The sequence below is a fragment of the Neovison vison genome, chromosome 11 (genome assembly GCF_020171115.1).
Source record: "Neovison vison isolate M4711 chromosome 11, ASM_NN_V1, whole genome shotgun sequence".
Classification (NCBI taxonomy): domain Eukaryota; kingdom Metazoa; phylum Chordata; class Mammalia; order Carnivora; family Mustelidae; genus Neogale; species Neogale vison.
Genome location: NC_058101.1, coordinates 55,341,800 through 55,413,888, shown reverse-complemented (window position 1 = coordinate 55,413,888; position 72,089 = coordinate 55,341,800). Strand labels below are relative to the sequence as shown.

Here is a 72,089-nt window from a genome sequence, read left to right as displayed (position 1 = left end):
AGGGAATGTGGGCATGGGGGGATGAAATAGGTGAAGGGGATTAAGAGTGCACTTATCGGGGCACCTGGGTGGCTCAGTGGGTTGAGCCTCTGCCTTCGGCTCAGGTCATGATCTCAGGGTCCTGGGATCGAGCCCCGCATCGGGTTCTCTGCTCAGCGGGGAGCCTGCTTTCTATTCTCTCTCTCTCTCTGCCTGCCTTTCTACCTACTTGTGATCTCTGTCTGTCAAATACATAAATAAAATCTTTTTAAAAAAAAGTGCACTTATCATGATGAGCAATAAGTAATATATAGAATAGTTGAGTCAATATATTGTATACCTGAAACTAATAAAACACTCTATGTTAGCTATGCTGGAATTAAAATTAAAAACTTAATAAAAAGAAAACAATTAGGGAAGTCTTAGAGTGAGCCTCATTTGGTCAGTTACTGAATAATGACCTCAGTATTCTTTCACCTGTTGTTGAGCCTGGGGGAAAGAACTGGTCCCAGCTGGCATTTTCTCAGGACCAGCAAAATGTGAAGCAGTAAGAGGGAAATGAGCAACCAGACCATAATTCTAAAACATCCTCTCTGTAGCCCTACACTCAATTAAACCAAATGAATAATTCTTTACTGCAGAATTTCTCCATGTCTTTATTATGCCTTTATTTATTGTGAATCTCCAGGAAAGTAGCATATTATGAGATATCTTCTACGTTTCTATGACTACTGTAATAAATTATACAACTATTTGCCATGCATCCAGTTCCCCTAGCTGAAGGAAAATCTACATCTCCATTTTGAATAAGTCAAGTGTGGCCATATGGCTTGGCATGGCCAATGAAATAATGGTGGAAGTGATACCTGTCACCTCCTGTAGCCATGTCCAAAAGGATACCTTAACTGTCGGCTCATGGCTCCTCTTGTGTCTTCCGTCTACTATGACAATAATCAATATTCCAAGAGCAGTTTTCTCCTGTCCTGGGTCCTGGAGTGAAGATGACATAAAACAAACCTTTAATCATTCTATATGGACATGAAATATGAGCAAGAAATAATAAGCCCTTATGGTTTATGTTCCTGAAGATCTGTAGCCATTTGTTATCACAGTGTAACTATCCTAGTGGTCCTCAAACTGTGGTCCTCCACTCCTGTGGATCCTCAGAGCCTCTCAGGGCATCCAGGAAGTCAAAATTATCTTCATAATGATACTAATTGTTTACCTTTTCAACATGCTGACATTAACATTAATGCTGGAAAAGTAATGGTGGGTAAAACTGCTGGTCCTTATCACAATTCAAAGCAGTAACACCAAACTGTATGAGAAGTCATTATATTCTCCACCGCATGCACAAGTCATTTTTTAAAAATGTAAGTTTCATTTCATCACTTAACAGAAGAGAAACAAAGGACTGATTTCATTAAATCTCAGCCTTGAACACATATCTTCTTTTTTTTTTAAGATTTTTATATATTTATTTGAGAGAGATAGAGAGAAAGAGCACAATGAAGCAGAGGGTCAGAGGAAGGGACAGAAAAAGATTCACTGCTGAGCAGAGAGCCCGATGTGGGGCTCAATCCCAGGACTCTGGAGTCATGACCTGAGCCAAAGGCAGATGCTTAATGGACTGAACTACCCAGGCGCCCCAAACACAATAGTCTTTGTAATGAAATGGAAAGTAAGCATAAAACTCTGTTGTAGCATCCCTAAACACTGTGGTTTGTTTTGAGGAAACACACTTGTAATTGTCTGAGTTGCAAGCTGAATTAGCCACTTCTTCATTTAAAAAAAAAAATCTAATTGGAAAGGATGACTGACAGACACATTATTGTTATTTAGACTTTATTATTTGGCAAACATTTTCTTGTCATTGATCAACTTCAGGTTTTCAACTGAATATTAGAATTGTGTTAAACTGGTATCTATCACTATAAGCCTGACAGATTCTAATACTTAGAGATATTTTTCTGATGACATCACTGGTGATATTGACAAATGTGGTTTTTTGATATTGTAAGGACTGTCAAAGTACAAGATAGATCAATGGATTTTAATTTCAGATTCCACAACACAACTACTCTCTTGAAAATGACCATTTGTTGAGTTTGGGTGTGGCATCAAAGAAGACCTTCCACAATCATCTAAAAAGGGTGCTTAACTACTCCTCCCTTTCCAACTATATACTTGTGAGAAGACAAATTTTCTTAAATTTCAAGCTAAACAATAAATCAAAACAGATTGCAGAAGCAGGTATGACAATCTAGCTGTCTTCACAGACATGGAAGACACTCGCAGAAATGTAAAACAATACTACTCCTCTCACTAATACATTTTGTTTTCAAAGATGTGTTTTCTTCAGTGTGATTTAACTTGTAATGGGTTTACCATTTTAAAGGAATTAATAAATAAATGTGTTTAATTTTGTCAGATTTATTTCTAATATGGTAATATCATTAGATAGAACCCACATGAACAGAAGCTCTTTGGGGTCTCCAATAATGTTAAGAGTATAAAAGAGCCCCGAAAATAAGAACTCTTTGAAAGTTTGAGAACTAATGTTAACCTGTCACTGCCAAGAACACAGACGCCACACAGAAACCTGAACAGGGCTACTGCTCTAATATAAAGAACTTGTCAGCGTAATAATGGAATAACTATAAAGATGTAAAGAGAATTCTAAACAACACCCTAGAGCCAAAGAGGAGCTTCAAGGGAAGGACAAAATCCTGGAAAAGAAGGCCCTACTCCATTCCCAAGCTTGGCTGCAGCCCACTGGATGGCCAAGAGGTTTGCTTAGCTAGAGCTGGCCCACAGTCAGCAGGGAAGCAGCAAACATCTGTCCAGAGCACGGGGCGGGGCGGCGGGGGGCAACAAAGTTGTCTGGGCAGCACAAGCCTGACAGCACAGTGTCAACACCAGGGGACTGTGTGAAGGGGTCACCAGGCTGGGCAGTGACCGTGAGCTTGCTGAGGAACTATATGCTCTGGGCATGCAGCTGGAGTTAAGTGCTGTTGACAAAGGTGCTTTTAGAAGCAAAAAGAGGGGTGCCTGGGTGGCTCAGTGGGTTAAATGTCTGCCTTCAGCTCAGGTCATGATCCCAAGGTCCTGGGACAGAGCCCCACATTGAGCTCACTGCTCATGGGGGAGTCTTCTCCTTCTCCCTCTGCCACTTCCCCTGCTTGTGCTTGCTCACTCTCTCCCTCTATTTCCCTCTCTCTGTGTGTCAAATAAATAAATAAAATCTTTAAAGAAGAAGCAGCAGCAGCAGCAGCAAAAAGAAAGGAACACAGGAGTCTAGAACCTGAAGAGCATCTCCTTCTTCCTGCAAGTCTCTCCAGCGCCCTCTACTGACGAAGATAGATACCACATTCTCTATAACGCGCACTCCCTGATGGAGCTGGTAATGAAGGGTGAATTTAGGGCTGTAGGGCTGTGCGGTAATAAATTGGTAGCTAGCAACTGACTGAAAGCATACCACATACGCTTTTTTAAAAACAATATATTACTTCTATTTAAATTTCAAAAATGATGTTCTGGAAACCACGGGTTAAGAAACACTGATCATTTTATATGGTGGAAGAATTGTTCTGAGTCTCCTATCCTCACCCCCTTATGTATTCTTTGTTGTCAAATTCCAAAATCTGCATGTCAACAACCACATCTGGAAAACACACACTGCTTAGGAAGGTTGCTCCGGGCCAAGAACTGGGTGTGTATATGTGTGGATTAATTTCTGTAGCAAGATTTTTTTAGAGCAGGAAGCAAAAAAGATTTGATGAATCATTAATAAGGACAATTTAGCAAAATATATCAACAAGTTCTTGCATTTGGTGACAATATTATGACTATTTTCCCATTAGCCCAGATCTCTGGTTGCCCGGGCTTTGAAAATGCCCAAATTACACATCTCCTGAACTAGAGTTCCCACAGTTTTAGAAATAAAATCCTAAAGGACAGAGACACAAACACTGGCTGTTTTTCACATCTCACAGAAAACTGTCAAGGTCTTTCTCATCCTTCAAGTGCAAGCGCAAATGTATAGTCTTCCCAGGCTCCCCAAGTCAGTGAATCTCTCTGAACCCTGGCTTTTATTGTTGCTGTTTATGCCTCTACTGAAGCACTTCCCCAGGCTAACTTGTTCTGTAGCGAATTATGTCTGCATCTTTCTCTCCCCCTAGACTGGGAGCTCCTTGAGAGGATGGAGGATAGCTCATCATCTTTGCATCCCAGAGCCAAACACATGGCTTGATGTGGAAAGCCCCCTACCCCTATATGTTGACCCAAATTTGTTCACTTCAAGTGAAGGAAGAATGGGAGCTTGACGTCTCACCATTACCATCCCCAGCTTGCAAAGGAGCTCAGCCACAGACAAGCACTTAGCTGCTTTCTGCTGCGAGCAAACTTCAAGGCATTCTGAAAACAACTAGTCGTCAGAGGGATTCTTTTGAGATAGGTAAAGGGTATGAAATTTATTTGAGAATTTAAGAATGCAGAAAGTTTACAGGTTATTTCAAAACCCCCCAAAAATAATCAGATGTTATTTTATACAGTAATTCTGTTGCAGCTTATTTTGATTCATCGCTTCCCTTCCTCTCACCTCCCACCTCAGGCTTTGGTCTTCCATAATGTAAGACAGGAATATTTTGTCTGGCAGAATCTTATGATATTTTGTTGGTAGCATGGAATGCTCCCCATTTCAAACCTTTCTAAAGAGACTCTCTTGGTCGGAATCAACTAGATTATGAGGCAGTAACAAATAGTCCCTGAATTTCAGTGCCTTCATGCCATAAGAGTTTATTTCTCACTTTTGCAAAGTCCACTGTGGGGCAGTGGACTCCAGGGCAACTGTGACCAGTGCAGTAACTCAATAACGTAGGTAAGTTTCACTTGGTGCTTCTGACATCTCAAGACAAAGTGAAGAAGCAAGAACGTGGAGATCTCATGTCTTCATGCCTTGTGCTTTGGCTCAGAAGAGACACATAATTGCATTAGCCACAACCCTTTGGCCAAAACCAGACATGTAGCTCCCCTAGCAGGCAAGGGGGCTGGGAAGTGTAGTCCTCTGCGGACCCAGGAAGAAGAGGAAAACCAGGTAACAGGGAGCTTTGGTGATCTCTACTTCCAAGGCTATACTAAGGACTTTATAAGTTAAAAATAGGCAAATGTCCTCCCATCAAGCCCAGTCCCCTCGTACATGCGACCCTCTACGTGCATCTGACCGAGGAAAGGCAGATGAGAAGAGGCAGCTCGCTTTTCCCACCCCGGCCTTCTGTCCTGAAAAGACTAACCAAGGAAGACTAAGCCAGGAAAGTCCTCCTCAGCATCCCAGAAAGCAGAAGAGATCAGAGAGCAGAGAGCCTTCAGAGAGCAGAAGGAAGAAATACATATTCCCAACTTTTTCATCTACAATCTTATTTGGCTAAGGACATACTTAGGTCATAGAGCTATTCTACCAGGGTTAAACAGGAAAGAAACAAAACAATTAAACAAATAATTGGTCATTCCAGGGCATCCAGCCTTAAAAAGTTCCATATGAGGAAAGGAAGAATGAGTAAAGCTTAAAAGGTTTCAACCTTCTTTCCAACTTCAGTAACTAATTTTATTTTATTATTATACCCCATTTTGATTATTAATAACATATCTCAACACCTCCAACAAATATTCATTGAATACTTACAATATACCTGATTCCAAAATGGGGACCCAAGTATTTATTGGACAACTATGATCCAAGTTTCAAGCTATACCGACTTTACAAACAAATTATTTTATCCTTTTCATGACTTTTGAAGTTATCATGATGGCTCCCATTTACAGCCAAATAAATCGAAGTTCAAAGAGTTAAGTGCAATGTTCAAGGTCATGGCTAGTAATAGAGGGGAAGTAGGGATCTCAACCCACACCTATCTGGTTCCTGATAAGAAAGTCCCACACATTCACCCCAAATCAATTAGAACTTAGAACTTATTGACTCAATAGCCTTCCTTAGACTTTGCATTGCTTGAAAAGTATAATCAGGAGATCACTCACTCATTGAAATAACTACAGCTGTATTTGAGTAAGTTGAAATTTGAAAGAATGCTAATCATCTCTTTTGTGTACTGTTCACTCTGCCGTGGTGATCTTTCTAATGCATCAATTTCTCTTTCTTTTCAATAAATCATTGAGCAGAATGCAGTCCTATAACATAGTCCACAGTTGCACTCCTCTACCAGGATTAAATAAGATAATGTTCATTTATCACAGTGCCCAAAGCAGTTTATAAAGATCAACTGTTATCTTGTCTGGCGAAGTTGGAGAACATTAGATCCTCATTTCATATAATGAGTGAAAAACTGAAAAAAACTAAAATGTCCATTTTCTAGTGGAAGGGTAAATGTCATAAACTAATAGAACTGAGGTGGACATCAAGATCATTTTATGTGTCCAAAGTGATAAATCTTTAGCTTCTAAACAGGTATTCATGAGGCTTAACATGATCAAGTGTGTGTTTAATTATGACAGAGCGAACACAAAAACAAACTTAGAAGCATCCTGACATGTTGGAAATGTACTGGCAAAATTGCAACTAAAAGGCAAGATGTAAATACAGGTTTTGTAATATTTTTTAGCTCTTCGGGAACACTTCACTTGACACTAGAGGAGCCTGTTTAGAATTTCTTACATTTCATTTTACACACATGTTCAGCGGCCATTATTCACAAAATTAGGTTAACGCCAGTGTGAGTGTTTGTTTGTTTGTTTGTTTGTTTTTTACACAATGGGTCTACTTTGTTCACTGTAACTTCAGCATCCAAAGCAATGGCTGGCACACAGTAGGTTCTCAGGAGGCATTTAGTGAACAAATAAATGGCATGATCTACATAAAAGAATATAATGTGGCGGACACCTGGGTGGCTCAGTTGGTTAAGTGACTGCCTTCAGCTCAGGTCATGATCCCAAGATCCGGGATCAAGTCCCACATTGGGCTTCCAGCTCCATGGGGAGTCTGCTTCTCCCTCTGACCTTCTCCCCTCTCATGCTCTCTCTCATTCTCTTTCTCAAATAAATAAAGAAAATTTTTTTTAAAAAAGAGTATAGGGGCGCCTGGGTGGCTCAGTGGGTTAAAGCCTCTGCCTTCCTTATGGCTCGGGTCATAATCCCAGGGTCCTGGGATTGAGCCCCACATCGGGTTCTCTGCTCAGCAGGGAGCCTGCTTCCTTCTCTCTCTCTCTCTCTCTCTCTCTCTACCTGCCTCTCTGCCTACTTGTGATCTCTGTCTGTCAAATAAATAAGTAAAACCTTTTTAAAAAAGACAAAACAAAAAATAAAAAACAAAAAAAGAATATAAGGTGGCAATGAGGAAAAAATATTTCAAAAGCCGGATCTGAATGAGTACTGCCTTTACTTGGATAATATGTTGATGAGACTTTTATTACTGGCAGGATAGGAGACCACGTATTTTAGACACCTGTCCACTGAAAAACCATTAAAATACTAAATGAAATTTTTTAAATGCATCTCTTAAGTAAGCCAGTACAGATGTCAGGAAGGTGCAGGGGCAAAAACAAACAAGACAAAAGCAGGAGCTAACTGAGCTCTAAAACTGACCTTCACCCTGAAGTTTTCTGCTCTGTTTTGCAGACCTTAAGCTTGCTGAGTGCTGGACAGAGGGTGAGGGAAGAAGGAATCAGGAACAAAACCAAGAATCTGCTAAAGTTGCCCAATTCTTCTTATTCTGACCTCCTTCTAAGGTTGATTTCCTTTTTTTTCTTTTTTTTTAAGATTGTATTTATTCATTTGACAGAGAGAGAGAACACAAGCAGGGGGAGTGGAACAGCGAGAAGCAGGCTCCCCGCTGAGGAGGGAGTCCAGTGAGGGGCTCGACCCCAGAATCCTGGGATCATGACCTGAGCCGAAGGCAGACGCTTAATGACTGAGCCACCCAGGAGCCCCTAAGGTTGACTTCCAATTCTGTTGGTTCAACCTACATATAGTACAAAGGGCTATATCTCACTTATAAAAGGGAACTGGAAATTAACTTGTTCAAAATGAGAGTATCTGGAAGGGATGGGAAAAGGTGAGTAGAGGGATTCGCAGTGGCAATCAGGTTCTCTGACCCGTCTTTCCATTGGACAAGGAAGCCTCCCTGATTTCAGACATTTCATCCAGAACATCTCCAAAGTCCAGTTCACGTAAGGCTCCTCCCAATTCAGTTCTTTATTTAGCTCAAGGGGTAAAAAAGTACAGCAGTGCCTTCATTTTAAGTCAACAGCTAAGCTTTCTTTACTGCATTAACATTTTCATTACTTAACCATAAATATGGAAAATGACTACCTGCTCAGGATTCTCTCTGCTTTTCAGAAATCTGCTGCCCCTGATTTGGGTGTGACCAGTACACTGCGTGGAGCAGTCACCATCATGGTGGTGAGTGGTCACGAGGACACCACACCTGGGTTTGTCATGTGTTCAGGTGTGTTTGATGACTCGGCCCCAAGCTTGGCAGACAGGTTCATCATAGCATCAAGGCGATTACATCTCTTTATCATGAAACAGTATGTCATTGATGCCTCCCAGGGATAAGGGGTGCAATTTAAGTTTCTGCCAAAATAATCAACTTGCCATAAACAAAAAAGGAAGAAAATGATATGAGAATGGGTTTTAGAAAGGAAAAATAACTTGTGGAGCATAAAGAATAGCATGGAGGACATTAGGAGAAGGAAAGGAAAAGTGAATTGAGGGAAATTGGAGTGGAAGATGAAGCATGAGAAACTGTGGACTCTGGGAAACAGAGGGTTTTGGAGAGGAGGAGAGTGGGGGGGCGGTTAGGTGAGCCTCGTGATGGGTATTGCGTGGAGCACTGGGTGTGCTGCATAAACAATGAATCTTGTAACACTGGAAAAATTAAATTAAATTAAAAAGAAAGAAAGGAAAAACAAAAGAGATAAAATATGTTTTCAAGAGGCACCAGGAAAAAGCAAAGCATTCAGTTCAGTTAGATTCTACAGAGACTTACTGAGCATCTCCTATGCGTAGGGTACAGGGTGAGGCCTGGGTAAATATCCACATACATATCTACGTATCTATCGGATAACATCTGGAAGCACACTAGAATGTGCTATAACCAGTGCTTCTGAAAACCCATCCCATTTTTAAATAACTTTTCTTATTGAACTGTAGCCTACATGCAAAAAAGCTCACAGGAGTGCCACTCAATCAATCTGTACAAGGTGAACACATTTAAGTAACCATTAGCTGGATGAAGAAGTACGAGACCACGAAAATTCTTTTCTACCTTGATTGTTCTCTGATGCATTCAACCAGCTGTCTTTGTCATGTTTCCAACAACCAGCTGTCTGTTATTTTTCCAACCTGTAAATTTATGTCCTTGGAAGGGTTAGTCTGTTACCAGCTAGCTTGCCCCTCATCCTTAAGCAGAGGTTCATATAGACTACTGAATTCTCATAGCACCCTGTGAGGTGGCATTATTATCCGCCAAGTTTAGGATACTGAGTTTCAGAGACACAAACTATATTCAAGAACCCCTGCTGGTGAGTAGCAGAGCTGAGGCTTAAACTCCAGGACTGATTCCAGAGCTCACCCACTTAACTGTGATACTACGAAGAAGATACTACATTGCTTTTCTAATAAGACACAAGCTGGCAAGTAAGGAACTTATGGTCTTTACAACATAATATTATATGTAAATTTTGGTACCAACACACTTATATACTGCAGATGTATTATATATAGATGAATTATATAATGTATTATCTCATTTAACCATTACAATATATTGTCTCATTTAAGCATGGTGACAACCCTGTGAGATAGAAATTAGTCTCCATATGTTACAGACATTAAACAACTTTCCTAAGAACACAGGTGCTAACTCCAGGGGTCGGGTTAGAGAAGAGACTCTAGCTCTTCCCATTCATCTGTCAAGACCACCCATCATTCACCTACACTACCCACATCATCAGTGGATATCTGCAGGATAAAAGAGAAAATGCTATCAACACTCACTTGTGAGTTCAAGCTGATAGTAAAAGAAGATAATACCAGTCTCCTGAGATCATTCCCAAAGACGGAATGATGTCTAGCCAGATGTGCTCAGAGTCAACCCCAGTGAGAAAAGAAAAAGTTACCTTGATCAAGTTGCTCTCTCATTCATTATCATTATCCAGGATAGGTGTGAACTATCTCTCTTTACATAACCCTCTTCGTGCCTAGTCCAACAGAAGTTATTCTACAATCCAAGAAAGGAAACAGGAGGTTGCTGAGGACTAGTTATGTATATGCATGGAACTATCTAGAACTAAGGAGACCTTTTCATATAGTTTCTCATTTCATCCTTTCTGTGAACGTGTGGAGCACATGTTTGCGCTCCCATTTCAAAGATGAGGAAATGGAGACTCACAGGGATGACGTGTCCAAGATCACACGGATCGAAACTGAAAGAAAGATCTGGCATTTGGATTCTGCCATCCTTCTACAGCCACATTCAACTATAAGTGTTCTCACTCTTGTAAAATCTAAGAGCCTCAGAGGCAGTGACTGTCCTGAATTACCAGGGCACTCACTACACACCACTGGCACACAGGAGGACTGAGCCAGTAATTAGTAAGTAAATCTCTGACGTCCAATACTGCCATTATGTCACCTCCCTAAATTCTGTATCTACGCGAAACTCCGCCTTGTGTTTCCTCCCTGCCCTAAGACAACACTTAATTAGTTTGTCCTCTTGGTAAGTACATGTTCTCTTAAAACTCAGAGTTCTCCTTCATATTTTATCCTTCTGCCCCTGGGGAAAGGCACTCCTATTCCTGCTCAGATAGCCAGTTTACGGAAGTTGTCAACAGGAAGAGAGAACAGCTTGTCCATTGAACTGTCAACCAGGAACATGAGTTATATTTGGAATTTGCTGCACTGGAAAATCTCCAGCCTGCTTACAAAGCATCAGTAGAAGCTCAAAGAAAACCAGATACGACATAATCCTTTCCGTGTGCTAAATGACACCCTCATTTACATCCTTACCATATTAATTCTCTGTTTCAACCTTAACTAAAGTCAAGGATGGCTTCTCCAACAGTGTCATTCACATGTATTAGATAGACCTCAAATGACAAAAATGCTTTCATTCATTCCATCTGCTGATAAAAGTCCATTTGACACCAACACTAAGCTGTTATTTTTCAAATAACAATGGCAACATTTAATTAGAATTTAACCTAGCTGCTTGCTTTCACTTAACAATGTACAGTACAAGGGTGGTTCCCTGACTAAAGGAAAGATTGGCATCCAGGGTAATGCTGCATTTTAAAAGGAGCTGCACACTAGTGGTGTCTAATTATGCATAACACTCTGCCATTAATTGCTAGTATTTCAAGTGGCTTAAAGGGTCAGATGGTCTTTAGTCCTTCCTATTATGATGGCAGGTTCAGTTAAGTCTTTGTTGGACTATCACAATTGCTTTGTAAAGATTACTTCCATGGAGACAACAGAAGCCTCCCAAATGACTGGATATACCTCTCAATCCCATTTTAACTGAAAAGATAATAAATATAAGAAAGCATCATCATGCTAGCACATAGTAGGTACTTGGTAAATGGTAGCTTTAGCATAATCAATGTTTCATAAATATTTTCCATTGGACCATCGTCATGAGCTGTATATTGATCCAAGAAGTTTTTTTTCCCTGCATAGAACTCCTGCAGTGCACATCTGTAACGTTCACTCATTCGTTCATTCATGTCACACACATTCACAGAGTACTTTCTTTGTGCCAGAAGCACATTCCCTAAATAATGATTTCAAGGAAATGCTGTGTACTACATGTGCTTCTTGGAGATTTCCAATGTATACATTAGAGGTTCTGAGACTTTCAGCAAGGAATACATAAATGACAGACAAAAGGAAGATGATTGATTGATTGATTCACTGATTGATTGATTTTCAGTATTTTCTTCACTTGTAGAACTCCTTTGTTCATGGACACCCATTACCAACCTGAGACAATGGTGTTCTAAGGAACATATTTTGGAAAACAGTGCAGATCCACATCCAATACATTGCAGCATACCCCACCTATGGGGTAGCATAGCTACCCACACTTTTTAAGTTTTTGGAGAATGAATACTCATTGGAGTTGATGCTGGAGGATCTAGATGATGTGACGTTAAGTTCAGGATGAACTGCAAACTCTAGTAGTGAGACCATTCTGTCTCCCAAACCCAGTGACCAGGCATGTTTGCCCATGCCCACAAATTCCAGAACTGGCTATGGAGTCACACAGATGACTAAACTCCTGGCTGGTTCACCTGCAGTGGTTGCATAACCTCTCTGGGTCTGAGCTTCTGGCACGATGATGTGAGAGGCCAAAGCTGGCCAATGCTTCCCTCTCGCCGTTGCCTTTGCCTGTGCTTGGCCATCTCACCTGTCCTGGAGCGCTATCCACTCACAACCTGGCCCTCCAGGCCAAGCTGTGAAAATTAGCCTTTCCCTTAACTGGGAGGAGGAGGGGTGGGGATAAAAATTCTGGCCCGTGGGAGCTAGTATCTTTGTCAAGCGCAGCACCTGTGCACCAAGAGATGCGCACGCATGCGCAAGCACGCTTACACTCCCCACGCAGGACGCAACACCAAGAAAAGACGTGGCAAGAATGAAAACAAACCCATATCAAATATCAGCAGCCCATTCTTTAGGTGTCCCTCGGCTCCATGCCACCCCAACAAGGACAAGTATCGCCCTTCGCTGAGATTCTCCTCATGCTTTTAAGCGGAACAAATCAGCTCCTCCCAGCGCCAGTTCCTAGATTTTACTCCAGATCTACGAGCTCTCTGACGGCCATTCCCGTGACGTGACACAGTTGTCCTCATTAACAGGCAGTTAACGCTCGTAAGTAGTGACGTTTTCCACTCCCTAACCCTTCAACTACACAAATCCCTAAGGAAGCTGATATCATATCCATAAACATCCTCTAAGGAGGCAGCTGGGGTGTAAGACAGATTTTCCCAGTTTTCAAGCATTTAAATATTCCACCATATATTCAGACCAGGTCTACTAGTGATAGATAAAGCTCCTCCAAAGCTGTTAATGTTCTCATCTCCAGAACTTAAGAATATGCTACTTTACTTGGCAAAACGGATTTTCAGACATGATAAAATTAGGGATCTTGAAATGGGGAAATTGTCCGAGTTAACCAGTTGGGCTGTGTAATGGTAAGAAGGAAGAAAGATGGTCCGAGTCAAAAGAAGGGGTTGTGAAGACAGAAGCAGGCATGAGGTTGGCATGGAAAGGCTTCAAGCCAAGGAAGACTTCAAGCCAAGGAAGGCACCTCTAGCATCTGGAAAAGATGAGGGAAAAAATCCACCTCTTCACAAAAACCAGTTTGAAATGGATCACAGACCTAAATGTAAAATGTAAAACTGGAAGATGACATAAGACAACATAGGAGGACCTGGGGCAGGGTGATGTCTTTTTACATGCACCGCCAAGGATACCAATCATGCAAATAATATCTGATAATTTGGACTCTAGAGCTGGCTTTTTCCTAGAGCCTCCAAAAGGAATACAGGCCCGCTGACACCAGGACTTTAGGACTTCCGACCTCCACAACTGTAAGATAGTAAATGTGGTTATATTAAACCACTGCCTTTGTGGTAATTTGTTACAGCAACAATAAGAAACTAATACCTTATGTAATGTTTCCTTATGCATTTTTTATTTTTTTATTTTTTTAAAGATTTTATTTATTTATTTGACAGAGATCACAAGTTGGCAGAGAGGCAGGCAGAGAGAGAGAGGGAAGCAGGCTCCCTGCTGAGCAGAGAGCCTGATGCGGGACTCAATCCCAGGACCCTGAGACCATGACCTGAGCCGAAGGCAGAGGCTTAACCCTCTGAACCACCCAGGCACCCCTTCTTATGTATTTTTTAAAGACTTTATTTTTTAGAGCGGTTTTACGTATACAATATAATTGAGAGGAAGATACAGAGATTGGCTGTATACCTCCTCCCCCAACACACCATAATCCCCCCCATTACCAACATCACTCACCAGAATAGTACATGGTGAGCCTTCAGTGACACATCATAATCCAATGATTATGGATTTGGATTATGTGGGTCATAATCCAAACCCACAGTTTACCTTAGGGTTCTCTCTTGCTATTCTATATTCTATGGGTTTGGACAAATGTGTAATGACATATATCCATGATTATAATATCAGAGTATTTTAACTGCCCTAAATATTCTCTGTGCTCTGCCTATCCATTTCTTCCCTCCCCCTCCCCCCAGCAACCACTGATCTTCTTACTGTCTCCATAGTTTTTCCATTTTTAGAATGGCAAGTAGTTGAAGTCATACAGTGTGGAGCCCTCTCCAACTGACTTCCTTCACTTCATGATAGGCATTTAAGACTCTCCCTGTCTTTTTATGACTTGATAGCTCATTACTTTTTAATGCTGAATAGTATTCCACTGTCTGGATGGACCACAGTTTATCCATTTACCTGTGGAAGGACATCTTGGTTACTTCCATGATTCAGCGATTATTAATAGAGATGTTATAAACATCCATGTTCAGGTTTTTGTGTAGACATAAGTTTTCAACTCCTCTAGGTAAATACCAAGATATATGATTTCTGGGTCGCATGGTAAGAGTATACTTAGCTCTGTTCAAAACTGCCAAGCTGTCTTCCAAAGTGGCTCTGCCATTTTGCCTTGCCACCAGCAGTGAATGAGAGCTCCTGCTGTTCCACATCCTCACCCATTTTTAGTGTCATAAAAGCTCCAGGTTTTGGGCATTTTAATAGGTATACAGTGGCATCTCATCATTGTTTTAGTTTGTAGTTCCTTGATGACATGTGATATGGCGTGTCTTTCCATATGCTTATTTGCCATTAGTAAGTATCCTTCGATGAAGTGTTTGTTGAAATCTTTGGCCCATTTTTAAACTGAGTTGTTTGTTCTCTTATTGTTGAGATTTAAGAGCTCTTTATATATTTTGGATGACAGTGCTTTATCAAAAGTGTCTTTTGCCAGTATTTTTTTCCATTCTGCTGCTTTTATTCCAATTCATTTGATATTGTTATTCCCAGAGCAGAAGTTTTTAATTTTCATGAAGTCCTAGCTTATCAATTATTTCTTTTAAGGATCATGCCTTTGGTGTTATATCTAAAAAGGCACCATCGTAGCCAAGGTTTTCTAGATCTTCTCCTATGTTATGCTCTAAAAGATTAATAGTTTCATATTTTACATTTAGGTCTGTGAACCATTTTGAGTTAATTTTGTGAAGGATAGAAGGCCTGTCTGAGATTTTTTGCATGTGGATATCCTGTTGTTCCAGCACCATATGTTAAAAAGTCTATCTTTGCTTCATTGTATTGTCTTTGCTCCTGTATCAAAGATCAGTTGACTATATTTATGTGGGTCTATTTGGGGCTCTCTGTTCTGTTCCATTGGTCTATTTATCTGTTCTTTTGCCAGTGCCACACTGTTTTGATTACTCTAACTTTACAGTAAGTCTTGAAGTCAGGTAGTATCAATCCTCCAACATGATGGTTCCCTTTCAATACTGTTGACTATTCTGATATATTCTCTATGTAATGTTTAAATCTATCCATTTTTTACTTACTAATTTACTTACTTATTTAGCCTCATTCTAACAATAGTATCCATGGAATCAATGGCTTCGAAGTGCTTGTTAGAGATCTTCTAATACACAGTAAAATAAATACATGATTATTAAGTGAAAAACTCTCACCTGTGTCCCATCCCACCCCCCATCTCCTTATACACCTACCCCCATGGAACAGAACATAAACACTTTAGAAAACTGATGGGAGGGAATACTCAACACCCCCAAGATGAAAAACCAGAGTTCCACACTTGGTTCTTTCATTGATTGGCATTAGACTGGTTACTTCAATACCCCTAGTCTTTAGTCTTCCTTCTGTAAAAAGGATCCAGTGGAACCCGAATGTTTTGGACCCCAGCCCTGTACTGGCCATCAGGAGTATCCAGGGCAATTCCCAGTTGAGCAAAGGATCACAGATCACCTGAGTTAATGAAAGACTCCCATTCCATGACCCCTAACTCAGCTCTTCTTCCCTGAGCCCTCCACCCTCTGCGCAGAGTCAGAAAGCTGAAATTCAGAGTGACGACCACCCCTGTTCTCATTTCTCTTCTTGGCCTCAGAGCATCTGTGTACCAAGCTTAGTTGACATCAAAGAGAAAAGCTGGTTAACGTTTCCCCCATTTCCACTCTGGTCATTCTGAATCAGACTCACATAGAGATGGTGATACATCAGCCAATCAAGCATGGTTTAAGGGCAGGATGAGTGGAGTGGAAGTCCAAAACCTGGTTTAAATTACAGCTCTATGACGTGCCAGCGGTATGATCGTCCCCTCTCTGATACTAAGTGCCTCATTTGTAAATATGGAAAATCCTTTTGACCTCAAAGTATTCATGGGAAGAGTCAACGAAATACCATATGCTTGGTCCTCTAGCACCAAGACTGACATACAGTCTGTTGAGTAAACGGTAGTTAAGGATGAATTGGAATAAATAGCCATTTCAAATGTAGAGGTGATGGAAACTTTACAGAGATTCCTGGCAGACCCTTGCTGGGGTGTGTGTGTGTGTGTGTGTGTGTGTGTGTCTTTATACCATCATCTGTTTGTATGTGGACTGGGCTTTAAGACGTTGTAAGTGTGGTGATGTTTAGGAAAACTACCACTTTTTTAATCTGACTCTCCACTTCGGTGAAGAGAGTAAACAAAAGGAGTGCAGGGGAGAGAGAGTGGGAGGGAAGGAGAGAGGGAGGCCCGGGGAAAAAAGCAGAAGGAACAGCAGCAAGTCTCCGGTGCTGGAGGTTACTTATCGATCCTAGGTCTACTCCAAGAGCTGAGCAGAGGCCCCACGAGTAAAAGAAAATCGAACAGTTTCACGTGAAGGGTTTCTCGATTTCTCATCTGTGACCAACGCCTGCCCCCTTGCGGATGTTTTCCAAACTGCTTCTGTTTTCTAAAAGGCAAAGAAAGCTGGAAAAGCTCACGAGACAATGTTGGTAAGCCTTTGGAGGTTCTCCATTGTCAGCAAGATTTTAAAAAGCCACTAGGCGTAGTTCCCTTATGATCCAGACCTAACAGCTAAACAATCTCTTTTCCGTGGAGTCCGTCGCAGGCACTTTATGCTCCAAGAACAAGCTTCCGTAGTTCCCCAGTAATAATGATGGTAAGAAGCCAATGTGAGAATCAGCCCAGAGTTCAAATCCTGACTTCTTTACTCCCTATCTATGTGTCTAGGCAAGCTACTTGACCTCACTAAACTTGTTCCTCATCTGTAAAATCAGGGTAATAGTAGTACAGGCCTCCTAGAATTGCTGTAGAGTTAAATGAGATAAAGCAGGGAGGGTGTCTTACAAGTGTAATGCACCCCAATACCTTTGGCTGCTGTTTGTAAACTCATCATATTCTTTCTACCTCTGAGCCATTCATTAAACAAGTACTTACTGGGGCACCTGGGTGGCTCAGTCAGTTAAGCATCTGCCTGAGCAACTGCTCAGGTCCTGATCCCAGCATCCTGGGATCAAGTCCCACATCAGGCTCCCTGTTCAGTGAGGAGTCTGCTTTTCCCTCTTTTCCTTCCCCCTCATTGTGATCTCTCTCTCTCTCTCAAATGAACAAAATATTTTTTTTAAATTAAAAAATAAAAATAAATAAACAAGCATTTATTATGAACTACATGGATCACAAAATAAGGCACAGTCTTTAGAGATCTTATAGCTGGAAGAGAAAGATAGACAAATAATTATCATACTTGGCAAAGGCAGTGGAAGAGTTAAAGATGGTTTGAGATCCCCCTAAAAAGCAAACCTAAGATAAGGGATTGTAGGCATTCATTTATTTTCGGAAGTGGTCCTAGGGGACAGGGATGGAGGTCTGGGGGCTTGGGAAGAGAGAACCAGACAGAAAAGAAAGCCAGTATGTAATGTTTCATCAGGCTGGATCGCATGGGGCAATTGGGGCTTGATCCCTCTGGGACTCTCAATGTAGCCACAAGGAATGTGCCTCCTGCTGAGAATCTGACAGACAGAAGAGAAGACATTTGTCCACCAGCTCCCATGCCCCATGCCCCATGCCCCGGTGTTCAAGATTACCCCTTAGGATGGGAACTCCATCCTCCTGGGTTTGTGCATGTGCGAATGCCTGGTGCATTTCTGCAGGCATCCAGAGCCTCACAATACGCAAGCCCCAGGGGCAGAAAGCGAAATAGGAGACAGAATAAGGGGTGGGGGGTAGGGTCAGCTTGAACCTGCTCAAAGCTGGCAGCCCCATCAACACCTGGAGTAAAATGCAGACAGACAAGTCGCAAGGCTGGGCATAAGAAGGGTTTAGTGATGGCACAGAGAATCACAGGAGAGGAAAAGGGACACCTAACTCTCATGACCAAAGGGCACCAAACTCTCATGACCTCATGAAAGGGATTAGTGCTCTTGAAAAAGAGACTCCAGAGAGCTCCCAGCCCCTCCCACCATGGGGGGATACAATGAGAAGTCTGTGATTCAGAAATGGGCTCTCCCCCTGTCATGCTGGCTCCCTCATCTCAGACTTCCAGCCTCCAGAACTATGAGCAATAAATTTTCGTTGTTTATAAGCCGCCCAGGTTGTGGTACTTTATTATAGCAGTCCAAGCTAAGACAAGGATGGATACTGAGCTCTGATATGCCACGTTCAGGTCACCACTGGGACACCCAAGTGCAGAGGGTCAAGACATTCCTTGGAACCGTAGTCTGGTTGGTGAAGCTTGAACATTGGAGTGTGGAGAGTTAGAGGAGGATATTGAAAGGACATGGTGTGTCAGTGTTTCTGGTGATACCCACAGGCTGAGAACAGGATAGGTACCAAGTCCCCAAGCAGAGTGTTAGATCATTTGTGCAGGGCCCATCAAGAGACTGGGAATCCATTACCAGGGTCCTTGAACACCCCCCTCCAGCCTGCAAGAGAGGGGATTTGTAAAAGGAGAGACAATGTCTTGGAGGAGCTTCAGAGACCTGTGGTGTTTCTCCTTTCTTTTCACTCAGAAAAGCGAGAAGAGGCAAAGGCTCATGTTTTTCTGCAAGCCAGGTGTGCCTATGTGGAAAGGAACCAATCTCAAGCCATCTTGAATGGCCTGGAAGGACAAAGTGACCAGGACAGAAGGGAAACCTGGAAGACTAGAGCCAAAGGTTACACCTGCTGGAGTAGAAAACTATGATCAGTGTTGCTGGGCAGAGGTTGTAGTCAGAGGACCCCAGCAGGGATGCACCCAACAAAAGAACCAGCATTGAAAGCTGCCATTCCCAGACGGCACCTGTGGCTGAATATATCTGAGCCAGTCTAGCACACCTTTCCTGTCCTGGACTTGTCCTGGAAGCAACTTCCCAGCACTTGTGGAAGTGGATGCACCAGCCCGATCAAGCCTTCAGATGAATGTAGCCCTGGTGAGATCTGACAGTAATCTTATGGGACACCCTGAGCCAGAGCCCCCAAATTAACCAGCCCCAAATTCCTGACCCACAGAAACTGTGCAATAAGTACTATTCCTTTAAACCACTGAGTTTGAAGGTGATTTGTTGTACAATAGACAACTTAGACATGGGTTCATCCCACAACTACTGATTCAGAACTGGGGAGGGTTTCGGGAACCCAGTTTTTGTTTTTGTTTTTGTTTTTAAGATTTCATTTATTTATTTATCTGAGAGAGAGGAAAACGAGAGAGAGAGAAGAGAGGGGGAAGGTCAGAGGGAGAAGCAGACTCCCTGCTGAGCAGGGAGCCCGATGCAGGACTCGATCCCAGAACTCAGGAATCCATTTTTAATAAGCTCCCTAGATGATCCTTTTGATGACTAACAAAGTTAGAGAAAGAAGAGAACTAAGCAGCATCTCTGGGAGAACTGACATTCATCCACGAGCTTTACAGTCCTAAAGGTAAAAACAGGCAAATAAGCACACCAAATGCTGTCTTCCTTTTTTGATTTTTGTTTTTATTGAGATATAATTGACATATAACATTGCATCACTTTAAAGTGGACATGATGACCTGATACATTTATATATTGCAATATGATTGCCACCATCTTTGCTAACACCTCTATCCATCACATAATTATCATTTTTGTGTGTATGTGGTAAGAACATTGAAGATTACTCTTAGCAATGTTGAAGTACGTAATATAGCATTGTTGACTATAACCACTTTTGCTGTGCGTTGGATCTTCAGATAGATCTTCAGAACTTATTCATTGAGTTGCAAGTTGTTTAGTTGTAATTGTGGGATCTGTGTTTGTGGAAAGTGGTCTAGGGCATCAATTTTTAAGGGTCGTTAAAATGCACCGGTGTAGTTTGTAGCTAGATAAACCGACAGCGCCGCCAAGTGGACATCTTTAAAACTCTCATTTCAGTTTTCTTTTTCTGTACTGGCAGTCACAGATCACTGTGGGCTGAAATGCTGATTAAGATTTCCTTTACCTCTCTGCTGTGTCCCAGCCATTGGCCACCTAAACCACAAGCCCTTTCACAGGCCTCCCAAGAAGTCCGATTTGGAAGATCAGATAGGAAAATCATGAAGACAGAATCATCCTTACAAAAAAGTGATGTGGCAAAAGTACTTTCAAAATGTTAGAAATTCCAGGTGGTGGGTATTATAGAGGGCACGGCTTGCATGGAGCACTGGGTGTGGTGAAAAAATAATGAATACTGGTTTTCTGAAAATAAATAAATTGGAAAAATAAAAAAAAAGTTAGAAATTAATTATGGAAATAAATTAGTTCAAAAAAAGAGAGAAAAGCATTTTCCATGAAATTTTTATTAGCCAAAAACCTCTTTCTCCACAACAGATATCTTTCATATCCGTTCAAAGACATGTCAAATTTTTAGCCCAGTTTGTGGCCCAAACATCTCCGTGAGGCTTATCTGAGCCTCTTGGAGGAAGAGAAGGATCGCTAGACCATTGCAGGAACGGGTGAAAGAAAGTGTGTTAGGCTGGAGCATGAGTGAGGGACAAAAAGAATTCAGTATCAAGTTTACTGACTGGGACATCCAAACTGTTTCCCGAAAACCAGAGGCACAGAGCCCACTCTGAAACGTTGCCTCCCATGAGAAAAGAGACCACAGCAGAGCTGAGAGCCTGCAGCCCAGTCATTCTCCCTTGGCCCAAAGCACCTGCCAGCCTGTGCCACTCAGCTGCCGTTTTGTGTCACTGTGGCACAAGACTGAGGAAGAGAATAGCCAGAGGAGTTTGGCGGGTAAGGATTCTGACACCAATTGCATATAGGTATTTTCCCCCACACCAAGCAATCCTCCAACACCAGCTGGGTGTCCTCTGATTCAACTCCATTCTGACACTCTCTACTGTGAAACAGCCTCATTTCCCAAGAGGTAAGAGCTCGGTCCCACGACACTACCCACTGCAGTTGCCAGTAACAAGTCCAAGATGTCACCTGTCCTTCTTGACCAAACAGCCATAGACTGGAAGTTCCCAAGATTCTCTCTTCGGGTTCAGTTAATTTGCTAGAGGGGCTCACAGAACTCAAAAGAACATTTTACTTACTGGTTTACTCTCAAAGAATATAACTCAGAACCAGCAGAGGGCAAGGTCTGGGGGAAGGGCAGCAGAGGTCCCGGGCCCTCCTGGAGGGCACCCTCCCCCCATCTCCACATGTTCTCCACTCCAGAAGCTCTTCAAACCCCATCCTTTTGGGTTTTATGGTGGCTTCACCACGTAGGTATGACTGATTAAATCATTGGTCTCCCGCAGTTGATTCAGTCTCCAGACCATCTCCCTGCTCCGGAGTTTGGGAGGTGGGGCCAACAGTTCTACCCTCCAGTCACCTGGTGGGTTCTCCTGGCAATCACCCCACCCCCCGACCTCAGGTGTGGTCCAAAAGTCACTTCAAACAAAACACAGCTGTCTTGCTCTTGTCACTTCAAAAATTCCAAATTTGAATGGATGTCTGTTGTAGAGAAAGAGGTTTTTGGTTTTAGGAGCTCTGTGCCAGAAACAGGGACTAAGACCAAATATGGATTTCTGTTATAAATCATAATAGGGACCGAAGCTCCCAGGCCATGATAGCATCACCCACAGGGGGTCACAGCAACCTATACATCTTAGGGAGGGCTGTGATTTCCTCTGCTGTTCCAGGGCACTCTTCACGTTCAACAGATATATATATCTCCAATGTGCCCCACACTGTGCTGTGTGTCGGAGAAATGAAGGTGAGTTTAAACAACAAACAGTGGGGTGCGTGGGTGGTTCAGACGGTTAGGCATCCGACTGCTGATCTTAGCTCAGGTCATCAACTCAGGATTGTGAGATCCAAGCAGGGAATCTGCCCGAGATTCTCTATCTCCCTCTCCTTCTGCCCCTCCCTACCTCCACCATATGCTCCGCCTCCCCAAAATAAATAAATCTTAAAAAAACAAAAAACAATCAAACACTGCTATTCTTGTCTCATGGAACTTAAAGGCTGCTGGGGGACAGACATTAATCACGATCATGCAAACAAAGGTAAAACTGCAATTCTGGAAAAGACTATGTAACTGATAATGTGGAATTCAACATTACCCCACCCCCACCTCCAGCCCCCTGCGCCCCGGAGTGATGCTGTGAAATGAGGAGGAAATAACAGGGCCATGGGGCAGTGGCAGATTCATGCAAAGACCCTAAAGAGCAGGCAGCACAGGGCATCTGGGTGGTTCACTCAGTTAAGCCTCTGCCTCCAGCTCAGGATGAGATCCCAGGCTCCTGGGATCTAGCCCCGCCCACATGGGGCTCCCTGCTCAGGTCTGCTTCTCCCTCTCCCTCTCCCTCTCCCTCTGCCCTTCCCCTACCCCACCCCCAGCTCCTGCGCTCACGCTGCTGTCTCTCTCAAACAAATTAAATAAAATCTTAAAAAAAAAAAAAAAAGCCAGCAGCCCTCCTCAACCACATTTCTTCTTTAGCTAAGAGTTAGCTGGAATTCTGTGAAGAGCTTAAGATGAGCCTTACTTTCTATATACAGAATTTTTTTTTTAACTCTGTACATTTTTGTAGGGCAACCAACGCTGTATTAATTCTCATCACTGGGGCATCTGGCTGATTCAGCAAGTGACTCTATTGATCTGGGGTCATGAGTTCAAGCCCCACACTGGGTATAGAGCTTACTTAAAAAAACAAAAACAAAAATAAAAAAAAACCAAACTTACCACTTTTCAGGAAGGGAGGACCATAGAGACCAGGCAAAGGGTAAAGGGGAGAAAAAGGGAGGGGGAGAAAGCCAGGATTGTAGAGCAGGGGAGGGGAGTACGTTATGCCCCATCCACTCCCAGCCTTTGTCCATCACCCAAGCTTTGGATGAGCTTCTTAGTTTACCTGGATCAGCCATTAGTGGTGACCTTTTAAGCCGGTTATTTAATCTCCTGGAGCAACCCGCAGTTCAGGGGATACCACTGAGGGCAAATCTCCCAACAGGCTGGTGGAGAGCTCAGTGTGTGGAGCCATCCTCCCAGGGAGGAAGCCCAGTTCAACCACTCAGAGCTGTGTGCTGCACAAGCGGCTGTTCCTCTCTGTGCCTCAGTGTTCTCATCTGTAAAATGGAAAAATACTAATGATGGATAAGGTTATTCTGAGCCTGAAACAGATGAAGTGAAGAACTGACATGGTGTCTGGCAGGCACGAGGCGCCCTGTGCCGTCAGCGGCCCCGAAGACGCAGGAGGGAAGAGTCAAGGAACCAGCTGCTACTGGCAGCTGCTACTGTGTGTCCTGTACTGGGCTAGATCTCCCGCTAACCCCATAGAATAGTATGGGATGCAGCATTTACCGAGTAAACAGAGTCTGCCTTTTGTTTGTTATCGCCCTGCAGGCAAGATGGAAAGTAAACAAATGAGGACAAATCATTCACTAACTGCTAACCGGAGGAAACAACCATCCTTCTCTGGCAGAGGCAGAGTCCAATGGTCAAGATTCATCTCATTTGTATAAACTTAAGGCCTCACCCACAACCCAGAGACCCCTCACTGCTGCTATTCTGGTGTCTTTCCTTCCTGTTTTTCCCACCTCGCTGTATTCACTATTTTAATGAATCGAAAACACTGTTGGTTTTAAGTGACACCCTGACTTTATGGGCCCTAAGAACGTAGCTACCAATTAAATTACAAGACACCATCAGTGGTAAAACGCCACTGGTTTCGGCAACAGTGAAATACACAAATACACAAAGTGTCTTCACATGGACAAAATACGGCACAATGTGTTTAAATGGGGTCCCATGATACGATATAATCACATGTATCATGCATCCTGACTTTCACTTGGTACTACACCATGAAAAATTTCTCCTATCACTAAGCATTATTTGAAAATGTGATCTTTAATAAGGGCAATAACAATAAATTATTGTTATTAGCACATCTGTTCTTAGCACAACTAAGTGATGCTAATTCTCCAGCTTACTTGTGGCTGGTAGAGCATGGTGGCTGAGAGCACACTGTTGTTTAAGTGCCTGTTCAAATCCTGGCTCTCACTATTTCCGGGCAACTTGGGGCAAGCAGTTCTCCCTCTGCCTCATACTGTAAAAGGGACATCAAAGTAGGAGTTTCTCATTGGAGTTGAAAAGATTGGTTAACGTTTGTCAAGCGTGGCCTGCACAGTGTGGAAAGTACTCCACAAATGTCAGCTTTGGGGATTATTTGACAATACTCTGTTGTCGGTCGGTCTTTTGAGCTGTTTCAGGGATTTCAGTAATTCATGATACAGGAATTAACATATTTGTTATAACTTTCGTCCCTGTTTCTGATTATTCCATAGCACTTCATATACGGGATTACTAGGTCAAGTGGTATAAAGTTTTTAGAATAATGATAAAGACCCTCAAATTACCCTCCAAAAAAAGTTCTTTTTGGCTCTCCTACTAGCAGGGTCCAACAAGACACATCACCACATGCATTAAAAGTCACTGCATGTCTGTTAACTACTATTACCACTATCTCATTTCGGTTTGCATTCTTTAGATAACCAGGGAGGTGGAATATTTTCATTGTTCTCTTATCCAGATTTCCAGCCCAAATTACTTTATCCAGAGATAAAATAATTTACAAACATTTTAGTAAGAAATTCAATCTGAAAATAGGGCAAACATGTATCTAGGAAACTGAGACAGAGGTCAAAAAGGAACTTGTTTGGGCATCTGGGTGGCTCAGTGGGTTAAGCCGCTGCCTTCGGCTCAGGTCATGATCCCAGGGTCCTGGGATCGAGTCCCACATCCGGCTCTCTGCTCAGCAGGGAGCCTGCTTCCCTCTCTCTCTCTCTGCCTGCCTCTCTGTCTACTTGTAATCTCTGTCTGTCAAATAAACAAATAAAATCTTTAAAAAAAAAAAAAAAAGGAACTTGTTTGACTCAGGAGTATCCCCCAGGACACACAGAGGTGCTCTTACTGTTAAGAACATTCTAGAAGCACATCAGGTTTCTACCCACAAGCCCCTGCACACAGACTGGTCCAAGGACTGCAGAAGCCTCTGGCTAAATGGATTCTCTTACTATTCATCTGCTTCTTTAGGCCTCCTTGGAGCTTCCCACCCCCGGCCCTTCTTCCTGTAAGATGTGCCAGATGACATTTATTTTAAATCCAAGTGATACAATGTCACAGTGGAAACTGACCTGTGAGAAAAAATCTGGACTCCATCCCAGTTTTCTCCTGTAGGCCGAGACCTAAAAGCAGAACCTTCCAAACCCACTTTTCAAGCCTCCTAGAGGCTCAGAGCTGTGCTTTGGAGTCAGGGTGTGCCTTCAGTTTCTCTGGTCACATCACTTCAACCTTTACCAGTTCTAGAATTTCTCAATACCCGCGGTGTTAGAATGCTCATAGTGGCAACACCATACTGTCCATCCTGCCCTAAGCTGGGACCTGCCACAGAATGTGGCCACCCTGGGAAGGCCTCTCCCAGACTGGTCCGGGCCCCCCACAGGGGCCCAGAACGGCCAGGGATGACATTGATACCACTTCCCAGAGAGACGGAAATTGTGAACTTGAGACTCAGTGGTTCTGGGGGCAAATTAAAGATGCTACGTGCAAATCAAAATGTACTCTCTCCCAGGTTAGGACTACCATGTTCCCCTGCAGCACAATAATACAAATAAATAATAATCATGTATCATCTTATTGAATATCCACAGCTGCTCCTTAAGGTAGAGCTTATCATTTCCATTTACAGATGGAGAAACTGCTTCGATCAGGGTCCAGCCAGCAAACAGAGGCTACTCGAACTGGGAGGATTTAATTTAAAGAATGGGCCACATGGGAGGTGGAAAAATCCAGAGTCCAAAGAGGGGATGGTGAGGTGACCCAAAGATTAGCAACGATGGAAACCCACTGCCACCCCCAGGGCTGGGAATCAAAGGAAGAGCCTGCGTGGGCTGGCTTGCCAGGAACCAGCTCCACAGAGCCAGGGCTGGGGCAATGGAGGAGACACAGTCATGGCTGAAGATGTCACTGCTCCCCCAGAGATGCCACCTGACTCAGGGAAGGGGGCACAGGGGTACTGTGGTTTCTCCCTCCACCCTCTGGCTGCCACCAGGGCCCCCTTCTTTCACCCCACCCCATTGCCAAAACCTACAGGAAGCTGGCTGGTAAGGGAGTCTGGGAAATGTAGTTCTCTGCAGTACAGAGTGAACAGAGAAAGGCAAGGACTAGATCTTAGAAAAGAAGCCAGAGGACATCACCCCCCCACCATTGCTCATGGTCCCACCACTATGATGTGGCAGGGCCAAGTATGGAATCAAGATGCCCTTGAGTCCACCACCCACCCTGCAAGCCCAAGAAAAGCAAAGGGTAGATGAGAGATGGACAGACTGACAGATGGAAGAAATGAGGTGGTTTAAAATTTTTGGCTTTCTGGGGTGCCTGGGTGGCTCAGGTCATGAGATCAGGGGTCATGAGATGGAGCCCCATGTTGGGCTTCTCACTCAGCAGGGTGTCTGCTTGCAGATTCTGTCCCTTTGCCCCTCCTCCCTGCTCACACTTGTGTTCTCTCACTCACTCGCTCTCAAATAAATAAATAAATCTTAAACAAAAAAACAAAACTTTGGCTTCAGGAGAGAGAATTACAGTCTGACTTCCCCAACCACTGTGGATATAGGACTCCATCGATTATGAAGAACATGCAGGTGAGTGAACTTCAAGCTTGTCTTTCGTCCACTCATTCAACATTCCCTGAACAATGAGGATGCAAGACAGAAATGATGCTTTAAGAGTTAAGGAGAACTGACCCTTCATTCTTCCTCTACTCAAAGTTCCTCAACAATCAAGAGCAGACAAAAGGAGATAAAGTGCAGAGTGTGTTACAAATCAGTTCTTCAGGACCGAAGAAGAGAGGGCAGGGCAGTAAGGGCCCACCCCACCAGAAACCTGTGCAGTGGCCAGCTGCTGGCCCATGGGGTTCTACCAGTCTTTCCGTCACTCCCCCTTCTCCAATATGTCCCTCATTCTCCTCCTGTGTCAAGGAGCAAGTGAGAACCTCAAGAGAGGAAAAGATGATTACTCCCGCCTTGGAGGATGAAGATGTGGACCCTTCAAGGCTGCTTGAGGAAGAGCAGCCAAGAAGGTGAGTGAAGCACCAGGCACAGAGCAGATGGTCCATGCATGGCACCTTCTACCAGCAGCACAGGCTGAGAGCACGACATCAAAGAGAAAACTCAATCGACTATGAGTGTGTCCCACTCCATCCATACACTGAGCAATCCCACAGACGTTGGTGCAAATCCTGGTTTCCCTCTACATGCTTTCTCTCTATGTGATTTGGGGAAATTACAACCCTTAGACATCTTTACAAGTAAAATGGGACTCTCACCTACCTCATTGGGGGTCTTAGTTGAGATTCCCTAAAATATGGCTGCTGGAAGTGACAGCTTATGTGCTGGCTGGACAGCACCACAATTACAAAGTGTGTGCTTCAAAGTATCCCACCGATAAAGTGAAAAACCACCCACAGAATGGGAGGAAATGTTCACAACTCATGTATCTGATAAGCGACGTGTACTAGAATATGTAAAGAACTATCAGAACTGAATAAGAAAAATGAAAGCACAATATTAAAAAAGGCAAAGGATTTGAGCAGACATTTCACCAAAGATATGCAAGATGGCCAAATGGAATCAACGGTGCAGCTGCTTTGGAAAACAAGCAATTCCTAAAACAGTTAATGATACAGTTACCATAACAATACCAGCAGTTTTATGCCTAGGCATGTACTCGAGAGAAGCAAAACACATATTCACAGCAAAAGGTGTACACAAATATTTGTAGCAGCATAATTCATAATAGCTAAAAAGTGGAAACAACTCAAATGTCTATCAACTGAAGAATGGATAAATAAAATGTGGCAAATCCATAAAATGGGAATTTATTTGGTAACAAAAAATGAAGTACGGCTGCACTCTCCAACACAGATCAACCCTGCCAAGATGTCATGTGAACATAAGTCTGTCACAAAGACCACATACCTCACAACTTCATTTATATGAAATGTCCAGAAAAAAACAAATCAATAGGGACAGAGAGTATATTCGTGGGGATCTAAGCCTGCGGGAGATGGAGGGTTTGTGGGTGATGGCTAAGAGTACGGGTTTTCTTTTTGACATAATGAAAATGTTCTAGAGTTGATCATGGTGATGTTGGCAACTTGATGAATATACTAAAGGCCATTTGTTGAGTTGTAGACTTTAATGGGTGAATTATAGGGTATGTGAATTATATCTCAGCAAATCTGTAGATAGATTGGATAGATGAGGGGCACCTGGGTGGCTCAGTGGATTAAAGCCTCTGCCTTCAGCTCAGGTCATGATCCCAGGGTCCTGGGATCGAGTCCCACATCGGGCTCTCTGTTCAGTGGGGGGCCTGCTTCCTCCTCTCTCTCTGCATGCCTCTCTGCCTACTTATGATCTCTGTCTGTCAAATAAATAAATAAAATCTTTTAAAAAAATTGGATAGATGATTGATAGACAGATAGATAGATAGATAAAAATCCCATAATAATGGGAGCTCCCTAAAGAAAAAGAGTTTATGTTCTAACACTTTCTTTGGGGGTCTATGTAATCTCAGGAAGCAGAAATGAAGAGGAAAGGAAGCAAGACAGGAAAATAAAAAGAACAGGGGCACCTGGGTGGCTCAGTCGGTTAAGAATCTGCCTTCGGCTCAGGACATGATCTCGGGGTCCTGGGATGGAGTCCCACATCTGGCTCTCTGCTCAGTAGGAAGTCTGCTTCTCCCTCTCCTTCTGCTCCTGCCCCCTGCTTGTCATATCTCTCTCACTCTCTGTCTCTCTCACATATAAATAAATAAAATATTTAAAAGAACAAATTCTAGGCAGTGCATTCCTGGGCCAATCACAGTTTAGTAACAAGGGCAGCTGGCTGCTTGGTCTGGCAAGATGTCTTCAGAGGGACTGAACGAATTATTGCATCTCAGAAAAGTCCATCCAAGGGAGCAAAAGGCTCTCTCCAGGCTCCTCCCCACTCCAACAGGATGGCAACTTATCCCCTTCAGAGTGATCACCAGGCCCCTCCAGGTCGCCACCATGGGAGCCCAGCCCCTGTAGGTCCCACTGGCCAGTGTGCAGGATGGTGTCTCTGCCGGGTGGTACAGACAAGGGGAAGCAGCAGCAGGGGCTAGTTCTGGAACTGCAGGAACTACAGGTTACATAGCGCTGCTCTGGGCGCAAAGCCACCCACGCATATCTGGGGAGTGCATAAACCCAGGCACTAAAGCCAAGGGTTATTTGTGAAAATCAAATGAAAACGTATTCCAAGTTTATTGTTTAGTGAGCAATTCCACAGACCTCGGTGCAAATCCTGGCTTCTCTCTACATACTTTCTCTCTGTGTGGTTTGGGGAAATTACTTAATCTCTTGTGTCCCTTGTGAAGTGAAAGTATAAGGTAAACAATAAATGATAAATTTTATAATAAATAATATATATTATATTATATACTATATATTATATAAATAAATAAATATAAATGATAAAGTATAAGGTAAACAGTAAATGATAGCTCTTTGTGTTCCTCTTTCTCGTCCCAAAAGTCTTCAAATGCCTCTTAAGGCAGATCTCTTACTCACCTTTGTAATACATACCACATTTTGCAAATCATAGTAGGTCAGTCAGTAAATGTTCTCCAATTAAGTGCATGTTTTTAGCCTGACCCCGAGGTGTTTAACAGCTAATTCTACTACTGAATGATGTGCTCTTAAAAGGTAACATTCTGGTTTTCCCATCATATTTCAAGATAAATTAGAGACTAATCTATTTAACTAACACTTTCTGAGCACTTTTATGCACCAGTCCCTTTGCATGAATTCATCTGCTGAATCCTTGGAGATCATTACCCTTATGCTCCCATGTCTCATCTGAACGAGACACAGAGAGATTAAAGGATAGACTCGAGGTTTCTACAAGTAAGCAGAAGTACCATGTTCAAACACAGGCATCCTTATACTTTTTAAGATTTTATTTGACAGAGGGAGGGAGAGGGCATGAGCAGGGGGAGTGGCAGGCAGAGGGACTGGGAGAAGCAGGCTGCCCACTGAGCAAGGAGCCCAATGGGGGTTCAATCCCAGGACCTGAGTTGAAGGCAGACGCTCAACTAACTGAGCCACTCAGGCACCCCACCACAATTTGTAATTTTCCTCCCACCTTGTTGGTTGCTCCTTCTCGGGGCACCTAGTTGATCTCCTCTCCCTATTCTCTCAGTTTTAGAGCTCTGGGTCCTTGGTCTTCTCCTCTCCACGTGTATTTAATGGATTGCTAGCGTCTTAGTTCAGGCTGCTGTATCACACTAGCACAGATTGAGTGGCTTATAAACAACAGCAATGTATTTCTCACAGTTGTGGAGGCTGGAAGTCTGAGATCTGGCGGCCGGTATATTTGGGGTTTGGTGAGAGCCCACTTCTGAGTTGCAGAACGCTGACTTCTCCTTGTCTCCTCACATCTGCAGCAACCAGAGGAGAGAAGCAAGCTCTTTCACAATTCTCATCAGGACACTAATTGTGCGGTTCCCACTCCGGTGACTCATCTCATCCTAAATATCTCCCAAAGGCCCCACCTCCTAACATCATCACATTGGGGGTGGGGTGGGTCTCAACATATGAATTTGGGAGGGACACAAACATCCAGTCCATACAGTGAGTTACCAGTGTATTGCCTCTCTGCTTTGAAGTCACATCTCATTGCCTGTTCTGCTTGAATGGAGATGAACCTTGCAAGCATTACTCCTGCATGTTGATGCAATGTTCCGTTGGCCAGTAGAGCATGCTGGAGGGACAGACACTACAAGAGAAAGGTGCTTCTCTTCCTGGTCCTGGTTCATTTCCGTATTGCTCCTGCCTCATGACCACCATGCATGTGCCTGCAGAGGACATCTGGCAACACTCCCATGGATAGCTTCCTGTTAAGTTTCAGCAGTTCCCAGTGGACAGAATCCCCAGTGAATCTCAAAGATGCCCCAATGGGTGTGCTTCCCAGCCTCAGTCTACTTATATTTTGGCAGGGCATCTCCTGCTTTCCAGTGATCATAGACAACACTGGCCTAGAACACCCAGGAAACTTCTGTGCTATCCAATGAGCCACAACCATACCTTCTCGAAAGAGGTCCAGATGCTAGCCTTGGGGAGGGGTCTGCCTTCCAAATTTGTCCTTCCTTGAGTACTCTTCCCCTGGTCCAAGGTTCAGTTTTCTTTAGCTTTTTAGACTTAATCCTTTAGTCTTCAACCATTCTTTACCTTCAACTTGCCCTGTTCACCTCACTGTGTGGTCCTTACCTCCTAGACCATAACCGACATTCTCCCATGGTCTTATCATCTAATCACACAGCTTCAAGTGCCCACAGCCTCCGGATCGCTCTCTCTCTCTCGAACTCCAGACTCCAAATGCATCTGCCCACTGGGATATTAATAGAGCAGACCTTTGTCCAAACTACACTTCTGATACCCCAGCACAGCTTGTCCTATCCATAGCCTTCTCCACAACATTTGTAAACACCCAATCTTCCCTTCCGCTCATGTCACAGACCTTGGAAGTCATCAGTGACTCCACTCTCTCTCACCCTCACAATAAATCAAGCTGTTGAGCCCACCTTTAAAATAGACGCTATTACGACTTTCTTCCCACCACACCCACGTCTCCCTCCCTAGCTGCTCTATCATCTCTTGCCAGGTTGATGGCAATTAGCCTCAGAATTATCCTCAACATAACAGTCAAACCAATCTTTTAAAATGTATCTTGTCACTCCTTCACTCCGAATCCCAGCAATGGCTGTCACAGGTCAAAGCCAAAGTCCTGAAAATGGGCCACCCTACATTTGCCATTTTCAAACTGTCCCCCGAGGCACCTTAGAACAGCACGGTGCATTCACAGGGGCCCCACAGGATGGCTTCCATTTCCAAGGTTAACACGGCAACATCTGCCAGATTCGACTACTGAGTTGTGAGGATCTAACCACTTACAAAATCACTGTTCCGGGGGTGCCTGGGTGGCTCAGTGAGTTAAAGCCTCTGCCTTCAGCTCGGTCGATCCCAGAACCCTGGGATCAGGCTCTCTGCTCAGCAGGGAGCCTGCTTCCTCCTCTCTCTGCCTGCCTCTCTGCCTGCTTGTGATCTCTGTCAAATTTAAAAACAAAAAACAAAAAAAAAAAACACTGTTCTGTATTTCCTTTGATGTAAGGCATTGTGAAAAACTACTAAGACACTAAGGGCACCATGAACCGAGATGGTTTGGGAACCTGTGCTCCACATGATCATGTCTCTGGCCTCATCTACAGCTGCCCCTCACTCTCCCCACCACTCCTCTCTACCACCAAGGCCTCCTCAGCCATGCCTGGCACACGCCTGCCTCAGGGCCTTTGCACTGCCTGGTTCCCTCACCTAAGAAGTGAGAAACAAACCTAAATGAGTGGCTAATTTCTATACCTCCTTTAAGATGTGCTCAAATGTCACCTCCTAACATGAGGTCCTCACTCACTGTCTGCCTTAGTCAGTTCTGGCTGCCATAACAGAATACCACCAATGAGTGGCCTAACCAACAGTTTAATTTCTGAAGGCTTGAAGTCCAAGATCAAGGTACTAGTCAATTAGGATTCTGCTCAGGACTCTTCCTAGTTTGCCTTCTTGCCTTATGAGCTGCAGGGGCCCAGGGCAGGCTGCCCCAAGACTGGCCACTTAGGCATAAAGATAGTTTTGAGTTAAAAGTAATAAAAACCCAACAGATTCAGGAAAAAGCTCTCTGCTCCCCTACCCGACAGCTGCCTAAATTTACATCAGAAAAGAGAGCCTAAAACAGACACCCCCCTTCACCTAAGAACTTAACTGCATAAAAGGGCAACCTTGTTTCCCCAGACATCTCCACTCCTCTCCCTGCTAATGAGCTTCTCTTTGTATCCCCAGGCACTACCTCTCTCCTTAGCTCATGTAAGCTTCCTGTTGCCTCCTTGTCTCTGGAATTTGCTGCCTGTGTGGACTTTCTGTATTTATGCCCCGTAAATTTCATTTTCTCTTGTTAATCTGTCACATGTCAACTTGATCTCGATCCAGCTAGGACGGTAGCACAGGGGAAGGTCTCCCCCCTCCAACACTTCATACAGCTTTTCCTCAAAGCAAGAGCACAGAGAGCTCTCTGGTGTCTCTTCTCATAAAGACAATGATTATATGGGATCCAGATTCTCCCTACTTTATTATCTCCTTTCACCTTAATTACCCTCTTTAGAGGCCATCTCCAATTACAGCCGCATTGGGGGGGTCAGCCTTCAACACAGGAATTTTGGGGAGGACAGTCAGCCCATACCACCCCCTACCTTAAACTGTAAGCCCCTCCCACCCCAACACTCCTTTAGCACCCCCCACCATGTTTTCCCCCACCAACAGGCTCTACTTTTTTCACATAGTCTACACATATCCAGGTTCCAGTACACTGTTTAATGTACAGAATGAAACTCTAAGGACAGAAGTCTTTGTCTCCTTCAGGTACCTGTGTGTCACAGACCAGAGCCTATGACATGGGAGGCACTCAGAAACCACTTGTTGAACGGTAAGCTAAAGCATGAAAGAAAACATTCCCTCTTCCTCACCCCTTGCTCCTTCTCATCTTTTTGCACATCACTAAGGAAAGAGAAACACACCTAAATAATCAAGCATACATTCTGGTTGCCAAGTGGAACGAAATCAGATCTCCTGAAACTAATTACACTGCCGGAGAGTCGCTTAACTTTTGGGACTATTTCTTCACGTGAAGAATGGAAACTGTCCGTCTTGGGTTCACCAGAACAGACATGCAATGCCATGGGCATCACAACAAAACACTACAGGCTGGGGTGACTTGTAAACAGACAGGTACGGCTCGCAGTTCCGGAGGCTGAAGTCTGAGATCAGGGTGGGGACATGGTCGGGTAAGGGCCCTCTTCGGGATCAGAGACTTGGATCTCAGCAGTGGACAGGCCAGGGATCTCACAGGAGCCATGTTTATAAGGGTGCTAACCCTATACGGAAGAGGGCCCGCCAAAGGCCCACCTCCTAACGCCAATGCACTGGGCACGAGGATTTCAGCATAGAGTTTGGGAATGAGATGGGGAGGACACATTCAGACCATAGACCTGGGGGATTTGAACAAATCAGTCCCACCTTCCTGAGCCCCCACCTTCTTTCCTGCTTTCCTGTACAATTTGGATACCATCACCTTGAAGCTGTCAGGGACCAAGAATATCCTGTCCCCACCAACAGTGTAAGAGGGTTCCCCTTTCTCCACATCCTCTCCAACACACGTTGTTTCCGGTCTTGCTAATTTTGGCCATTCTAACTGGTGGAAGGTGGTATCTCAATGTGGTTTTAATTTGAATTTCCCTGATGGCTAGTGATGATGAACATGTTTTCATGTGTCTGATAGCCATTTGTGTGTCTTCATTGGAGAAGTGTCTGTTCATATCTTCTGCCCATTTTTTGATATGATTATCTGTTTTGTGCGTGCTGAGTTTGAGAAGTTATTTATAGATCCGAAATATCAACCTTTTGTCTGTACTGTTATTTGCAAATATCTTCTCCTATTCTGCGGGTTGCCTCTTTGTTTTCTTGACTGTTTCCTTTGCTGTGCAGAAGCATTTGATTTTGATGAAGTCCCAAAAGTTCATTTTCACTTTTGTTTCCTTTGTCTTTGGAGACATATCTTGAAAGAAGTTGCTGTAGCTGATATCGAAGAGGTTACTGCTTATGTTCTTCTGTAGGATTCTGATGGATTCCTGTCTCACGTTAAGGTCTTTTATCCATTTTGAGTTTATCTTTGTGTATGGTGTAAGAGAATGGTCAAGTTTCATTCTTCTACATATAGCTGTCCAATTTTCCCAGCACCATTTATTGAAGAGACTGCAGCCACTTTGGAGAACAGTGTGGAGATTCCTTAAGAAATTAAAAATAGAGCTTCCCTAGGACCCTGCAATTGCACTACTGGGTATTTACCCCAAAGATACAGATGTAGTGAAAAGAAGGGCCATCTGTATAATGTTTATAGCAGCAATGGCTATGGTCGCCAAACTGTGGAAAGAACCAAGATGCCCTTCAACGGACGAATGGATAAGGAAAATGTGGTCCATATACACTATGGAGTATTATGCCTCCATCAGAAAGGATGAATACCCAACTTTTGTATCAACGTGGACGGGACTGGAAGAGATTATGCTGAGTGAAGTAAGTCAAGCAGAGAGAGTCAATTATCATATGGTTTCACTTATTTACGGAGCATAAGGAATAACATGGAGGACATGGGGAGATGGAGAGAAGGGAGTTGAGGGAAATGGAGGGGGAAATGAACCATAAGAAACTATGGGCTCTGAAAAACAACCTGAGGGTTCTGAAGGGGCAGGGGGTGGGAGGCTGGGGGAGCCAGGTGGTGGGTATTATGGAGGGCACATATTGCATGGAGCACTGGGTGTGGTGCAAAAACAATGAATTCTGTTACGCTGAAAAGAAAAAAAAAAGAATATCCTGTCCTCTTCAAAGGTCCTTCAGGCTGGTCTAAGAACCAAGTGGACACAAAACAGATTAACCGGGTATCAAATTTAATAATACATGTATGGGGAATCCACACAAGACATGGAAATTCCAAAGACAGGCAAAATGAGCTATACAAGTCATCCTGAACTAAGGAGCAAGGGGTAGGGGTCTGGGTTTTCTAAGGGAAAACATGTAATTCACAGGCAATAGAAAAGCAGATGTTTGGTAATTCGATGTTTGCCCTGTCATACAGATGGGTCATTCAGATAAAACTTCTCTGCTAATAACCCTTATTCAGGGAAAGATGCCCACTTTAGATTCTTCTCTGTAGTTAAGGGAGGGGCCCAAGTTTCTCTTGAGCCCATGGGGTCTTACCTGCCTTCAGCTCAAAATATATATCAGGCCCAAATGGCCCATTTGGGGTGGCCTGCCCTTGGTCCCCACAAAGTACAGCATCAAGGGTCCAAAAAGTCCCCTCAAATAGTTAAATGCAGAACTGCCAAATGGCCCAGCAACCCCACTCTACCCAAAAGAACTAAAAACAGGTCCCCCTACCAATGCTCCCAGCAGCACCAGTCACATCAGCCAAGAGGCAGAAACCATCCACGAATGCATCCACTCAGGAGGGGATAAATTAATTGCAGTCTATACAGACAAAGAAATACTGTTAGCCACAGAAAGGAACGAGGTACGGACACCTGCTCCTTCGTGGGTGAGCCTGGAGAATAGGCAGAGCGAGAAGCTGGCCACCAAAGGCTGCACGTTACTGGACTCCACTCACATGACAAATCCAGAACAGGCCACTTCACAGGCCGGAAGCGGATTCGTGGTTGCCAGGGCCTGGGGGCACACATGGGGAACGAGGAGCAACCGACCAGTGGGATGGGGTTTCACTTGGGTGAGGAGTATACTCTGGACCTAGACGGTGGTGGTGGTTAAAAAGCACTATGAACACACTAAATGCTACTGAATTTTCTGCTTTAAAATGCTTAATTTTGTTATTTGAATTTTACCTCAATAGAAATCTTTTTAAAGAATCAAAAAAGCAGGCACCGGGGTGGCTCAGTCGGTTCAGAGTCTGCCTTCGGCTCGGCTCAGGATCCCAGGGTCCTGGGATCGAGCTCCACGTGGGGCTCCCTGCTCAGGGGGTAGCCTCCTTCTTCCTCTCCCTCTGCCTACCGCTTCCCCAACTTGTGCTCTCGCTCGCTCTCTGACAAATAAATAAATAAAATCTTTAAGAAAGAAAGAACTTATCTCGGGCTTTGAGTCCTCCCCTTCACCCTGACGGCTGTAGGTTCATCTGTATCTGTACTTAAGACGTGGCTGATGAAAGAAGACGACACAATAAATGAAGTGCATTTATTAGCAAGATAAACTCCGAATGAACACAAGTAGTTCTGCTGCACTTTTGGCAACTGTACAGGAAAAAGGTATCTGAACAGAATCCACGGGATTTTAGTTACACCACAAAAGGAGTTGTAAGGCAGTTCAATTTGAGGCTCCAACAGCAATATCCATGACATAAATTTCACATTCAAAAATAACCCAGGCCCCCAAAACATCCCCCCGTTATCAACAAACCTCTGAACAGGGCAGGCGGGTCAACAGCCACCGTCAGGGACAGAGAATCGGAGTCTCAAATGCAATTCGAGATGACACAGATACAAGAGGGGCCCATTCAACGCCTCCTAAACTAGCATCGCTGACCCAGACGGAGGTGCCATCTGCGGGCCTCTACCCTCATGTATCTTTTTTATTTCCCATAAACATTTTACACTGTCCGGGGAGGAAAAATGCACATTGGGAAAGAGGAAAAACAGGACTCGCTATCTCGGACCACAAACAGGATTACAGAAAACACAGGGCTGGACACAGCCGCGCTGAGACAAATGACTCGTCTGGCAGGTCCCGAGGAGGCACTGAGATGAAGCTTAAAAATACGCCGGGGTGAGCTCTGTCTTTCCCTCTGTGGTTACCACCTGGATCAGGCTCCCTGAGCTCGGTCGGTTTTTCCCTGTGATCCAGTCATGGAAGGTTCTAGAACACAGAAGATCAGCTTTACATTTTCAAAGCAAAAATCTGAACACATGCTTCTATTCCCACCAGTGGCTTGGAGGGAGAGGAGAGCAGCAGCAGCCATGGAAAAAGCCACAGAGACACACACCCAGGCCCCCCGTAATCTCAATATTCATTCGAATTTCCAAGTGGCAGGATTCAGCGAGATTTTAACTTAAGTACATTTGTATTCTTCTTCATTGTTGGAATCCTTTATAACCCAGCACTGTGATTTTAAGGGACTAAAACGAAACCTTAACTAGTTAGTTCTAAGAGATAAGAGATATATTTTTACTCTATTACTTTCCTAGAAATTTAAAAGAAAAGAAATTCATTTTTTTTCTTTTTTAAGAAAACAAAAATGGAACATCCACAGTAATGGGAAAAGATACCCAAAAACAGACTATTAAAATACAATATATTAAATGCAGGAATGTGGGGGAATTAACACTGTGTGTGGAGGGAGGGAACCCTGCTTGGGAAGACCTCTAAGAAGATAGAAATTAAAAAGGACACAGCACATTCACGAGGTATAACAAGTAGCTGATAATTTTTCGAACATTTACATTGAGTGCATGGTCCCTTGGACAATTTGCCAGCTAGGACTCTGCACCTTCATTAACTGGGAAGCACTCAGGAGGCCCTGGGATATTCTTCAGTGCCAATCAGTAACCTGACCAGAGGTGACATTTAATGTCAAGTCATTCGAGGGCCCACTCTTGACAGCTGAAGAGGCCGAGAGCCATTATTACATGAGCCCAAAGACCAAAGCACGGCTGAAACTCCCTGACATAACATCCATGACCCTTCTCTGGGGCCAGGCAGGGCTTAGGGAAGTCTGTGAAGGAGACTGGTTTGAGGCTAGATATGTCAGCACGTGTGTGCTACTTACACATGTATCAAACTATCTTATTTCTTCATCTTCCTCAGTCTGCCATAGAAGAGGGAGAACACCAAGCTCCAGACATTCAAGGCACATTTCATGCCACTTTGCCAAGTGAGTTTTCAAATCCCAAAAATGGTATCGTGATTTCTGGGACAAAGGAGGGCTATCCCAGCCACCTCTGTGGACCTACGGCTTGGCTCTAATTCATATACATTACCCCAGATGTTGCATCTAGAACCTAGGTCATGGATGTCGTTGGGAAGTGTTGGCTTTTAAAAAGGAAGCTTAAATGCAAAACCCAATTCAAACCCTGGGAGGCAGAAAGAATTGTGGGCCCCATCAAGACCACCGGCTCAGCAGCTACACCCTTTGGCTCAAATCTCAGCTCTGCTAAGTGATCTTAGGCACGTTCCTTACTCCCCAGCCCCCAGGGCTCCAAGTCCTCAAACCTTAAATAAAGATGAGAGCACTTCCCCCACTGACTTGCTATGAACATTAAATAAGATAATAGTTAAGGGTTTAAAATGGTACCTGGCACATAAAAAGGACTACTTAAAACTAGTCCCAAACATCAGATAAAAGTCCCTGGTATCTCTCAATTTAATGAAAAAGACAACCTCAGGCCAGAAGCACATCCCAAACCTGGCCCACACCGACGCCAGGCGGGGGATGGTCAGCCCCAGTTCGGTGAGGGCAGGGACTGCTCCTTATCCATCTCCCTGCCCAGGGCCCAGCACAGCACCCAGCCCACAGTGGGTGCTCAGGGAGTACGTCTTACCACATGGAGGGCTTTGGGGAACTGAGATCTAGACACACACAACAGGGTGAGAAAGCTCACTCTTTCTCTGTGATCTTCAAATGCCACCCAAATTCACAAAGGGCTGAATGGGATTTGGGGAACATAGGACACTTTCTGTAGGTCTGTGTCTCAGCACTAATGCAGACACAGGAGCCCCGATGTGCCCTAGATCAGCATCTTACCCCCAGACGCTGCTCCCCTAAGCAGAGATGATAATGTTAACAGGAGTAGAGGTTTACAGAACACCTACTGCATGCGTCAGTCATCGTGACAAGCCAAGCATTCCCACATGTAATCCCCCTCACAGTTATGAAGGACTCCATTATACAGATGGGGAAACTGAGGCCTGGAGCAGTGAGACAATGTGCTCAGGCCGGTCAGCTCGAGATTCAGAGGTCGACACTATCAAGCCCCCTCTGAGATTCACACGGATGTGTGACACACCCTCGGGGGCCTGGTGACCTCACAGAGCCATGTGTTAGCTAAGAGAACACGGCTTGTCCCCCAGTCTATAAAAGGTGGACAACTGAGGCAGGCAGGTGCCCATATTATGACACCATGTCAGTACTCACTCAACCAGGAACTCCAAGGGCGTCCAAGAACTGAAGTCGGCCTCAGGCATGGATTTCCTGTTCATTGGGGTATCCAGGGTCACCCTGCAGGGCACAGACACGGGGCTGTTGTGTGTACCTGCTGGCTCTCAGAATTACAGCTGCCCCATCCTCCTCGGCTGGGAAAACGCACGATGAGCCTCTGGCACCAGAGGTGGCCACACAGTGGCCACACTTACACAGAAAGGTCCCATGAGGACAATCAGAGGGAAGCCAGGGAGCCCTCCACACTTAAAGATATCACATCTGAACCTAACTCAGGGAGGTGTTTCATGACTCACCCTCCAGGCAGACAGGAACAAAACGAAAAAGTCTTTTTTAAAACACAGTCCTGCCATTTCTTAAGTATCGTCTTTACGAAATAAACTGCTTTGCTGCTTTTATCTTTACTCCATGCCCTAAAACGTAGCAGACTCATCTCTCAGGACTTTTTAAGGGTACTAAAAATAATATTCCCTTAAGTATGGCGAAAAGTATCGTTTTTGTAGCTGTTTTCTATAAAACCTCGAGATTTTCAACAAGAGAATACAGAATGCAGACAGGTATGACTCTCCCAAGAACATTCAGACCTCAGGAATCATTCAAAACAGCTGGGGGAGGGCACCTGGGTGACTCAGTTGGTTACGCAACTGTCTTTGACTCAGGTCATGATCCTAGAGTCCCGCATCAGGCTCCCAGCTCAGCGGGGAGTCTGCTTCTTCCTCAGTCCTTCTCATCTCTCATACTCTCTCTTATTCTCTCTCTCCCTCTCTCAAATAAATAAATAAAAGCTTAAAAAAACTAAAAAACTAAAAAACAGCTGGGGAACAGGTCACAGACTCACAGAAGCTCACAAGTGAAAGGGAACCAGAAATCCCAGGACCCTCTCGGTTCCAATGTCCACTTTCTAGAACTGCAGGCAAGAGGCAAGCCAGTTGGTGCTGGAATCCTTCCAGCAGGAAGGAACTCTACCTCCAAAGCAGCTGCCTTGCTTTGGGATGGCTGACTAGGGACCCTCTTCCTGGTCACAAATAGGAGTATCTCCCAGTTTCCCACATTCTCCCTCCGACCCCATCCCCTACCACACACAAACACACCCACACAAACACTAAATACAATCTCTCTTCCACTGACCTTATAACTTAAAAGAACTATACCTATCAAAATAAAATGTGTAGGCTACGTTTAATAAGGAGGAACAGAGGGACAGATAGAGGGAAGGAAAAAAAACCCAGAAAGAAAAAAGGCAAGACAGACAGACCCACCCCTCGGCCAATCAACCACTCTGGACAGCCCGGGGACAGGCCCAACATCTGAAGAAGCATCTTCAGGGCCTCTGGCAAACTCTAGAAGCCAAGACAACAGCACACACAAATTCCCAGTGGAAAGCTACTCAAATGTTAACTCTTGGCAGTGGGGCAGAGGTGGGCAGGGACCGGGAAGCCCCACCACTTACGGGAGCACGGCGACGGCTGCAGAGCCGGAAGGCATGCCGCTGTTCTTCCCGGCGAGGCTCTGGCACAACTGGTGTACAGCGCCCTTGGCCATGCCGTAGCCGATCATCCCTGGGGAAGGGGGAGAAAACAGTTCAGTGACCAGTGGCCACCACGAGTGTGTCCAGAGGCCATAGCGCCAGTCTTGGAGGAAGAGAAGGATGGACACCTGTAGAGAGAAAGGGAAAGGGACGTAATATTCAAGTGTTCCTGTTACTCACCCCACAGTTCACATTTATCATAAAAACCATGAGGTCGATCTTATTTTTACCGCTGATCAAACCGAGGTGCGGACAGGATGCGAAACGTGCCCAGGCTCACACACAGACTTGCATCGAGGTTAGAGGCCAGGCAAGAGCTGCGTCTAAACCCTCAGATCAATACATGCTCAAGGGCGAGAGGGAGCAGTCATCTGGAGAGCAGGCTGCCCAAGTTCAAGTCCCAGCTCCTCCACTCACCGCTGAAGAAATCACAGGCAAGTTTTCAAAACCCTTCTAATCCTGTTACCCCATCTGGAAAATGGGGACAAAGTACCTGACTGTGGGTTCAGCCCAAGACAGGTGCTCAATAGATGTTTCCCGTCAAACTGACAGCAGTAGTGTGCCCCACTCACTGTTTATAAGGAATAGCAGTTGAACAATTCTCACATTTTAAGGATATACACACAATCTATTAATCTTCCTTTCCTCCCGCCAGGTCGGTCAATGTTTGCTGAATGAAGCAAGGCATGCGTTTCACTAGGTCCAGTTTCCGTCTGTCCCCCAGACAGGTGGCAAGAACCCGGTCTCTCTCCCCCACCGGACCCAGCTGAAGATTCTCTCTAACCAACAACAATCAAGCAAGTAAACACTTCTCCTCCTTCAAAAAACCACTGTTTCTTCTGGAGATCAGCAGCCTTCTTAGAAACACCCAGCAAGCATGCTGTTCAAGGTATTAACAGATGAGAAGGCATCAAAAATCCAGGGGAGGTGGGGACCACAGCCCAGCTAAGGAACCAATCACTACACTCTCCAACAGCAACCCTGAATTGCAAAAGAGGGTCAAGGTCTCAAAGCACTACTGGGAAGCACAAGAAGATTTCGCCATCTCTGGCTTCTCTGTCTCATCTGGGGAAGGAAACCAACAGTGATATAAAGATCTAACACACTCTGCGTGATTAAAATTAACCAGCACACGAATCTTATGCACGCAGCCCCAGGCCCCAGCAGACATGCAGGGCCCCCTCCTCATTCCATTCAAACAACACGATGAAGAAAGAAACAAGCAACCAGCAACAAGCTACCAGGGACCCTTATGACTTAATTCCACAGGATTCCACACAATGTAGGTAAGGGGATCATTTGCAAGATGCATTCACGGGGAAGATAAACACTTTCCTCCCAATTATTAAAATGATCAGTGTAGTCCCTAAAGACTGATTTCCAAACACAGCATAGGTCCCTAGGTGGTAAACAAGTAATCACCTTCCTTCTAATCATTTATCCACCAGGAGATGCTACAGATATAAGCCTGGACACTGAAGGGTGAGGTTTTCTGAGTACTTTTCCAAGAAAACTCTCTAATTTTGAACAACTTTTCTTTTTTTTTTTTTTCTGAAGTTTTATTTATTTATCTATTTCAGAGAGAGAGAGAGAGAGAGAACAAGCAGAGGGAGTGGCAGAAGGAGAGGGAGAAGCAGGCTCCCCACTGAGCAGGAAGCCTGATGTGGGGTTCGATCCCAGGACCGCAGGACCACGACCCAAGCCGAAGGCAGCCGCCCGACCCACTGAGCCACCCAGCCACCCTTTGAACAAACTTTCTTAAAAAAACAAAAACAAAAATCTTTCTTGTGCTTGAAGGACCACTAAGCCTGTTCGTCATTTACTTTTGGATTATACATAGATTTCTCCAGATTACTCTGGGATCTGAATCAAAGTTAAAAGACCTCATGACTCAAATACATTTAACAACATCTAACTAAGAACTTAAAACATGAACAAGCTTATTAATACACGAAGCAGAAATAGCTGGGCTTTTAACATCAGTCTGGAATAAATAATAATGAAAGTTCACACTGACCACTGATTCTATAATTTAATCTTTCTAAGCCATTTACATCCATTAAGATATTTACAAGTCTCAACTACCATACAGAGATAGTACAATTATTTATCCCCATTTTACAGATGACTAAACTGAGGCTCAGATAAGTTAAATAACTTGCCAAATATTGCACAGTAAGCGACCAAACCACAACAGAAAACCAATCAGTGTGGTTCCAAAACAATGCAGTCTTAGCCAATATCCGAAACTATAAATAAAAAAGATATTTAAAAGCCAAAATAAAGGAAAAGACTGTTTTGTTCTTTAGAAAAATCAGTCTTTTGGTGATAGGGTTTTCTTTTTTAAATGGCAAGCTATTTACTCATTTCTCTACTCACTTTCTAGTGCCTCTGTTCTATGTCACCTTTAATAAAAATCAGATCTCAACCAAACTAACACCTAACATTTACAGAGCTATAATTACTGCAAGAGCCATGGGCGTGTAAGATCACGGGCTCCAAGACATCTAATATGAAAACGAGTGCCAAGAAATTGTTAATTTGTAAGAGCCTTACACTTCAGTGACTTACATTAAAATTGAAAAAGGTGCTCGAGGTCTCTACCACTTACTAAAAAGCACCTCCTCCCCAAAAAACCTCCCTTCCTTTTTTTAAGAGAAGAGCTTACTTAGGTAGCAGAGGGAGACACTTTCTGCCTCTCTGTGCTGTTCCCCTACCCCACTTAAACTTCATTAGCTTATCCCAAAGGGAGAGTTATGGATTGACTTGTACCCCAAAATTCGTATGTTGGAATCCTAACCTGTGGTACCTCAGAATGTGACGGTATTTGGAAACCAGGTTTTTAAAGGGGTCATGAAGTTACAGTGAGGTCTTTGGGCCCTCAAGTAATGTGACCGATGTCCTTACAAGAAGAGGGGATCAGGACAGACACACAAAGGAAAGACCACAAGAGGACACAGGGAGCAGCCGCCATCTGAAAGCCAAGGAGAGAGGCCTCAGAAGACGTGTATGTAGCCTGCCGACACCTCCGTCTCAGGCTTTCCAGCCCCCAGGAACTGTAAGAAAATAAGTTTCTCTGTTTAACCCCTGAGGCCACAGTCCATTGTCACAGCAACCCCAGGAAATGAAGAGGAAGTAAAAATGCCAAGGAAAACATGCATCTATGTGATGTAGGAGAAAAGATACACAATTTAGAAAGGATCAGGGTTTTGGTTCAAAGTAAATCTGCAGCTCACTGATGCCATCATGACCCATCACTTCACTGAACTTCCAGTCTGCCTGCCTGTAAAAGGCAAGGAAAGAACCACCCCCCTCAGGATTCAGTGAGAATATACACAAGAGGACAGGAGCAGCTGTAAGAGGGCTGGGCCCGCGCTGGGCACTGGATACGCGTCGTGTATTACCAATGCCTCGTGGCTACACATGGGTGTGGCATTACTGCCACTTACTGGCATTACTGCCACTTACGATGAGAGAAACTACAGCAGAATTTGGTCAAAGACGTCAAAGAATCTGTTCAAAGCCCCTGGGCTCTGGCGGAGAAACCACTGCTGGCTTCTCTTACCCTACAACCCCTGTTTCCAGAGGTTGAGCTGCTTCCTGGGGACACACACACACACTGCCGTGAGGATAAAACGTGTTTATTAACTGATCAGTATCTAGCTCAGCACCACACCTTGAAGCGTAGATCTCTGACACGGTAGGCCGGTGGGAATGCCAGATTCCAGGACTCTGTCCCCACATCAGCATGAAGACAATGCACCTAGAAGGGTCAGGAGTCCTTCCCCTAAAGAGATCCAGGCCTCAAGAAAGCCAACTCCACCCAGCTGTAAAGCATCTTGGGGGGTGAGGGGCTCCCAGGTCCCTGACCTCAGGGACGCACCCAGCAAGCAGCCCAGGAGGGAAGGGGGAGTGCTCCCTTTTCACAGACTGGGAAATGAAGGCTTACCAGGAGTCCCATCCAGAGCAGCCTTGGCACCAGCCAAGGTCAGGAGGCCTCCTTCCTTGAGGTGCTTGGTGGCCAGGTGGCTGGAGATGGTCGACGTCCACATGCTCTGCTTCCACATCAGGTCACAGTTTTTAAAGAGAGCTGAGTGGAGAAAGAAAAACATGTGAGCTCGGCATCTGCAGGGAAGACAGTGGAAGGTGAGCTCCACTTCACGAGGCGTCACGAGGCCCCAACAGCCACTCCTCCCCTCCCAGTCCCCAGCGACAAGGTCCAGTCCAAACAGCACAGGACCTGTAGTCAGAGACTTGGGTTCGAAGCCAGACCACAGGATTACCTGAATCTCAGCTTCCTCACATGTTAACTAATACACCAGACTGGCTCTAACTAAAAAATTATTCTTCTTTATAAAGGGCAGGAGACTCAGAGTAAGAACCTGTAGGTCTAAGTCAGGTTCTACTTGGAATAAAAATCTGAGGGACTATACCGCATGGACATAAAGAGGGATTTTATAGAGCTACATTTTTTATGGCTGAAAGTTTAATGCCAGCTTTAAAGATTCTTTAAAAGAGAGCTGATAAAACAACCACTTCACGCTTATTTTCACCCTCTGGCCTTGCCTGAGAGGTGGTGGGGAATAAGTGCTAATGTACATCCCATCACCCACCAGGCAAGAGAGAAAGAAGCCACAGGCCAGAGAGAAAAGGCCTCCTGATACAGGAGGACGGGTCATCAGGCGGAGATAACCTGGGCACTGCATTTCCCAGCTACAAAGGACTAGACCAAAAAAAAAAAAAAAAAAGTCATCAATTCTTGTTTCCAAAACACCCAAAAGGCTATGAGGGTGTTTTGCCAACCTGATCACCCCACAAAATAACAATTTTGCATGTAATTGATTTCACAGAGAAATCAATTCCTTTTTTACAGAGCTTTGACTGATACACATAGAAGGAATGATAGAATTTAAAAACCACTGACTCAGGCAGAGATTATCAATGGAGGCTTAACACCACTAGGTTTGGGGAATTTGAGACCCTCAAGGGGCTTAGAAATAGGACATTCACAAACAATGCCCACATAGCATCCCACAATCACTAACTACCAGCAGGAAAACGTTACCTTCACAACGGCCGTCTGTCGCTACCACCTTAACCGAGCACCCAACTGACATCACTGTGGGTGGCGACATGATCTGACCTCGTTAAGTATCCCAACGTGATGTCACATGAAGCACACATCACTCAGGAACTCACCTCCAAAATACTTAATCTGGATCTAAGTAAGTCTCTTGATCTAAATTCTAGTTCACAGGAAATACCATGGACAAGGAACAAGGAACGTGACACCTTAGAGAAATGGACAAATTCAGTATGTAGGACAGTCTATGAGAAAAATGCTCTGAACACACCAAGTCTATCATAGGGGAAAAAAAAGTTCTAGATTAAGGGACTAAAAACAACAAAATGCAATGCACAAACCCTGACTAGAATATGTAGGTGGGGAAAAAAAAAATGATACAAGGTCTGGAATAAATTAAGGAATCTGAATAATCTGAATACAGCCCGAGTATTAGTAATCTTAATAGAATTATTATTAACTTTCTTAGGGAGGTCCACGGTACTATGAGAATGTAGGAGAATGGGTATACTCCCTAAAGATGCATGCCAAAGAGTGGCACAATGTCAACGTACTTTCAAATGGTTAACAAAAAAATACACACACAGGACACACACACCAGAAAGCAAGAGAGCGGGAGTCCAGCAAATGTTAATTACTGAATCTAGATACGTACACAAATCATAACAAGGAAGAAAAATAAGTAAATAAATATGTTTTTGGGTTTTTTAAAACATTTTATTTATTTGACAAACAGAGATCACAAGTAGGCAGAGAGGCAGGCAGAGAGAAAGAGAGGGAAGCAGGCTCCCTGCTGAGCAGAGAGGCCGATGTGGGGCTTGATCACAGGACCTTGGGATCATGACCTGAGCTGAAAGCAGAAGCTTTAACCCACTGAGCCACCCAGGTGCCCCAGTAAATACGTTTTTAAAAATGCTTCAGTATCAGGAAACCATAAAAATTTCATTAATATTTTATTATTTCCAGATGTTTATATTTTCAACTAAAATATATTTTCAACTAAAATATATATACATATTAAATTTAACTCTACACTTATACGTAAGTAAGGGCACAGTGCATTCAACTTCTTTTTTTTTTTTAATTTATTTGACCGACAGAGATCATAAGTAGGCAGAGAGAGAGGGGGAAGCAGGCTCCCTGCTGAGCAGAGAGCCCAATGTGGGGCTCGATCCCAGGATCCTGAGATCATGACCTGAGCTAAAGGCAGAGGCTTAACCCACTGAGCCACCCAGGCGCCCCACTTCTTGCAACTTCTGTTTTCAACTTCTCTGTATGCTTGAAAATTTCCATAGTAAGTTGAAAATCATATTCAGCTTTATTTTTTTAAGTACCATTATTTATTTATTTATTTGAGAGTGAGAGAAATCGAGAGATAGAGCACCCACGGAGGGGCAGGGGCAGGGAAAGGAAGGAGCAGACTCTCTGCTGAGCAGGTACCCTGGGATCACGAAGGGAGCCTAAGGCAGGCAGGCGCCCAACTGACTGAGCCATCCAGGTGCCCCTATACTCAGCTTTAATACACACACAGTTTTGAGTCTGACTTTCAGAAGAATCTCTCCATTTCTCACATATCCTCCAGTTCCCAGTAAGAGGTCCTGAAAGATTAGGGTGGACACAATGCTGATTTCTTTCTGCGTCTATTCTAAACTTCAAACTCAACGTCCCTTTTCCCTAACCCCCTTTTATGGGAAGTTTTTCCTTTATCTGTCACATGGGAGGTTAATCCCTACCTTTCAGAGCTATTGCAAAGCTTCTGGGAGAAATACAGAAAACATCTGGCCCGGCACACGGGATGGACCCAATCCGTGCCAGCTAGACAAAGAGCAGAGTGGAATGAATGATTAATGCAGAAAAGGACTCACACTTGGATTTAGCATTGCCTCCAGCCCAGCCTCCAGCCACACAAAGGATCGCGTCCACCTTCTCCTCACCCAAGAGCTTTCCGACCTCAGCAGTCACCTTAAATGAAAGGGACAAAAAAGTGCATAAACTGTCAGGTAAACCTAAACAGGCTAACATCTTCATGGACACCTCCGTTTATTTTTCACTTTGTTTCAAAGTCAGTTAACAGCACCTGGCAATGAACACTTTGAAAGACTGGATGCACCACCAATCTACAGTAAGCATTTTGGATAAGGAAACCCAACGACACTTCAGTGTGATTTTTATAAAGCAATCTAGAGTCTTCTCTGCAACATCCTGAAGGGCTGGAACCTAAGCATGCCTCGAATAAAACAACGGGAGTAAAGTTAGGAGACGGCTTTAAAATTTAAAGAATTCACTGAGAGCTTCACTGCCCACAACTAACCTTCTGGTATATTTCTTTCCAGACTTTCTTCCGCATCACAGAAACACTATCTGATATAATCAATTCTTCTCTCCCCTCCGTACAAAAATCCCCGTAAGTGCAACTCCAAATCAAAACGCCAGTGGAAAATTATATTTTTTAAAAAGAGCAATAAAAAATAACCAACTACACTTCAATTAAAAAAAATAATAAAAAGTCAATCGCAAAATGTTGGTCAATACCAGGTACATGGTGTGCATTTATCTCTCTACTTCTGTTTGAAATTTTTGAAGTGTTGAAAATATATACATGTCCTTTTGTTACAATTTATCAGAACAAAATTCTGGCAAGACAGGCAATTCTGGCCATCAATCACATGGCCCTTTTGCACTTCTAGAATGGCTAAGATGACCTGACCCAAGTGGCAAGTGTTACCAGTGGCAACATTTCAGTCCCCCACCTCTTTCCCCATCAATTTTTTTTTTGTCTTTTAAGCAGAGAGAGAGAGAGAGAGAGAGAGAGAGAGAGAGATGGAGGAGGAAGCAGGCCACCTGCCTAGCAGACAGCCTGATGCAGAACTCGATTCCAGGACCCTGAGATCATGACCTGAGCTGAAGGCAGAGGCTTAACCCACTGAGCAACCCAGGCAGCCCTCCCCATCAATTTCTAAGGACTACAATCACTGCCTCCAAAAGAAGGGCTGGGCAATGGAAACCAATCTTTCTTCTCCCTACACCTCATACCTGCATCTTTCCTCTTAAGAAATTCCTGAATTTCCCTTGGTCTCTATTCATGAGTATCTCACCTAATCCTGCCTTACATTTGTGGACCTTCCTCCTGTTAATGCTGGTTGCCAGGCTGCCCCAGCCTCTCATTCTTTTTTTTTTTTTTTTTTTTTTTAAAAGATTTTATCCATTTATTTGACAGAGATCCCAAGTAGGCAGAGAGGCAGGCAGAGAGAGAGGAGGAAGCAGGCTCCCTGACAGGCAGAGAGCCCGATGTGGGGCTCGATCCCAGGACCCTGGGATCATGACCTGAGCTGAAAGCAGAGGCTTTAACCCACTGAGCCACCCAGGTGCCCCCCGGCCTCTCATTCTTAAACCAAGTCCTGTTACCAAGAGCCCAGATCCCAGCTGCCAGACGCTGGAGATCTTCCAATGTCCATATGTACACACAGCGCTGTGCATGTTCTACTCTTCAGGGAAGTATGTAGCCCACAGAAACAATGCGCCTGTTTGACTTGTTTTTACATTTGTGCATTTTAAAATTCCTCCCCCTTCAATTTTACTCTCTGCCCAACAGTTTTCCAAAGACTTAATGCCTTTTAGGGTGCCTGGGTGGCTCAGTCGGTTAAGCCTCCGACTCGATTTCAGCTCAAGTCATGACCTCAGGGTTGTGAGATCAAGTCCCATGTGAGATTCTCCCTCTCCCTCTGTCCTCTCTCCCAAAAAAAAAAAAGAAAAAAGAAAAAAAAGATTTAATGCCTTTCTCCCATCTTATCTCCTCACTGTCTCTAGTGAATTTCCTGCCTCGGGGGTCAATTTTACTCATATTAGGATTGAATTTCCTCTTCTGAAGCCTTAAAGACAAACTGGATGTCATGTCGTTTTTCCAGAAATTCTTCACTAAGTGAGTGGGGGTTAGGGAGGGTTAAAGGTTTAAAGTCTGAACTTGTAAAAACTAAGGCACTGCTCCATCTTTCTCTTTAAAATGCACTGGGGTGCCTGGGTGGCTCAGTGGGTTAAAGCCTCCTCCTTCAGCGACTCAGGTCATAATCCCAGGGTCCTGGGCTTTCTGCTCAGCGGAAGCATGCCTCCCCCTCTCCCTCTGCCTGCCTCTCTGCCTACTTGTGATCTGTCAAATAAATAAATAAAATCTTTTAAAAAAATAAAAAAAATTTTTAAAATAAAATAAATAAAATAAAATGCACTGTCAAGTCTCAGATGGAGTCAATTTCAAAAACGCACATGACCTCAAAAACCTGTAATTAACAGGAAGAGACAAGACAATGAACACAGACAGAAGAGCTGCTGATACCCAAGCCCAGGTGCTTCCTTGTATTTACTTTAGCTCTCATTACTTGGTTCACATGGAGCTCTGCTGTGAGAGGCAGCTTAGCATGGAGTCAAGAGCGCAGATATCAAACCCCACTGCGTAGGTTCAAATCCCAACTCTGCCACCTCCTGCCTGTTTGACCTTGAGCAAATGCCAGAGACGTTCTCTGCTTCAAATTCCCCATTTTGAAAAGAGAGATCAATCAGAAACTTTGTTCTGGGAGTGTAACAGAGATTAAGCAAGTTAAAGTGAATCAAGCACTTAGACCAGAGCCTGACATGTAACATTGCCTAGCTGGGTTTTATTATTAAGCCCATTAAGGCCAACGGGTAATCACCGGGTTCAGCAAACATTAGGATCATGTCAAGAAAAGTAAGAACAACAAAAATCTATATTCTGAATAAGTCAGCTGGCTTTTTGCATCCTAACCTCTGTCAAATGTATGCTGTAGAAAGAGCAAATGAGCAAGACAGTATGCTCAGTTTGGATTATTGTTTTTCATTTTTTAGACTTACACATGCATACATTTGGAGAAATGGATTGGAAGGAAATACTACAAAACATGAACTACATAGTGGGGCTAAAACTCCCCCCCCTTCTTTTTGCTTTACTTAATTTTCTATATCATACATGAATCACTTTTTTTTAAATCTTATTTTTTTAAGATTTAAAAAATCTTAAAAGATTTTAAAATCTTTTTTAAATCTTAAAGATTTTAAAAATAAATCTTATTTATTTATTTATTTGACAGAATACAGAGCAGAAGCAGAGGGGGTGAAAGACAGAGAGAGAGGGAGAAGCAGGCTCCCCGCTCAGACCCTGATGTGGGACTCAATCCCAGGACCGTGAGATCATGACTTGAGTAGAAATCAAGGGTCAGATGCTCCACCATGAAGCCATCCTCATGCCCCGAGAAGTCTCTTATTAGAAAATCCATGCTCTGGGGTGCCCGGGGGGCTTGGTGGGTTAAAGCCTCTGCCTTCGGCTCAGGTCATGATCTCAGGGTCCTGGGATCTCAGAGAACCGAATCAGGTTCTCTGCGCAGCAGGGAGCCTGCTTCCTCCTCTCTCTCTCTGCCTGCCTCTCTGCCTACTTGTGATCTCTGTCTGTCAAACAAACAAAAATCTTTTTAAAAAATCAAAGAAAAGAAAATCCATGCTCCTTATCCACCACCAGCCAGCCTGTTCGCCATGTCACTTCAGTATCTGAAACTCGGTCTCCCAAGCTCCAAAATGCGTCTATCCCCACCTGCCCACCTGCTTCACAGAGTGCTCACAAAAGTATGGCACACCACACAAAGAATGATGCGGAGATCTCCTTGGGAAATGTGGGCTATAGCGCCAGCATGAGAACCACAGACAGCATAGTCCCCCAAACAGCTTGTGGCAACAGCTCTTCAGGAAAGACTGGACCACTGAGGGGCTTCTCTGATATTTACACCAAGATGGCCATCAACTTGTCAACAGTGTTCCTTCCAGGCAGTGGCAGGATCATGGGGAGAAACGGGTATTTCACATATTTGTTTGACTTCTGGTTTTCAATAAGCTATCAGTTTATAATTAAAAATAAACTCTTTTGTTAGATTCATGCTTTGAAGTGGGGAACTCCACTTTTTAGAATGCATCCTAAGTAATCAGAGATGGAGACAAAGAAGTTCACCACAGGATTCTTGATAAAGTAGAAAAGAAAAACTACAAAACCCTTACATGTGCAGGAAGTGGAAACTAAGGAAATTAAAAATCACATGCCAACAGAGTTGTTGTTTTTTTTAAGATTTTTTATTTATTTATTTGACAGAGATCACAAGTAGGCAGAGAGTCGGGCGGGGTGGGGGAAGAAGCAGGCTCCCTGCTGAGCAGAGAGCCTGATATGGGGCTCGATCCCAGGACCCTGAGATCATGACCTGAGCCGAAGGCAGTGGCTTAATCCACTGAGCCAGCCAGGCACCCCCAGAGAGTTTTTTAAAAGTGATCTGAAGTATTTAAATTAGGTGTTATGTCAAAAAAAAAAAAAAAAAAAAAAAACAACTCACCATGAAATATAAAATACAAGATTATCTCAACTTATGAAACTAAAAACATATAGTATGCATAGGAAAGACAAGAAAATGGGCCAAGTGACGCCTGCCGGGGTGGCTCAGTCGGTTAAGCCGTTGCCTTCAGCTCAGGTCATGATTCCAGGGTCCTGGGATCGAGTTCCGCATCGGGCTCCTTGCTTGGTGGGGAGCCTGCTTCTCTCTCTGCCTCTGCCTGCTTGTGCACTCTCTCTCTCTGACAAATGAATAAATAAAATCTTAAATAAAAAAAAAAAAGAAAGAAAATGGGCCAAAACGTGAATAGTGAGCTAACCAGAAATGGGTTATGAGTAATTTATCTTCTTTGCATTTTTTTGTTTTGTTTTTACTTTTTCCAAATTTCCCTCAATGAGCTCAAATGGCTTTCGTAAGTACAGAAAGAACATGTCACCAGTGGAAACCACTCTCCCCTCCCCCTCCACCGTCCCCCTACCACAGTGCTTGCAAACATGGGGGTCCTTTTCTGGAATTACCTGGTCAGCCTGCTCTGTAAACGAGTCTGTCATTTTAACCACAACACTGGCACTGGCTTCTTCGTTCTCCACCACATCGATGCTGGCAACCCACTAGCATGAAGAGAAAACAGCTTTGGTCAAGAGACAGTAAGCTATAATTCCATTAAAGATCCACACGCAGAAATGGGGGCAATGGAGACAGGTAAGAGGCTTAAAAAGAAAGCCCACTGGAGAAAGGATCTCACTCCTTACCTCTCACCATCCTTACAGGGACATCTGGCTTCAGTCAGCCTACCCATTACCAAGCCCCAGCCCAGCCCAGCCCATCCGCCTCCAAACACCTCACCTTCCTCCTCCCCTCTCACCTCTGAAGCCAAACTGTCTACCTCCAGAGACCCCCTAGACCAGGGGTCTGCATAAATCTTCGTCTATAAAGGGCCAAACATTTTGCTGGTCATACAGTCTATGTCAAAAGGCTCAGATCTGCTATTTAAACTCCAGAGCAGCCACAGAAAATCTAGATAAACCAACAAGCGTGGCTATGTCCGGATAAAACTTCAGGCTCTGAAACTCCAGAAACATGAATTTCATGTAATTTTCACCTGTAACAAAACAATATACTTTTCATTTTTCTCCCCCCACCAACCATTTAAAAATGTGAAAACAATCTTAGATCATGAGGTGTACAAAACCAGATGGCAGGCCTGATCCGGCCCTTGGAGGGCTAGAGTTTTCAGACCCCTGGCCTCAAGCACAGAGGAATGGCTTTGGGTCCTCATCCCACAAACCAGTGCCTTTCTCCTGCCTGTTAATTGTTAACAATTAACAGGGTTAGTGTGAAAATTAACTGCAAGAGCTCCTGGCATGGGTGACACCCAGTTCCTTCTCAGAAAGTTCCAGAGACCCAAGGTTTGCAGGCCCCACAGATAAATTATCTCTACCACAAGCTTTGAAGAACACAGCATTCATTCAACACTCACTACTTCTATGTCACCAGCCACAGGGGATACAGACACAAAGAAAAGGTTGTATCCCAGCCCCTCCCTCCCAGGGCTCCTAGAAATGAAGAGTGAAGAGATAGGGTAGGGGAGACAGAGTGAGAGGTCAATCAGCTTGCCAGATTGTGCCAAGTGCCCCCAACCAGTGGAACCCACAAGCCTCCCCTCTTGAATACACAGATAGTAACAGAATCCACTATATTCAAGTCTGGGGAAGAGTAAATGAAATTAAGAGTATGCAGGAACACAGTGCCTAGCCCGCAGCCAGCACTCCTTACCCGTTCCCACTCTCACTCCGCAGACCTTGGAAGACGCCTCAAAACCGTCTTCCCAAGATCAGAGTAGAAGCCGGTGGTGCATTTAGAATCCTTTCTAAATCCTATACGAGGTTCTGAACCAGAAGGAAACTCTCTCCCTCGCTCCTGGGCACCCTAACCCAGGCTCCTGCGGTTACTAACTAAACCCCCCAGAGGAAGCTCCCCAGAGCTCCAGGACATTTTGTGCAAGTGACAGCTGCAGCCAGAAGACAGAGGGCGGACCTCCACCAGGAATGCGCTGAGCCCGGCCTCGCGGCTGGGGTCAGGGTCTCTGACCACAGGTCAGTTCCACTCCTACTTGCCCCCTGCAGGGAGCATTATCCGATTCAACTTTGGAAAGCTGAATCTTTTCAAAACGAAGAAGCCACCAGCATTTGCGGCGCCGAGCCTTCAAAATACCACGTCCGAGGCTGGCTAAATGATCGAGTTAATTACAGTAATACTAATAGCTAACCTTTCAACAGCTCTTACCACCAGTCAGGTACTTTAAAACCACACCAATGACCTCATTCAATCCGCACAACCCCCTAAGGGACAGCTACTAACAACATCCCCATTTTACAGATGGGGAAACTGAGGTTCGAGGGCGTTAAGCAGTAAGTTCACGATTTTAGAGGTAGCAACCCGGGCAGGCAGTCAAATTCCGGAGCGTCCTTCTCACCGTCTCTCCCTGTACCCTCAAACCCGCTCCTCTTCATTCCCCTCTGGAATTCTCTCCGGAGCCATCCCCGACTTGCAGGGCCCGGCAGACACCGAGCGAGCGGCCCCACCCCCACCTCTTTGCAGAGCAAAGGCCGGCACCCGGGGCGTGAGCACGCACTCGTAGTCAGGAACAGCAGACCTGTGCAAGCACGTGCAAGCTGTTTTGGGGCGCGCAGGGGCTCCGGCTCCTCCAGTCAGCCCTCCAGGGCTGCACGGGCAGGGCCCTCTGCTCCCTAGTCAGCCGCGTTCCCGCCCGCTACCGCCGCGGGAGACCCGGCCGAATTACCCAGTTGCGGGCCCGGAACGCCTGCACGCATCTTGACCCCAGCGCGCCCCTGCCGCCGTACACCAGCACCCGGCGCGCCTCGCCCGCTGCCGCCGCCATCCTGCTACTCCCGCCGGGCTCGCGAAGCTCAGAATGCCCCGAGCCCGAACGCTGCGCCCGGGATCGCGCGGCCCCGCCCCGGCCCGCCCACCGACCCCGCCAAGAGGGACCGCATGGCCGCCAACTCCGCGCGGGGCCCGCTGCTGCCGCCTAGCGCGTGGCCACGCTGGGCGAGTACCGACGCCCTGCAGGTGCGCGAGCAAAGCCCCGCGGTCCGCCGGCCTCTAGGTGCCGGGCACCCGCGGCGTGCAGGACGAAGGGCTACGGGTGGGGAGGGTGGAGAGCAGGTGTGCGCTCACGATGTTGAGTCCACGGGGGACACAAACAAAACCACGTATATATTTTACCTTTAAGTAAGAGTGCAGGCAATAATAATAATAATTTTAATTAATTAACTAATTAATTAATTAATGGTGCAGGCTCTGAAGCTCGACGGCCTGGCTTCCCTGTTTAATAGCTGAGTGCCCCTAAGCAACTTGCTTAACTGCTCTGTGCCTCAGTCCGCTCTCAGTGAAATGGGAATACTAATGGCCTGTCCTCCTAGAGTTCTGGAAAGGATTTTTTAAAATAATACTAGAATACTGGGGCGCCTGGGTGGCTCAGTGGGTTAAACCCTCTGCCTTCGGCTCAGGTCATGATCCCAGGATCCTGGGATTGAGCCCCACATCGGGATCTCTGCTCAAGCAGGGAGCCTGCTTCCCCCTTTTCTCTGCCTACTTGTAATCTCTATCAAATAAATAAATAAAATCTTAAAAAAAAAATACTAGAATACTTAGAGCAGTGTGTGGCCAGTAGTAGGAGCTCAATAAATGCCCATGGACATTATTAATATAATTAACTTTTGCCACTCCTTCTGTTACCATCACTGCATGTCTTAGAGATTGTGAGTTTACAAGAAAGAAAATGCCACGCTCTGCTAGTGGGGCCAGTTGGTACCATTTGGTGGGACTTCACTGTGGACCTTTAACATTCCTGTCAAATGGGGTCTTACATCCGGTCACAGAGGTCCAAGGACCCATTATTGGACTCAATCTTTAACTATGTCTCTAGCCGACCAAGGCCTGTTGTACCATAAGTAGTCATATTTTTTTAGAACTCTTGTAATAATTTTCATGGTTGGTTTTTTTTTTTTTTTTCTGTTTTATAAGTATTAATTTGGGGCACCTGGGAGGCTCAATGGGTTAAAGCCTCTGCCTTCGGCTCAGGTCATGATCCCAGGGTCCTGGGATCGAGCCCCGCATCGGGCTCTCTGCTCAGCAGGGAGCCTGCTTCCTCCTCTCTCTCTGCCTGCCTCTCTGCCTACTTGTGGTCTCTGTCTGTCGGGTAAGTAGAGAGAGTCTTAAGAAAAATAAATAAATAAAAGCATTAATTTGTGAAGTGTTAAACATTTAAAATATAGTATACTACAATTTTCGTATCACTGTTTTGGCAGTATTACACATGTTTGTGTCACCCTCCACAAGTACGCAGTGTGTCGTGCATATAGCAGACATACAGATGTTTGCTCGGTAACCTTGTGCCAGATAAGGCACGCAAAAATACATTCTTGGAGAACAGGATGCCAACTGCAACACCATTTATTATCAGAAGTGTCATTACAAGAACAGAATTACTAGAAGACTAGATGAGGAGGTTAACACCACTTTTTTGATGCCCTCTGTATACCGTAATCTGAATATGCTATTTCATTTTACTTTGTACAACAATCCCATGACAGATTAGGAAACTGAGGCACCAGAGCCTCAAGCACTTGCCCAGAGGAGTAGGAATTTGAACTCGGGTCCTCAGTAGAGTTATACTTAACGATACTTCCATTCAACATCTCAAGGGCTTATCGGTAATCATTTGTTTCCCATATTTTCTAAAATAATCATTCTAAAAATAATTGCTTAATCCCTAAAACACCAGTAGTTGACATAGGCCCATCGTCTGATGTAGAAATATGATGCAAAGGTATTGCACAGGTCCAAAGCATGCTTAACATTACTATGAGAATAATAAACTTCATTGGTCATTTATTAATATGCCAACTCCTCTTCTCAGCCTTTTGTATGTCTTCATTACCAGAAAAACATTTGCTATTTCAAGGTCATTGTGATGAAGATGACCTGCTATATTTCAAAGACCTGAACTCCAGCCCCAGCCCTGACATCCAGTTTTCTCATGAGAGGGATCATCAGGATGGAACATCTCTCGTCCCTCGCCTGCCACAAAGGTTTGTTGCAGCATTGTGGGGGCCGGGGCAGGGGAGACAACAAGCATATAGTAAAAGCCTTCTGTATGAGGAAAAGCTCTACACAAGCTTCAGAGACACTCTTGTTTTATTTTCATTATGGAGAGACCACAGAAGTGAACCCCACTATAAGGAAGGAAAACTAATGTTTCCATTCCCATGTCCCTCTGGCCCCTCATTGCATTCCAAGTGAGGTTTCTGGAACTCCTGTCCATTAACAATGCAAACTCCTGAACCCCCCTTCAGACCTCGGTGACCAAATAAACAATGTCCTGTGTCACTTCTGCCAAATGTGACTTCCCAAAACTATTGAGAGTTGCTGTTATCAGTCTCACATGATGTCAAGTTGGCTTACAGTAATAGACTAAAAATCAAAATTGAAAAGCCACGGTATAAGATAGAAAGTAGGAAATATTTCATTCCTAGTGGCTATACATTAAAAGAAACACACACACACACAAATTTTCAGTATTAGAAGTAAAGCCCCTGACAAGGCGATCATTTGCTAACACATTAGAAAAAGACTCTTCTTTCCCACTTCAGAAGACACAAGGTTTTTGGTGGGGGAGGTGCTGTTGGAGGACAGGAATGTGAGTGTTGGGGTCCAGGCTGCCCCAGTCCAGCCACAAGCTGACTTCTGCTGCAATTTACCCACAGCAGATTCACCCAGTGATAAATCCAAGCCTCATATAGCCTGTCTACACATTTCAATTAAAAGCCTTGAGAACAGAGGTCATCCCAAGGTATGAATAACAGTTCTGGAGATTCTGACAGCAGTGACATTTCACAGAAAGAAATGCCCAGGCACACAGCCCCGAGCTCGACATCTGACACCATGCATTGTGGGCAGCATTCAAGTGCTAACCCTTACATGCTCAGTTTCCTTCTATTGCATGCATTTTTTTGAGAATAGTTAGTGTTTCTTTATAGTCAGATCTACCTAGTTTTTGCCTGCTAATAACTTCCTGACCATCAAGAGGTCCACGCCAGGGTTATTTAAATACTTGAAAGGAACAATTAAACCCGCTATTGAAATAGTAGTCTAGTGGGAGATATACGGTTACTTCCCTCAGTAACACACGCCTCTACACTTGAGTCAGGTGAAGGCGGTCTCTGTAGAAACTTCCGGATGTGCTGATAGTAAACATAGGCTGTGGAGGCAGGCAGTGAGGGAGGACCAGGAGATGCACTCGAAATCCTGAAATGCCGTGTTTGGAAGAGCTGACCCTGGAGCCGGAGACCGCAGAGTGTCCAGAGAATGCCGACCATTCTCGCCACCCCTGGAACACCTGCAGGATAACCTGCACCCACTAGAATGCCTGGATGGTTCAAAAAGGCGTGGTATGGGCTGGCATCTTTACTCAGCTTCTCCTCCTTTATCCTGATCGTTGTTGCCCTGGCCGCGCCCCACTGGCTGAGTGGGAAAATCCTTTGTCAGACTGGAGTGGACCTGGTCAACGCCACCAACCCAGAGCTGGTCAAGTTCATTGGGGATATTTACTACGGGCTCTTCCAAGGATGTAAAGTGCGACAGTGCGGGCTCGGGGGCCGCCAGTCCCAATTCACAAGTGAGTATATTTGGGGCACACAAGCTGTTTTAGGACACTTTTTTTTTTTTAATTTGTAAGAGTGCTTATGTCTAACTGTGGAATTTGATTTCTGCCTCAACTTAAGGCACGCTGACATTTCTGTTCAGCACCAAGAACATTTATTTAACTGCAGAGGCTTATAGAAACATTAAAAATGGGGATTTGTATACTTCTGTAGTTCACCTCTATTAGAAATAACTATTAAAATACTGAGCGTTTACGAGTATCAGACATTCTGCTAAATGTTTTACATGGCTTCTCTCTCTTAAACCTTAAAACAAATTTATGAAGAAGGAATTATTAACGTTTCCATTTTGTGGAGGACTACACTGAGACTTGGAGAGGTTATATAACTCTCCTGAGGTCCCCCAGCCAGGAAACGGCAGAGCCAGACGCCAGACACCTGCCACGTGACTGGGATGTTCTCAGCCAGCCCAGCACGCTTCCACTTCTATTTATATAAAACCTCCACAGGCTGAGAACAGGCAAAGAGGCTGTGTGCCCGGGCTCTGGAATCACACTACTTGGGTTGAGAGCCCAAGTTGAGTGATCCCTGGAGGGGAGCCCTGGGGCAAGACACTGACTGCCCTCCATGAATGTGAGTAGTCAGGGTCATCTGCTGACATCCAGGCTGACCTCAGAGCTGCTCTGGGTGTAAACAGAGCAGAAATCCAAGCCCAGTTTTATCTTCTGGGAATTAAAAAACAAAGCAAAAAAGTCAATATTCTGCAAGTTTTTAGAATCAACTAGAACGCTCAAGAGAACAGTGTGCTACACAAACTTAATCCATCAACATAATGCAATGCAAGGGGATAAGGACTTTTACTCATTTGATTTCTATGTTTCAGAATTGTAGTTTTTAGAATCCTGCCCAGGGTTAAGTATCTTTTTAAATACATAAAGATAGGGGCACCTGAGTGGCTCAGTGGGTTAAAGCCTCTGCCTTCAGCTCAGGTCATGATCCCAGGACCCTGGTATCCAGTCCTGCATCGGGCTCTCTGCTCAGCAGGGAGCCTGCTTCCCTCTCTCTCTTGCTCTCTGCCTACTTGTGATCTCTCTCTCTGTCAAATAAATAAAATATTTTTTTAAAAATACATAAAGACATAGCGGAGAAAGACAACTATCATATGATCTCCCTGATATGAGGAAGTGGTGATGCAACATGGGGGCTTAAGTGGGTAGGAGAAGAATCCATGAAACAAGATGGGATAGGGAGGGAGACAAACCATAAGTGACTCTTAATCTCACGAAACAAACTGTGGGTTGCTGGGGGGAGGGGGGTTGGGAGAAGGGGGGGTAGGGTTATGGACATTTCGGAGGGTATGTGCTTTTGGGTAAATTGGAAGGGGAGGTGAACCATGAGAGACTATGGACTCTGAAAAACAATCTGAGGGGTTTGAAGTGGCGGGGGGGGGGTGGGAGGTTGGGGGTACCAGGTGGTGGGTATTATAGAGGGCACGGCTTGCATGGAGCACTGGGTGTGGTGAAAAAATAATGAATACTGTTTTTCTGAAAATAAATAAATTGGAAAAAAAAAGTTAAAAATATAGCTAACTTGTAAAAAAAATATATAAAGACAGAAAGCTAAAGCCATTAACAAATATGATAATATGAGCTGGCATCACTTATATACATAAAAGAAATACATATTTGTTATGGATATTCAGGAAAAAAATCTCTGGGAATATTTATATTTACCCAGTAATTAAATTCGACCAAGGGTATTGGAAAAATAGTTCCATTAAAAACATTACACACGGGGCGCCTGGGTGGCTCAGTGGGTTAAAGCCTCTGCCTTCAGCTCAGGTCATGATCTTAGGGTCCTGGGATCGAGACCCACATTGGGCTGTATGCTCTGCTTCCCCTCTCTCTCTCTCTGCCTGCCTCTCTGCCTACTTGTGATCTCTCTCTCTGTCAAATAATGAATAAAATCTTTAAAAAAAAAACATTACACACACTCACCCACATGGAAAACACGTATACATAAAGAATTTAAAATAAAGGTCATCAAAAGGAGACCATGACAATGATACACACTAGGTGATTCAGCATTGGGTCTGTTTGCTTTAAAAGACATCACTTGGTGAGAAAATTGGTGGAACTTGAATGGAGTGTCAGGATTAAGTGGCAGTCATGTGCTAGCATTAACTCAATGATTTTGGGACTATGGTTCTGTAAGGCAATCTCTTTCTGAATGAAATAGACCCTAACGTATTCAGGGATGCAGAGACAATTTACCTGCAGTAGTTCAGGAGAAAAAAAAAACAAATTCCTTTGTATCATTCTTACAATTTTTGGAAGTTTGGGATTCTTTCAAAACCACACACACACACACACGCACACGCACACGCACACACTCACACACAAAACTGAGGGAGAAAAGACACAATTTTTAAATAGTCATCATTAATGGAAATGAAAGAACCTCATGAAGGAAGTTCATGAAGGGAGTGACAATTAAAAGCAGCATGATTCCAGAGACTGTAGTCAGACAGTGCTTAGGGAATATAATAAAAATAGCCCCTGGTAATTATATAACATGATGTATCATGTAACCATGATAACTGCCTTTTTACATACTAGATAATTTATCTGTTATGTTTATTATTTATTATCTGTCTCCACCCCTTTAGTATGTAGTGCCATGAGGGCAAGGATCTTGTCTTATTCGTTGATGATCTCAAGCCCCCAGAAGAATGCTTCAAAACACTGACACTCAGAAACATTGGTCGAATGAATAACAATAAGTACTTTTTTAAAAAGGTTTTATTTATTTATTTGACAGAGAGAGAGAGCACAGTAGTCAGAGAGGCAGGCGGGGGTGGGGTGGGTGGGGGAAGCAGGCTCCCCGCTGAGGAGAGAGCCTGATGCGGGGCTCAATGCAGGGCTCAATTCGGGGCTTGATTCCAGGACCCTGAGATTATGACCTGAGCCAAAGGCAGAGGCTTAACCCACAGAGCCACCCAGGCACCCCAACAATAAAGTACTTTTAAATTCATCTGTTCTGAATGTTCCCGTGCAAGACACCAAACTTGTGACCCATGCTACACTAATCCTCCACAACCATGCCAGTTAGGAGAAAACTCAGGCTCAGAGAGGTTAAGCAACTTGCTGAAGGTCAGAGCCCTCAATGCTAGAGCCAGACCCCAACCCAGGTTAGTCTGATCCCAGACTTCTCAATTTCCACCATGTTGCTCCTTCTGGAATTTGTGACCGGTGACTTTCCCAAAGCTAGGCATCTCCCCAGTAGTCCTTACTGTTCTCCTAGAATCCAGCAAAGGGTCGTGGGGAAGTGGTGGGTGAACGGGGATTCCTAGGGGTGTGAGGTTCCAGGGTGGACAGATCCCACTAGAAATGACTGAGTGGTTACCCCAAAAATCATAGGATATATTAGTTCCCCGGAGCTTCTGTAACAAAGTACTATGACAAACTGGGTGACTTAAACAGTAGAAATGTATTCTCATAGTTCTGGAGGCTAGAATTCAGAAATCAGCTTGCGGACAGAGCCATGCTCCCTCTGGAACCTATGAGAGAAGGAGCCTTCCCTGCCTCTTCCAGCTCCTGGTAGCCCCGAGGGTTCTTGGCTTGTGGCCATGTCATCCAGTCTCACATGGCATCCTCCCCATGTCTCTTCACATGGTCTTCCCTCCACGTGTCTGTGTGTCCAAATTTCCCCTTTCATCAGGACACCAATCACATTAGATTAGGGCCCATCTTAACAACTTCATCTTAATTAGCTCTTAAATACCCTATTTCCAAATAAGGTCATATTCTGAAATGCTGGAGATTAGGACTTCAACCTTTCTTTTTTGTGGGGGATGACAGGGAGAGCACAGTTCAATGGATAATAGAGGATATGAGGTGGCAGTTGGTAGGCCTAGCATAATTTAGGAATCCCCAAGCACAAATACCATTTCTGGAGAAGGAGCTGAGGCAGATACCAGCTTTGCAGTAGAAGGAGCCCCGAGGAGAATAGACAAAGACTGAACCCTTCCACAGCAGTGCTGATTAAACCCCTGCCATCCCAGCTCACGAGAATGTAAACTCCCTCTGCCAGAAGCCAGAGCAAAGGAGCACTTTCTGTTTGTCCACTGGAGGAACTCAATAAATGCCCCTCTCCCTCCTCTTCCTTCCCAGAGAGATGCCCCCACAGAAGACAGCCCCCCAGGGGCTCATCTAACACGGTCTGCTTTCTGCAGCACCAGAATTGTGTGAGAATCATAAAAGATGTTTTAGTACTAACTCTGGTAGGATAACGTTCAAGAACGTTTAGTTTTCCCAGCTGCCCTGCGGTGTCCCAGAGGACTGAATATAAACTTCCATTCACAGCACCTTGGGTTTGATTCTCTCTGAAAACGTTCACTGGAGCGGAGCTATGCTGTGTTGGCTGGTTTTGCACTGTTGCAGGTTAAGGACAGACTTGAGTCTATCACAACATTCACTCATGCAGGGCTGAACATTTGAAAAGAAAAAAAAAATCTAAGGGACATTAAGAAAGGAGAGAAGCAATGGTTAAAGAGAAACCTTGCAAGAAAAATTCCTTGGAAAGACGCTCAGGGTAAAGTTTCTGATGCCCGCAAGATAAGCACATGGAGATAAATGCAAATGGAAATACAGAACTGGAAAGAAAGATAGATTAGAACTAGGATGTAAATATGGAGTGTCTGGAAACTTCTCAGTGGAAAGAATTTTGAAGGGAGAAGGACCAATATTTAGTTCTCAAGCTTGGGAGGCACCAACCTTCTGTGACTACAGGGAGGAAGGTGAGCCAGCAAAGAGCCAGAGGGGAATAGGGTTCAGGGGAGTGAGGTGGAACCAGGAAAGCTTTGAGTCCTGGCTCCCCAGGGGGGACAAGAAGGGGCTGATCGTGACATCAAAGGATGAAGCCGGGAGTTCAGACTCACAAAGTGGACCCTGATTTGACCAGGAGGTGCTCAGTAGAAACTCTGGAGTAGCTGCAGAGGAAGGGGTATGCTCGGGCTTTCTTTCGCTTCCATCATTTTAAATTCTTCAGTGTGATTACTGAAAACAGCGATCTAAACTCCATATATCATATGGATCCAGGATTGTAATCTCATATAGAATTCAGAGTCACCTTGCCCAAAGATAAGGGACTTAATGCCCAAGCCTATATGGAAATCGGTTTAATAAAATCTACCTTAAATCCTTGTCACAAGCATTGAATGACATAATGATGTAAAGGGCTTGGCACTTGACATGGCTGTGCTCAGCAAAAGTTGGTAACTCTCAGTTCATATGCAGTTATTGCTACCCCATTATACTGATGAGCAAACCGAGGCTCAGCGGAGTCATGTGACTTTTCCTAAGTCAGAGAGTAACAACAGAACTGCAACAGTCCCCGCCGCCATCTTGAGAACTCAGTCTTTCCCAGGCAGTATCTGCCATACCGTATCATTCACTTCTCATGGCTACTGTGTGGTGAGCAATACAGAGGAAACAACTACAAATTAAGATCTCACTAAATTATCCTGCCACATGAATATGGAAAATTAATATTCTAATAGAGTATGGTGCACGTGAAAAGTAAGTGTCCATCATACATGGGGAAAAATGACTACCTTGCCAAGGGATGCAAGGTGATGCTCCTAGCTTCCTATCAGTGCTTATTAAGTGCTATTATTATTCCCATGCGTTTCACTTGATCCACTCAACAATCTGGTAAGATGGGTAGGGGAGGCAGGGTTCAGAGGATTCTATTTTATACTTGTGGCAAATGAGCAAAACTGGGATTTGAACCCAGATCTTTGGATGCCAGGTCTAGGCTTCACTCTGCTATGCCCTTCTACACTCTTCACAGGTGTACCTGAAACCTCTTGTACCTGTCTGATTTAATAAAAGCAACTCTCTGACCCAGATTAAATCTTTTCAGCTGGCCCTCTTTGACTGACTCTCTTGCCCACCTCCTTTGCTAAAGAGCCACCATCTAGGGCTTGTGTGCATTAGCTCACAATCCCAGGGCTTTGAAGCCAGTGCAACTTAAATTGCTAGCCAGGGCACATTCCGGTTTTGCATCCACTGCAAGAAAGAGAGGATTATTTGCCAAATGAGAAGTGGCAAATCTGGGGTCCATGCGTTCATCTCAAGAAGTCTCCTGCTTTTTGAAAACCCAGACTTTGCTGCCTTGCCCTCTTTGCACTCTAGTAAAGCCTTGGGGTAAGCAAGCCTTGACTGTATAAACTTGAGCCCAGCTCTGCCACTGAAATAACTGGCTGTGTCTTCTCTTCCCAGTCTTCCCACACCTGGTGAAGGAACTCAATGCAGGCCTCCATGTGACAATTCTGCTGCTCCTCTTCTTGGCCTTGGCCCTGGCTCTGGTCAGCATGGGCTTTGCCATTCTCAACATGATCCAGGTTCCATATAGGGCAGTCAATGGCCCTGGGGGCATCTGCCTATGGAACGTCCTTGCAGGTAAGGAAGGCCCCCAGGGAGAGAAATTCATGGCCACTGCCACCACCAGGATGAGTACCAAGTAGGTAGGTGGAAGGTGTGCAGGAATTAGAATGCCCACCTCAGTCTTTACTTCCCTATTCTATAACCTTCCTCATGGGCATGAATGTCCTCTTTACTGAAAGTTGCAGAATCTCTGTCACAGTAAAGAGCCAAATTGGTGGCTTGCATGAGTGGCTGAGGACTTGGAGCAAAGAGGAGAGGTGGGAGTAAGATGAGAGGAGAGAAGAGAGCTGGGGGTGGAAAGGGGAAGAGAGGGCACTGTGGGTGGAGGGGAAGAGGTGAGCCCACAGCTGTGGGGGTGGGAGGGAGCCTTCCAAATGACAGAAGATGAGGCACCTGGCCTCTTTTCATTTAAAGCTCACAACCTCCTTATGAGGTGGTATCGTTAGACCCATATTTACAGATGAAGATCCTGAAGCTCAGAGAAGTTAAAAGCCTTACCCACGGCCACATAACAATAGGTGGCAGAGGTGGGATTCCAACCAATGTACAACTAAGTCTAAGCCTTTTGTCTTTCCTTTAATCATGGTATCAATTATAACCACCATGACCTATTTTCCAAGACAAAAAACAAAAGTGTGTGCTGATTTGGGATTATATTTTACTCCCAAATATAGATATAGATATAGATATAGATATATAGATATAGCTATATCTATATATTTATGTATAATATTTTATATTATAATATCTTATATAATATACATATTTAATTCATGTTTAGCATTTAGTTATGCACGTAAAAAGCCATATGCAAAAAAATAACAAGATTCCCAGAAATGAAGTTGCTTCCGAAAACCTCAGTCAAATGGTCAAGGATCATGATGGCAATAACCTATCCCTATCTTTGCCTTATACAGGGTGACCAAAAAGTGTACAAGGAGATAATGTTGTTTTATCATGTATCGTAATGTAATGTCAGTAGATCAGTTACTGTGTATTTGTCTGCATTTGCAGACCGCGACCATCCTATAGAATTACTTATATACATGGCTGGCCCCTTCCAGACTGCAGGTGTCTTGGCTCCATCCGCATGAACCCTCCTAGTGGCTGACATGTAAAAAGTGCTCAGTCCTACGATTAAATAAACACTCCTCTCTGTCAAGTTACTGCTTCAGAGAGATGATGCTCTCAAGCACTATTGATGAGAATATTTTAAAAAGGCAGTTCAACAAAACTTTAGTGTTAAAAGTGTTAAAAGGCGGGGCACCTGGGTGGCTCAGTGGGTTAAGCTGCTGCCTTCGGCTCAGGTCATGATCTCGGGGTCCTGGGATCGAGTCCCGCATCGGGCTCTCTGCTCAGCAGGGAGCCTGCTTCCTCCTCTCTCTCTCTCTGCCTGCCTCTCTGCCTACTTGTGATCTCTCTCTGTCAAATAAATAAATAAAATCTTTTAAAAAAAGTGTTAAAAGGCATAAAAATAATATATATTTTTTAAAGATTGCAGAAGGAGGGGCAGAGAGGGGGTGGGGAGAGAAGCAGACTTCCCACTGAGTGTGAAGCTTGAGGCAAGTCTTTTTCCCATGACCTGGAGATCCCCCCTCAGCTGAACCAAGAGTGGGGCTCAACCAACTGAGCCACACATGCACCCCCAAAATATGAATTTTTTTTTAATATTTTTTAATTAAACCAATCCAAATAGGGATTTATGCTAAGAAAATAACTGGAAAAGAGTACAGAGATGTATATAAAAAGTGTTCACTGCAGCACTTTATAGTAACAAAATTTAGATGCAATCTAGATATACAGAAATAAAGTCATACTGAACTAAACTTAATTAAATTGGTTAGGTGTGTTGCTTGAAGAACACATTATGCACCAGTTTAAAGTGGTGCTATAATAGAATACTTAATATAGAAAAATGTTCAAGTAAAGGGGGGAAAAAGAGCATTACACAGTAAAAGTTTCAGGATACAATTTTGTTAAAGAGGAAGAAATGTAAAGAAACACATTAAAATGTTCAAAGTATTTATACCCAGCTTTTAAGATAAAAGTGAATTTGCATTTTCATCTTTGTGACTTTCTCTGGTGTCCAAATTTCCTTTAACAAAGACATAATAATCTAAGCAAAAAGCATGATAAATGTGTTTTTTAAATATTAATTAAAACCAACCAGTAGAAAAGCAAAAAGGAAGAGAGAGAGAGAACTGTCCAGAACATGGAGGTTGGAAGCAACAGGTAGGAAAGCGAGTGAAGTTTGGAACTGTTCCAGGTTCCCCTATCTTCTTCCTCTCCTCTTTCTCTTACCTCCTCTTCTTATCCTTAAGATGGAATGATTAAAGGGTGGTTAAGGATGATTAAAGACTTCTCACCTTGGAGTCTGGAGGTAGATTCCCAAGGTGGGGGTAAAGTTTGCTTGAGGGGGAAAAAAAAATGTTGTGTCACCCTAAGAATTTTTCAACCCAAAGCAAACGTGTGGCATGTGCTACAGAAATGCCTTCTTGCAGATGGCCAGTAGAGCTGTACCAAGGAGCGCTGAATGAGGGTGACGTTTTGGGTTGCAGGTGGAGTCGTGGCATTGGCCATCACCAGCTTCATGGCCGCGGTCGAGTTTCACGACCTCACCGAGCGCATCGCCAACTTCCAGGAGAGGCTCTTCCGCTTCGTGGTGGTGGAGGAACGGTACGAAGAGTCCTTTTGGATCTGTGTGGCCAGTGCCTCCGCCCACGCTGCGAACTTGGTAGTGGTGGCCATCAGTCAAATTCCGCTCCCGGAGATTAAGACCAAAATCGAAGAGGCCACGGTCACGGCTGAGGATATCCTGTATTGATCGTCCTCTGCGGCTCACACCCTTTCCTGAGTCGGTTCTGCGGCGTGAACTGGCACCACATTTTGAGCGCAGGCTTTGCAGTCCAGAGAGCCCCTGTTCTGGAAGGTAAGAAGGAGAAAGTGGAGAGAGGCAGGGCAGTGCCTGGACCAGAAAAGAAAGCTTTCCCATATTCCTGGCATCTCTGCCCTTCCCTCTCACTGACCTTGGAGTTAGAGACTCTGCTACTTGCCAGCTGTGTGGACACTGGACAATTCACTTAATTCCTGCTTCTCACTTTCGTCATCTGTAAAATGGAGGTAATAAGACCTTGCAAGGTTGTGATGAGGTTTAAATGGGCAATATGTTGCCAACCTTTGAATCAATATATGTATCTGGGATTAGAGTCTTCCACAGATATAAGGTAATGAACACTCCAATAAATGTCTATAGACCCCTGTTGTGTTCCACACAATATGAGGGGTGGAAGTAAAGAGGCATGTGGTAACACCCCTGCCCTCCAGAAACATTTAATCCTTCCACATGACAGGCATCAGATAGCAACAATAACACTAAGAATGAAAAATAATTGCTTTTTTTTTTTTTAGTGGTTACTATATACTGGACACTGATCTAAGAGTCCTATATATATGGGGTCCTCACTATAAATTCAGATTGTTGATACTTTATTTCCACCTTATAGATAAAGAAACTAATGTATCCAGAGATCGGGTAGCTTGCTGAGGTCCAGAATTCAGTTGAGGAAGTCTGGAACCAAGCTGTATACTTGCAACCACTTTGCTAATCTGCTGTTGGATGGATGTTCAGGCAGTTGGAACGCAATGTGATAAATGTTATGACAGTAGGTGCATGAAGAACTGAGAGAAGGAACTCATTCTCCTGCTTGGGATGTGGTACTAAAGGAAGTATCACAGAGCTGACATTTGATAGGAACTTCGAAAGATGAGTAGAGTTTTTCCAGTGGGGAAGGAAGCAGGTTTGGAGAAGGGCATTTCGGGATGAGTCAGAAATGAGGGGGGGGGCCGGGGGGGGGGACAAACGATGGAATTACACAGCAGGCCTAGAGACATGCGAACACCCAGACCCATTAGAATGTTGTTCTAATTCACCAGTTAGATAAACCCAGTTGCTTTGTGTTGGGTTTCCCTTCAGCGGTACAATGATGGTTAATTATATGTGCCAAATCGGCTAGGCCACTGTACCCAGATATTTGGTCAAACACTATTCTAGATGATTCTGTGAAGGTATTTTTTGGACAGGATTAACATGTCAATCAGTAGACTTTGAGTAAGAGAGGTAGCCCTCCAGGATGTGGGTGGGTGTCACCCAATCTGTTGAAAGCCTTAGGAAAAAGACTGACCTCCCTCAAGGGACTGGGAATTCTGCCAGCAAGCTGCCAGGGGACTCAAACTGCAGTTCTACTTGGATCTCCAGCCTGCCACCCCAGCCTGGACTTGCCAGTCTACACAGTCATGTGAGCCAATTAAATTAAAAAAAAAAATTCTCATCGCTTCTCGGCCTTTTGGCTAAATCAAATGTAAACAAAAAATTCTCTGGGGCGCCTGGGTGGCTCATTCCGTTAAGCATCTGCCTTTGGCTCAGGTCATGACCCCAGGGTCCTGGGATCGAGACCGGCATGGAGCTCCCCACTCGGCAGGCTCCTTGCTTCTCCCTCAGCCTCTGCTCTTCCCACTGCTCATGCTCTCTCTCTCTCTCATAAATAAAATAAAATCTTTTTAAAAATTTCTCTTTCCCTGTCTCTCTCTCTCAATTTGCACACACACACACACACACACACACACCCTGTTGATTCTATTTGTCTGGAGAATCCTTGCTCATACAGGTACAAAACTCCATTAACTCACTTTCCTACAATGCCAGCTGAGGTGACTCCTTTGTCAGGTCTCCTGGCTTCATGCCAAGTAAAAGTCGTCTCATTCCCTAAATTCGCTCCATCCAAAATGACACCCGACTGTGCTTAATGCTGAGCTTCTGGAGGCTTCCATGGCATCTCTCTGTTCTAATTGCTCATGATTCCCTGCTGGGCCCATCTGTCCCTTCCAGCCTTCTATCCCCATCCCACACACAGGGGCAGTACTGTTTACCAGACTGATGTCACTCATCAAATATGCAGATGGCACCGGGCTAGAAGGGATGGTTAACGTGATAGGAGATGGATCCAAGAGATACTGCCAGAGTGCAGTGCTAAGTTGAAAACAAGCGGAAATATCCATGTCCTATTAAATTTACCATAAAGTCCTCTTGACAGTTGAAAAATAAATCATACAGAGACTGGCAAGTTTATTTAGATAACCATCTGAGTCTTGGTACATTTATTCATTCAGTGAGTACTGAAATTGATCTAGGGGCTGGGAGTAGAGCAGAGAACAGACAGACAAAAATCCCTGTGATTCACACTGCACTAACAACATTAGTCCGGCCTCAGCCTTCAACGTGATCACTGCTTCAGGGTTGTGCAGACTGCCGCACACGGGCAGAGGAAATTCACTTTTGCCTCTAACAGTGGAATGACCTCATCAAGACGCTAACCTGGACCAAGATAGTGGGTTCCAGGGAGTCCAACTGCAGGCTTTTGTGAATTTTCCCGGAAACTGAGTCCAGAGCTTTCAAGAGCTTCAGAAGCATCTATAACACCTTGGAAGTTTTAAACCGTGACCACCAGGTGACACCGACCTGGTATAAACACAGCATCATGTTCCATGAGGTCCTAGGGACCCTCCTCCACTCCTCTTATGAAGTAACTAAAGTGATTTCATAGGCTCTTATTCCCCCTCCTCCAAACT

The 72,089-nt window shown here is 44.4% G+C and overlaps 2 protein-coding genes across 2 annotated transcripts; one reads left to right on the top strand and one right to left on the bottom strand.

Moving 5' to 3' along the window:
* Positions 1-37,350: 37,350 nt before the first annotated feature.
* Positions 37,351-56,285, bottom strand: QDPR (quinoid dihydropteridine reductase). The gene is made up of 7 exons (XM_044226047.1): positions 56,130-56,285; positions 53,845-53,937; positions 48,818-48,914; positions 45,819-45,959; positions 41,792-41,900; positions 40,318-40,401; positions 37,351-38,042 (listed from the first exon to the last, which is right to left on the bottom strand). Exons 1-7 carry the CDS (start codon positions 56,226-56,228, stop codon positions 37,937-37,939), a joined length of 729 nt encoding a protein of 242 aa, XP_044081982.1. The 5' UTR covers positions 56,229-56,285; the 3' UTR covers positions 37,351-37,936.
* A 3,335-nt stretch (positions 56,286-59,620) lies between these two features.
* CLRN2 (clarin 2) lies at positions 59,621-70,292 on the top strand. The gene is made up of 3 exons (XM_044225075.1): positions 59,621-60,029; positions 66,300-66,479; positions 69,023-70,292. Exons 1-3 carry the CDS (start codon positions 59,777-59,779, stop codon positions 69,286-69,288), a joined length of 699 nt encoding a protein of 232 aa, XP_044081010.1. The 5' UTR covers positions 59,621-59,776; the 3' UTR covers positions 69,289-70,292.
* The last annotated feature ends 1,797 nt before the right edge of the window (positions 70,293-72,089 follow it).

Bases quoted from the DNA above. Each gene is read 5' to 3' on its own strand.
- CLRN2 (XM_044225075.1), top strand. From the start codon at position 59,777: ATGCCTGGATGGTTCAAAAAGGCGTGGTATGGGCTGGCATCTTTACTC. The intron at 60,030-66,299 runs GTGAGTATATTT...TTCTCTTCCCAG, and splicing joins CCGCCAGTCCCAATTCACAA to TCTTCCCACACCTGGTGAAG. The intron at 66,480-69,022 runs GTAAGGAAGGCC...TTTGGGTTGCAG, and splicing joins CCTATGGAACGTCCTTGCAG to GTGGAGTCGTGGCATTGGCC.
- QDPR (XM_044226047.1), bottom strand. From the start codon at position 56,228: ATGGCGGCGGCAGCGGGCGAGGCGCGCCGGGTGCTGGTGTACGGCGGC. The intron at 48,915-53,844 runs GTAATTCCAGAA...CTTTCATTTAAG, and splicing joins TTACAGAGCAGGCTGACCAG to GTGACTGCTGAGGTCGGAAA. The intron at 41,901-45,818 runs GTAAGCCTTCAT...CCCCTTCCCCAG, and splicing joins TGCTCTGGATGGGACTCCTG to GGATGATCGGCTACGGCATG.